General features: G+C 38.1%; 7 protein-coding genes across 16 annotated transcripts in view; 1 reads left to right on the top strand and 6 right to left on the bottom strand.

Annotated features, from left to right (window-relative positions):
- Window positions 1-1290, top strand: part of LOC110857396 (oocyte zinc finger protein XlCOF6) — a 1977-nt gene extending 687 nt beyond the window's left edge. The window contains exons 2-4 of the mRNA XM_022105994.1: window positions 1-446; window positions 540-606; window positions 716-1290. The exon at window positions 1-446 is cut by the window's left edge and continues 40 nt beyond it. Coding sequence (XP_021961686.1) covers window positions 1-446; window positions 540-606; window positions 716-1290 — 1088 coding nt within the window. The remainder of the gene's footprint in view (window positions 447-539; window positions 607-715) is intronic.
- Window positions 1291-10323: 9033 nt separating this feature from the next.
- LOC118437980 (zinc finger protein 480-like) lies at window positions 10324-12519 on the bottom strand. The gene is made up of 3 exons (XM_035857601.1): window positions 11263-12519; window positions 10780-11187; window positions 10324-10712 (listed from the first exon to the last, which is right to left on the bottom strand). Exons 1-3 carry the CDS (start codon window positions 11380-11382, stop codon window positions 10380-10382), a joined length of 861 nt encoding a protein of 286 aa, XP_035713494.1. The 5' UTR covers window positions 11383-12519; the 3' UTR covers window positions 10324-10379.
- Window positions 12520-13815: 1296 nt separating this feature from the next.
- On the bottom strand, window positions 13816-19975 carry LOC110857395 (PR domain zinc finger protein 5). Of its 5 annotated transcripts, XM_035857597.1 has the most exons (5): window positions 19489-19975; window positions 19357-19409; window positions 15107-15649; window positions 14627-15034; window positions 13816-14544 (listed from the first exon to the last, which is right to left on the bottom strand). In XM_035857597.1, exons 3-5 carry the CDS (start codon window positions 15224-15226, stop codon window positions 14167-14169), a joined length of 906 nt encoding a protein of 301 aa, XP_035713490.1. In that variant the 5' UTR covers window positions 15227-15649; window positions 19357-19409; window positions 19489-19975; the 3' UTR covers window positions 13816-14166. The 5 variants fall into 5 exon arrangements, with proteins under 5 accessions (XP_035713490.1, XP_035713491.1, XP_035713489.1 ...); XM_035857598.1 differs by lacking the exons at window positions 19357-19409; window positions 19489-19975 and having other exon boundaries at window positions 15107-15158; window positions 15494-19327; XM_035857596.1 differs by lacking the exons at window positions 19357-19409; window positions 19489-19975 and adding an exon at window positions 17751-19326 and having other exon boundaries at window positions 15107-17663.
- A 320-nt stretch (window positions 19976-20295) lies between these two features.
- LOC110857394 lies at window positions 20296-39002 on the bottom strand. Of its 5 annotated transcripts, none has more exons than XM_035857590.1 (13): window positions 38739-39000; window positions 35013-35123; window positions 34280-34747; window positions 32464-32691; window positions 32178-32385; window positions 30139-30258; window positions 29880-30063; window positions 29549-29785; window positions 29384-29473; window positions 28938-29048; window positions 28377-28592; window positions 21414-21568; window positions 20296-20700 (listed from the first exon to the last, which is right to left on the bottom strand). In XM_035857590.1, exons 2-13 carry the CDS (start codon window positions 35101-35103, stop codon window positions 20610-20612), a joined length of 2199 nt encoding a protein of 732 aa, XP_035713483.1. In that variant the 5' UTR covers window positions 35104-35123; window positions 38739-39000; the 3' UTR covers window positions 20296-20609. The 5 variants fall into 5 exon arrangements, with proteins under 5 accessions (XP_035713483.1, XP_035713484.1, XP_035713486.1 ...); XM_035857593.1 differs by lacking the exon at window positions 20296-20700 and having other exon boundaries at window positions 21496-21568; window positions 28377-28432; window positions 28515-28592; window positions 38739-39002; XM_035857591.1 differs by lacking the exon at window positions 21414-21568 and having other exon boundaries at window positions 38739-39002.
- A 943-nt stretch (window positions 39003-39945) lies between these two features.
- On the bottom strand, window positions 39946-42066 carry LOC110857241. Its single transcript, XM_022105859.2, has 4 exons — window positions 41842-42066; window positions 41429-41578; window positions 41147-41236; window positions 39946-40406 (listed from the first exon to the last, which is right to left on the bottom strand). The coding sequence occupies exons 3-4, from the start codon at window positions 41199-41201 to the stop codon at window positions 40099-40101; spliced, it is 363 nt and encodes a 120-aa protein (XP_021961551.1). The 5' UTR covers window positions 41202-41236; window positions 41429-41578; window positions 41842-42066; the 3' UTR covers window positions 39946-40098.
- Window positions 42067-65243: 23177 nt separating this feature from the next.
- Window positions 65244-66693, bottom strand: LOC110857393 (zinc finger protein 888-like). The gene is made up of 3 exons (XM_035857704.1): window positions 66503-66693; window positions 66021-66428; window positions 65244-65957 (listed from the first exon to the last, which is right to left on the bottom strand). The coding sequence occupies exons 1-3, from the start codon at window positions 66620-66622 to the stop codon at window positions 65568-65570; spliced, it is 918 nt and encodes a 305-aa protein (XP_035713597.1). The 5' UTR covers window positions 66623-66693; the 3' UTR covers window positions 65244-65567.
- Window positions 66694-69662: 2969 nt separating this feature from the next.
- Window positions 69663-70143, bottom strand: part of LOC118438007 (zinc finger protein 816-like) — a 3131-nt gene continuing 2650 nt past the window's right edge. Inside the window, exon 4 of one of the 2 annotated variants that reach the window (XM_035857666.1) lies at window positions 69663-70125. In XM_035857666.1, the coding sequence (XP_035713559.1) occupies window positions 70104-70125 (22 nt within the window). In that variant the 3' untranslated portion in view covers window positions 69663-70103. The remainder of the gene's footprint in view (window positions 70126-70143) is intronic. The other variant, XM_035857665.1, reaches the window with a different exon arrangement.

Genomic DNA, 70143 nt, shown 5'->3' with positions numbered 1-70143 from the left:
GTCACATCAGATCCCACATCTGTGACGAACCCAACTCTTCGAAATCCTACCAGTGCAACGTGACCCCTTGTACGAAGTCATTCTACACGCGCAATAATCTGCGCGAACACGTCTACCGAGTCCACGAAAGCGCAAAACGATTTAGTTGCGGATTTGAAGAATGCACGGTCACGTGCAAGACAAAAACCGCGCTAAAAGTGCATCAAGTGACGCACACAGGAGAAAAGAATTTCAAATGCGGTCATCCCAACTGCGACAAGGCGTACACGACGCAGGGTGCGTTGACCCAGCACCACGCCGCCGTCCACGTGGCGGCTCGTCTGTTCTGGGGTTACACGTGTTCGAAAGGATTTTTTAGCAAGCGCTGCTTAACCCGACATGTTAAAGGGGTCCACGAAACTATTGAGGCCAGATTCCTGTGTACTCTATGCACCGTGAAATTCAAGGTACATACGAAACTTAAGATCAGAGGTATATTACATATAAGAAATTAAAACGATACATTTTTCAAAAAATTTCAATTTAAATTTTTTTAAAAGGCAAAGGACTCGTTATACACTCACATTGCTTCTCACATTGGTGAAAAACCGTATTCTTGTGGAACATGTGCGGCCGGATTTAGGACGAGCAGTTCATTAAAATGTGAATCTTATATGGCTAATTTATTTAAGTATGTATCAAATTTAACCATACATATGCTTCAAAAATTTAACAGCCCACCAATACATGCACCGAGAAGAAAACACGTTTTCATGCCAATTTTGCACCAAAACGTACAGACGACCAAGCGATCGACGTGCTCATATCCGAATGGCTCATTCCACGACCCCCCACGCCCCCTCGGATTGTTCCACGTGCGGAAAAACCTTCCGTAACGGAACCTTCCTCCGAAAACACGTCCGCATCAACCACGGCGATCGCACCTTTTTGTGCTACTTTTGTCCCAAAGTGGTGAAAAATTATAAGGCCAACTTTGAAACGCACCTGCGTCGCCACACCCTCGAAAAACCGTTCGTTTGTAACGAGTGCAAGCATTCGACCGAGTCGCCATCAGCTCTTGTATCGCATGTGAAATGGATGCACGTCCCAGAGGTCGAGGAAGACATGCAGACTTGCTACTTTTGTGGGGAGAAGGTTCGAAAGCTGGAGTACGATTTGATGTCCCACATGCGCAAACACACGGCCGAGAGAGCTTTTTGTTGTGGGGTTTGTGGCAAAATGTTTAATTCCGTGGGAAAGGTGAAAGGTCATATTGACGAGGCGCACACGAGGGGACGGAGGGTTAAATGAAGTAATTATTATTCATGTGCTTAATTTGCTGTATTATTATTACTTCCCTTCAAAATTAAATAAATAAAAAAAAATAAATAAGAATAAATCGATAATCTTACAGGTGCATATAGGCCTTTAATTTGGTGAGAGTTTGGTTAAATTGACTTGATGGATAACACGTGTATGGATGAACGTATGTACATATGTACATGTAGTGGAAGGTTACCAGTAGCGAAGGACATATGTAATATTCACTTCATAAATTTGCAAGATGGAAATATTTATACACTCTTAAAAATAATTTTACTTTTTTCAAAACTAAGATCACTTTTGACTCCATATGAAGTAAATTATAGAGTACCCTAATTTACTTCAAATTTTTTTACGTAGAATAACATAATTCATGGTCATGTTATTTAATGTATGTATGGTTTAGCATAGTGAAATATTTGCATAAGTTTTAAAAGTCTGAACGTGGTCCCTACCTTAAAAATAATGTATAGCTTTAAAAATTTATCCATACTCCCTTACATTGGTACTTTCCAACGTCACCATTTGTCCTTCTGAATTGAAAAGATGTGATAAGTTATTTATCCATTTTCGTCATCAAGGCATCAATTGTGGTATTCATCACGGCCACATAGTACGTCGACTTTGTAGATTTTTTCAACACGAACAAACTAAATTCTCCACTCCCCACTTTAATTCCAATCGGTCTTAGCCCCTTCCCAATTTTCTCCTCGAATCTCATACTGCCCCGCTTGCTTCCTAGCGTCTTTCTCCACCCCACCAACAATTTCCTGCTCAACTCATGACATGCGATCCCGTACGGGAGCAGGATCCCGATTCCAACCATGGCAACGAGCGATCCCATGGGGAAAAAGAGATAAAAGGGCATCCGAATAACGGCAAACATTCGGACGGTGACGAAATTGCACGTGACCGTGAATCCAAACCCTAACGAGAGCAGTAAGAAGGCCAGCGTGGTGGAGATCGACTCCAGATTTTTGTTCAGTATGCAAAACCTTTGATACACCCGGATCGAATGCAGACTGGGAGCCATTCGGCCTAACTTACCGACCGAATCGATCAACATTTTCAAAACTAGGGCGCCATTTATTACCGATGCAACCAGGACGGCGGTGTCATTAAAGGCAATCAAGGCGTGCCAAATCGTCAATATTATGAAGGTGATGGCTTTACAGGCGAAATAAGTGTTTAGTGGACAGATCGAGTTCGCAAAGGTGTACTGAAGATGACCAAATTTGTCATTCACGGTCAGGTAGGCTTCAAAGATAGCGTGCACGAAGGGCAGAGTAACTGACGCGAGGACAAAGTTGGTTAAGATGATGGTGAGTTTGTCCCATTTTTTGACACGTTTTGCGAAATCTGTTAGATAATGAATTAATGAGTTACACAAAAATTGGTAACTAGTCCAATCGGTAAGTTTTGTAGAATAATTTGTGAATTTTATAAGTAAGCTAGGACTGCATGAATTTTCCCAAGGATTATAAATCATAATTTGATCGTTATCTCCAACTTACCTTTCTCCAATAGTTCAGCCTGAAGAAGTAGGTCGTTACAGAAGGCGACATATTCCCGCTTCACGATCGAAATTGCGACGACCGTGGAGATGTTGAAAGTTGACAAAATAAGGGCAAATGAATAAAGAAGGACTTGTAAAATGTGAATTTTTTCTGAACATGCAATACTCACGAGTTCAGCAATGCTTAAAAGGACGGAGGAGAAGACTAGGAATTCGGGGAGGTAGAATGTGTATAATAAATCTTTTAACTGGAGGGTTTCGAATCTTCGGGCGGATGTGTTATAAAAGTACGGATATTTGAAGTAAAATAGGAAAACTTTTTGGTAGATGTGCAAAGATGTAAGGTTTGGCATTTTTAGAAATTTTAGTTCACGGAAACATATGTAAATGTGTGAATATGCAAAGGTGTGGATGGATTTGTATAGCGTCGGTGAGGAGTTGGTGTTCCAAATTTAGCCCTGGTTACGAAGACTATGTAAATGGGTAAGTACTTATCTTAATATGATTAAGTAACGATGTCTGGGTGGTGTGTGGGTACATACTTCGAGTTTAAGGATTTGTAAATACATTTACAAATTTAATGTCTTAAAACGTACATACATACAGTGGGTTCTCAAAAGTATTGGTGGTCCATTTTGCGCTCGGTACCATGTACTATATTTTTGCCAAGGGATAGCCATAGACTAATTCTTCAAGCATTTTTTAAGGCCAAACTAATTGCCTAGAAAATACTTCAAACAGAATTTGAAAATCTGACCCCGTTCGGGGGAAATTGAGAACAGAGTGCAAAAAAATCATAAAAAAATGTTGCAAAAGTATTGGTAGTCCCATATTTTTTTTGATATGCAGGCAACGCACATCTGAATTCTTAGTCTCATCATTCGTATTAGACTTTTTTATGTCCACTGTTGAATTCAGAATTGTGAATTGAGAATTACTTTATTATGTTGCACATAACCTCTATATATACATGATGAATTCATATACTTAAACATCCTCCGGATCTTACTAATCATAACAAATACCATTCCAAATACCAGTACAACCATAATTATGATGCATAAGGCATATTTTATGCATTACTAAAAATGACCTGCTTATTTTTAACACCCTCCTTGAGGCATAAAATAACTAAATTATTATCCGCGAATGCTCTCTTCCAAAGACTCCGCGTCGTTGTTTAAATCCCGAAGTTGAATTCCCGTCCGATTTATGATCTTGTCCTCGCTAACCTTATCAGAATTCTGTCTACAACACAATGTCAGTTTTGTGTGTAAAATCAAACCCAGAATCATTGCAAATCCTCCACCGATCAAGGCGACGATGATCCAAAAGTTGGTGTCATTAAAACGGTACCAATGATTCTCATCCAAAGGTGTGAGCAGTTCCATGGTCCGATTCAACTCATCCCATTTTACCGATGGTGTAAGATGCCACGCAAGCTTTTCCATCATCAAGGGGTCCTCTTTTTCATTATATACTAAATTGATTGCTTGCCCCTTGTACGTGATATTATTCAGAGTAAAAGTTCCCGTCAAGGGCAATTTAAACACATGATTTGGACACTTCACATTCCTCTGTGAACCGTACATGAACTCTAAACCTGGACAGTATATATGAAACATATTGTTGTATGTTTTAACTTGAATGAAATCCGACTCATCTCCCTCCTTGCTCTCCATGCATTTAGTCATTTTGTAAACATCATTAAAATGACGCGACTGACTAATGCAACTGGCAGAAGGTACGAGCATGTCTTTTTGCCCCAACGCCACTGAATAAATGCAATCTTCACCCAGAGATATAATTGCATGCCTTGGCCCATGGTATGTAGCAGTGCAAGTCCTGCCTTTCTCTTTCACCATAAGGAAAAATGCGTCAGCTTGTAGCATTGTCAAGTTCGTATTTACAATTGGAACAGCAAACTCCAGCGTGAGTGCATTTCCATCTCCGTTCATGGAACAGCGCTTGAACTCTCCGTATTCCAAAGGACAGTTTGCATCACACGGCAGTGTAATATTCATAAAGTCAAAGAATGAATCATCCATCTTATGCTTCCTCCACAAAGTCCTTGTGTGTTGTACTACTCCCCTTCCTACTAATAAACGCGAAATTATGTAGGAAACAATGTACTGAACCAGAATGGATCTTTCTTTGAAGGAGTTGGTATCGTCTATTAACGAGTTCACAGTCACACTGAGTTTCTTAACTTCCCCTTTGAGAAAAATCAACTCCTCGCTTGTAATCTGTGCCTTTCGTTCCATATCATCCAATGTTCTTTCAATTTCAAGCTGACTAACTTCAAGTTGGTCAGTTTTATGAATGGCATATCCACCTATTCCTATCCCTGCACTAGCAGCTACAGAAAGGAATATCCAGCCCACCACGATAGGTACGACCCTTCTTACTCTTATTGGGCCCATAAATTTTTTCTGACACAATTTCTCGAGTTCTCCTCGAAATAAAAGTTCATAATGCTCGTCGCATTTCTGCCTTAATTTCATGACGACTTTTGCAGAAAGTCCTTCCAGCGGAAGAAGTTCGCATATGCGATACAAGGTTTATCTTGACCGTGACACTGTTGTGACCGATCACTGCTGGTTCGCAATTTCTTCTCCAAATTACTGGACTCCCCTCTTGAAGTTTATGACAACCCCCGAATCCCAAAGTCAGCATGTAAATTATTGTTGTAATAATCGACATGAGGTTCAAGTCAAACTTCTTACTTGCCTTCTGTTTTTGAGGCTCTTCTCTCTTCCTCTGCGGGTTCATTGGAGCCGATGCTGACACAGAATGCACAAACTGCTTATGAAATTGTTCTCCAATTTCACTCTTTTTCTTATCACACATGTACTCCCCTGCGAGTTGTTCTTTATGGCCTAAAAATACAGCTTTTCTTTCAACTGCATTTTTAACTGGATCAAGTCTATCGTCCGAGCTAGCTTTGTCCAGTTTCTCAACTGGCTTAAACAGCATCACTTGCATGTTGTCGTCGTTTAATTTGGCTCGTAGACTTTCTTCTCCATCTGAAGTGAAGAAAATTGTTCCTTCTCTTGTGCTGCGAGTGTAAAAACCCTTCTTCAGCACACAATTTTTTGCGAATAAATTACTACCTCCAGGTAAATAAAACACATTTTGATCTGAATTATTTCCCATTTCTTCAAAATAAGTGCTTGTAGAGTTACAACTCCTACCCCTGGACATTCAGCAAATTTATTTGTAGCAATTTGAAGTTTTCTTGGTACATCAAACTTCTCGTAAGACGTAAACCAATCGCTTCTCCCAGTGACGTGTACATTCGTACCACTATCACAAAACCAGACAAAATCATCTCGTGATGTTTGAGTTCCACTTTTTACCATGAAGGATTTCCCTGCCTGCGATTTAACGGGCTGCTTTTCTTCGCCTGATTCTTTTTCGTTTTTCTTCAAAAGGCTCCAGCAGTCAGCCTTATAGTGGCCCCTTTTACCACAAACATGGCACGTTCCTTGTTTCTTGCCACCCCCATTCACTGGGTTGACCTTTTTCTTGCCAGAGAAAGCCCTTTCACTTTGTCCTTCTTTATCCCACATCTCTTCACGAGATTCATGGATTTTTAATTTTTGAACTAGGTTTTCTACGGTTTTCTCTGCGTCAGGAACTACATCCCAGGATGCCACGAGACTATCAAATCTCGGCCCACTGAGTTCATGTAAAACTTTGCTGAGGATTGCATCTCCATCCAAGCTCTTGTAACCCATTGCATTTAGCTGCCCACTAATGGATTGCAGATTATTTATCAATTCGGTGGGTGTCTTTTCCCCCAAATTTGCTTTGTCAAACTCTTGCAGTAATTCCTGCTTTGTCCACTTATTAGACTTACCAAAAGTCTGATCCAAAGTGGTCCACATTGCTGCAGCTGTAGTAGAAGAAAAAATGTAACTTGTTAACTTCTCGTCAACAGTTTGCAGAATTATGGCCATTCCGGCCCTGTTGCTCATGTCCCAGGCTTTCTCTTTGTCTGGATCGGATGACGGTCTAGTTTCCTTCCCGAAAACTATTTCTTGTATTCCCGATGCCCAGAAAATATTTTCAAGTGTCAACTTCCATAACGAGAAGTTCCTGGCACCCTCAAGCTTTTTGACGTTGCTGTGGTCAATCTTTATCACTTTTGACATGGTGAAAACTTTTAAAGATAATTTTCAGAATTATCAGTAAAACGGTTTATTTAATTGTTCGTCTCACTTTCCTCACTGAAACTCTTTCTTGAGAGCTCCGTGCTGATAACGTGTTGAATTCAGAATTGTGAATTGAGAATTACTTTATTATGTTGCACATAACCTCTATATATACATGATGAATTCATATACTTAAACATCCTCCGGATCTTACTAATCATAACAAATACCATTCCAAATACCAGTACAACCATAATTATGATGCATAAGGCATATTTTATGCATTACTAAAAATGACCTGCTTATTTTTAACAAAAGTGCAAAAAGTGCAACAAGAGTGCAAAAAAATCATAAAAAAATGTTGCAAAAGTATTGGTGGTCCCATATTTTTTTTGATATGCAGGCAACGCACATCTGAATTCTTAGTCTCATCATTCGTATTAGACTTTTTTATGTCCACTATGGTAGAAATTTATTAAAAACGATCGAAATAGGTGGGTTGAGCATCGCTGAGAAAAATGTATCACCAGCATGCATGAAGGATGTTCTGGACCTCAAAATTATGACCTTATGACCTAACCTAACCTTCTGAAAACTCTGAATGTCTTTAGGTGGTACAAGACAACTGGTTCGGTGATTAACAAAGCAAGACAATACCGTCCAAGGGCCACCGCATCACACATTAGTAGAAAAATGACCCATAATGGTAACGACACCCGTATGGCTTGGGTCTCAGTGGTCACAAAAAAAATCCATATCATACTGGATAACAAAATTTAATAGTTGAATGAGTGAGGGAGGCTACGTGAAACAAATTTTCATTGAAGGAAGCCGATATCTCAATTTATACATAGGAAAAAGAATGTATTTAAAATATATCAATGGGCAAAAAATCATGCACCATGAGGGAATATGATTGCGACAAGATCCAGCTATCGGAAAAAGACAAAATCCATTTTTTTGGAATCAGTGGACATTGGAATCATCAGGAACAGTCAGTTAAACAACATTGAATAGACTGCTCGAAAGTAAATGGTGATATTGATAGAGATAATCCATTATGTTTTACTTCCTAGCATGTTCGGAATTTAATATCATCTATATCGGGACCAGATTCAGTGATGGGGTTGGGTGCATACCGTCAAATAAAGTGGGGAACCTTAGTTTCTTTATTACCGCATTGAATCTTTACAGTGTGTAATGCGCTACTTATTTTTGTGACCTCTAAGACCTTTGTAAGGTCCAGACGGTTGTCGTTACCGTAATAGGTCATTTTTTTCCTAGGTTTTGTGTTTTGGCCCTTGGAAAGTATTGTCTTGCTTTGCTGATCACCGTACCAGTTGTCTTGTACCTCCTAAAGACATTCTGAGTTTTCCGAAGCTTAGGTTAGGTCATAAGGTCATAATTTTGAGGTCCAGAACATCCTTCATGCATGCTGGTAATAAATTTTTCTCAGCGATGCTCAACTCACCTATTTCGATCGTTTTTAATAAATTTCTACCATAGTCGACATAAAAAAGTCTAATACGAATGATGAGACTAAGAATTCAGATGTGCGTGGCCTGCATATCAAAAAAAATATGGGACCACCAATACTTTTGCAACATTTTTTTATGATTTTTTTGCACTCTGTTCTCAATTTCCCCCGAACGGGGTCAGATTTTCAAATTCTGTTTGAAGTATTTTCTAGGCAATTAGTTTGGCCTTAAAAAATGCTTGAAGAATTAGTCTATGGCTATCCCTTGGCAAAAATATAGTACATGGTACCGAGCGCAAAATGGACCACCAATACTTTTGAGAACCCACTGTATGCACTGTCAAATGTTGGAAATGTGGTATAGTCACGCAGGTAACGTGTTTAAAGTTACTACCGGTTTGTATTAACATTATACCGATAAATACAAATTTCCCATCAATATGGCTAAATTTTAATACCGAGCTACATATTACTTACTCCACGGTATTGCTGATCAATACCATTTTGGCAGAGTCAAACATATGTATATGAATACAGCCTTGTATTATCAAGTTTAATACTGGGTTTCTAAGAGTATGTTTCCCAAGGTGACCGTATTTTACATGCAGGATCAAAGGGTTTACTTGACATATTTTTCTAACTAAAAAAAATACGAGAAAAGAAAACAACTTTAAGAAGTAAATTTAATTTGGTAATTTGATCGTATGTTTCCTATAATTTAAAAGATATACATTTGTCCTGTAGAATCGCAAAGTCTTACATTTAAATCCAACGTGTGCTCCTTATTAAAGGTCGACTCCGCCGTTTTCATGTTTTTTAAAGTTTGTCAAATTCGTGGTTGGAGTCTCAAATAATTTGCATGTATAAATACGTCTGTCACATTCATGAATAAATGATATGTTTATGTGCAAAAATGATTCAAGAAAATATTTAAGTTAACATTTATTTGTTGCTTAAATTTAAGTTGGCCATTAAAATTACGGATTGAAGAAGTCTGCAAAATTAATTCGAAGCTCATACATAGTCCAGTCTGGACTTTCAATTTTGGTCAACTTTGCTTAATTCGTGAATTTGAAAAACAACTTGGACAGCAAAATATGAATTTAATGTTTATGTACTTAATGGCAGGATGTTTGATATCACTCTTACAAAACTGGTATTAAAAGTTATTACTGACCGGAGTATAATTCTACCGACACGGTGATAATAAACGGGCATTATCGTAATGTTGCGTAATGCTATGGTAATGTTCGTTATTGTTGTGCAAAATTACAACACGGATTGCAAAATTAGTGACGTAGAGATGTATATTTTTTATAAAAAGTTCGTCAGAAAATTCCATTTTGGGTTTAGCTAAGTCGCGAAAATGCATGAATGGTCCCCCCTAATTTGTATTGTCATCACGTTGAATAACATTCTCAGAAGGTACCTAATAATCTCTGCGGAATGTTATCATTTCTGCGTATCATGTCCTCCTCAGTATCATCCTTAGTATGGTATTTTTTGATTCCATGACTTCAGAGGAGAAACAAGGGCTGATTTTCAATCAGGATCATGCTCTTAAAGCGTGGTCACTACATGAAAGTATTTATTTCTTTAGTTGCAGGTTGCTGTATATTCGGTGCAGTTGTGCCCAATTTTTTCTTATTAGTCATGCATTCTTGATGAATACGTACAATTGCAGTACCTAAGTAAATTGCATGATATATATAGCCGAAATACATGATAAAATAAAAATCTGTAAGCATAAGCTACGAGATCCCCGTCGTTAGCATGGGAGGATCTCAGATTGGAGAATGAAAATGAGGATGCGTAGAAAATGTCAAATTTCTAAAATTTACTTAAAATTTATAATTCATTAATATGCACATTAGATACATACGTTTTTCCAGTTTTCTAAGGTATGGACTCGACTATGTTGCAACAATTAGGAAAAGGTGAAGAATTTTTTCCCACAGAAGTAACATCCATACTTCGCTGCATTGTGTCGCATTCTGTGACTAGCCAAATTGGCTTTTGAATAGCTCTTGTACTCGCATTTGTCGCAGAAATGGATCTTCCCCGTGTTATGAATCTCCTCCACGTGACGTTTCAAGGTTGATGCGTGGCAGAATCTCTTGTCACAAACTGGGCACAGATAATCCCTCAAATTTTCATGCGTAAATCGAATGTGGTACTGTAATCCGCTCCAACTTATGAAGGTCTGAGGACAGATGTGACACTTTGACACGTCTCGGGCAGATTTTTCCAAATGCGTCATCTGTAAAATGAATACGCACATTGATAATTTTTCACCCAGTGTTCCCACATCAAGCCAATTTAAATACTTGGTGACGTTTCCTGGCTTCTATCTTGGCTAAACCCCTCCCACAAGTGGCACAATTGTACGGCTTCTCAGTCGTGTGGGTGCGAATGTGTTGCGCAAGTTTAGACCTCACTTTGAACTCCTTTCCGCAAAGTGTGCACCGAAATCGCACCGGATTCTCGGTGTGTTCAGCTTTCACGTGTTGCGAAACGCCACCCTTATGCAGGTAGGTTTTTCCACAGCCGGGAAACGTACATGGGAAACGAGGTCGCTCCTCTGCGTTGTGGATGGCGTCAGTATGTCGCCGTAAGGAGGCAAACGTAGGAAAAGGCCGATGACAAGTGCCACAACTTGGTCGCTTCCGGTTGCTGTGTAATCTCCACATGTGGGAAGATAAGGTGGTTCTGTTTTTCACAATTATGTCGCAAACCTGGGCAATATGTACATAAGTGGACAAATGTATGTAGATTATAACATTTCATTTTTGCAAAATTTACACACTAACCTCACATTTGACCTTGGCATCGGGGTCGTGCGTGACCATGTGTCTGGTCAGCCTGCGGTTGGTTTCAAACATTTTTGAGCAGTTTTGACATTCCCACTTATTTTCTGGGTTTAGATCCATGTGGATTCCGTATTTGTTGAGTTTGTAGGTTTGTATAAGTATATTTGCAAACAATTAGTGTGCGTAAGCAAATTTAATTTGATATGTATCTGTGGAAAGAAAATCGCCTCTTAGCTATTCACGCAATATTGCAACAATTTGTTTTTAAACTAATTGATGAAGATGACACACATTTTAAGCAATTTAAGCGGCACACAATGTAATTATTAATTTATCGCAGTTTGCTAAATTTCGTCTCTAACGTGGGATTGTTTAGTTATTACTTTTGTAAGAGTTGCTTAAGAGTAAGTGAACCCGTAACGTTGAAAGTTAATGTTTGATCGTTTAGTGTGAAAACGGTTGCATTATTAACCATGCATAGCAATGAATGAAGGCCTAGTAAAAAGTAAACGTCTGATTATAAATAACCACGCATGGCAATACGTTCAATTATCAGATTTTTCCTCGGCACAAAACTAAAGAAAAATTTCCAGGAATTTTATTTCCATCCTTTACATCACCACTAAGCCGTCAACTTTCCCATTTTTCAACCCTTCTTATCTAAATCTTATTTTTTGATTACAATGTCAGAATAGGAAATAATAAATAGGTGTTTAATGTATATAAATCGAAACTCGAGTGTTCTAAGCGTATGCCAAATTGACCTCAAATCTGACTTTCGTTTGATCAATGAAGATGTTAAGCAATAATTACATAACTCCATAAATAATTATGCCCTACTATATTCAAATTCGAAAAGGTTTTACAAGGTAGATCGGCTCATAAAAAATGTGCTACCAACTCCTTTTCTAAAAGATTGCTGCCATTCAACGAAGGTTGAAAATTTTTAACAACTGCTTGGGCCTGACAAGCTCTGGCCAGATGAGGACAAATTTTCTGAAAAAATTAGTGTGTATGTATGTACACAAAATGTGACAATAAAATCAACGGCAGTAGGTGGTCAAAAATTCTCAAATGGTATTATTGGGCTTTGTTAATTACGCATTACGCTAATTCTCCTATACAGACACCGACTGGTAATAACTTGTTACTAAATGATATAGTGTGGATACAATGCTCACGCATCTATTTATGTACATACATACGAACTATCACTATGCATATGTATGTACGACGGTGTTTTATTATTGATTTTCAAAATATATGTTCCGCACTGTTTCTGGCCAAACTTTTGATGAAATAACAAACTTCAAATACATTTAGAAGGCTGTGATTTTTTTCAGTTCTGTGGGATAACATCAATACGAGCCATAAATCAGCAAAATTTACCTCGAAAATATCTTAAAATTTACGATTCGACTGCTTTATCATCCGGAAATCGTTTCCCCCTGAAGTTTTTCTTTAAGTTTCGAAACGAATAATAATCACTAAGGGTCAAGTCTGGATTGTACAGTAGGTGGTTTATGGCGCCGAAGCAATTTTCGTCTGCAGCAGCCCTCACAAAAAGTTAGGTGTGAGGTGGCGCATTGGCGAGCAAAAAATGCACTAACTCTATTTTTTGACCTCACGTTACTTTTCAACCGCAGCACGCAGCGCCTTCGGGGTTCCTGCATACGCAGCCTCATTTATCGTAGTATTTCTAGCAATAAATTTGATAAGGTGGGGTCCTTTGGTATCCTAGAAACTGGTCATCCTCAATTTTTTGCCAGATTTTTGCCCTTTTGCTTTCACCAGGGGTGGAGACCCCCCGTGCATCCATTGCATGGATTATTGTTTGGTCTGTGTATCATAATAGTAGACCCAAGTATCATATGCACCTAGTAAAATATCAAGCAGGTTCCAGTTTTCATTTAAAACTTCAAAATTTGCCTCAGGAAAGCCGACTCGATCCGGTTTTTGAGATGAGAAAGCAATTTTGGTACCCAACGGGCGGAAACAATTTTCATACCAAGGTCTTCAGTTAACATAGAAAAAGTTGTTGGTTTTGGAACACCCATCTCATTTGCCAAATTGGACAGTTTCAGTCGTGGATCTCTCATTATTGGTTTTTCTTGGTTATGGAGGTTTTCTGCGGTAGAAACCGATTTTGGGCGCCCTAGCGAATTTTTTTCCGGTACCTCTATTCACCATCATTTGAAGTTATTAACCAAATTTATATTGTGCATTGTGTTGGACAGTCTTCATCGTAAATTTTAAGGATACGATCATAAATCTGCGATACGGATTGCCCCTACAGCATTAAAAATCACATCACACTACGATATTTAATTTGCAAATCTGACATTTTTTCCGTCGAGGTAAAGTTTGCTGATTTATTGCTCGTGTTAATGTTAACTTACAGAACTGAAAAAAAATGACGGCTTCCTAAATGTATCTGAGGTTTGTTATTTCATCAAATGTTTGGTCAGAAACAGTGCGGAGATAGCTTTTGAAAATCAATAATAAAACACCCTCGTATGTATGCTGACTACAAAAAGGCAAAATCCTGCATTATTATTTGTCAAGAAACTTTTATTAATTATCTAGAATCATCAGTCCATTCTCGTTCAATTCGATAGTTTAAAGTTCTAATGCGTATCCCTAGCATTTCTACCCAGTATTAGTAACTGGATATGTATGTACATACAATTCTACACATTTAACTAAGATAACCTACATATTTACTTATTTCACATTCAAATAAACTTTGAATTTTTTTTTAATAAATAAGGACATATCCAGTTATCAGATAAATTTGCAATTTAAGTTATATAGCTTTCTAAATAAATAAAAATTTTCATATATCCCAAATTTAATAAAAAATCGCAAATCATTTACACACTCACAATATGTGCATACGTATTTTTACTTTTCTAGCGTATGCACTCGACAATGTCGGACCAATTGGCAAAAAGTTAAGAATTTCTTCGGACAGAAGTAACATCTATGTCTCTCTGCATTGTGACGTAATTTGTGATAGGCCAAATTGGCTTTCGAGTGGCTCTTGTGCTCGCATTTGTCGCAGGAATGGATCTTATCTTCATTCGTGGCGTGTACCGCCTCCACGTGACGATTCAAATGGTACGAACTGGTAAATCTCTTGGCACAAACTGCGCACGGATAATTCTTCTGATTTTCATGCACACGTCGGATGTGGCGTTGAAGCGTTATCTTATAAAGGAACGTTTGCGGACACCCGTGACACTGCAACCTCTCTCGAGTGGATTTTTCTACGTGCGTCATCTGCAAAATGATTATCTAATGATTATCCATTATCTAATTTTTAATTTATCTACTTAACTTTTTACACAAAATGCTTATTTACCTCGTGACTTTTCATGGTCCATTTTTGGGCAAAACTTCTCCCACAAATGGCACAATTGTACGGCTTCTCAGTCGTATGGGTGGGAATGTGTGCCTCAAGGTGATGCCTCGTTTTGAAATCTTTTTCGCAAAGTGTGCACGGAAATCGAACCGGATTCTCGGCATGATCAGTTTCCCTGTGTTTCAAAATGTCCTTTTTGTACATGAATTTTCTCTCACAGCCTGGAACGCTGCATCCGAAACGAGATCGATACATCGCGTTGTGGATGAAGGCAATATGTCGCCGCAAAGAATCCAGGGAAGAAAACACCCGGTGACAAGTGTCACAACTTGGTCTCTTCCGGTTGCCGTGAATTCTCGATATGTGGCCAGATAAGGTGTCTCTATTTTCGAAAATTTTGCAGCAGACCTATGCAAGACAGAAATGGAAACATGTGAACAAATGTGTTATCATTTCACTTTTTTAAATTTACATCCTCACCTCACATTTGACCTTGGCATCGGGATCGTGCGTGACCATGTGTCTGGTTAGCCTGCGGTTGGTTTCAAACATTTTTGAGCACTTTGAACATTCCCATTCCTTTCCTGGCTTCAAATCCATGTGGATTATGTACTTCTGGGTTTGTAGACTTGGACTCGGAACAAATTTAATTTGGTATCCGTAAGAAAAAAATCGTTTGTATTTACACAATATGTCAAAAATTATTGCCAACAATTCACAAACTTTAATGGATTGACAAACATGAAACACATTTACAGCAAGCTTTAGCTAGCTATCGTTTTATATAAATGTTTTTTTTACTATTTAGCTATCCAATTACCCAACGGTTGTATACATAGCTGTAATTTTTTAAACTTAATTTCTTACCGTGTCTTGTATAGGATTTAGGACTGCTTAATAATTGGTGACTTATGTTGGTGTTGCTTAAGAGTAAGTGAACACGTAAAGTCAATTTTGGGTTCGTGGCGTGTGAAAAGGGTTGCGTTTTGTAACCATAGAGATGAATGAACCCTTGGCACATTCCTGGATAAAAATAATAACCATGCATATGTAACAATACAATCACCCGATTTTTCCTTTTCACAAAAACTAGAAGGGATTTTCCTAAGAGCCTTATTTTCATCCTTTCCATCACCACGGGACCTTCAACCCTTTCCAATTTTTCAACCCTTCTTAATTCGTATTATTTTTCATTGCAGTGCCGCATTATGTAAGAAGTGCATACATATATAAATAAGTATGTACATACGTATATGTACAGTAAAAATTTAATCAAATCTCACTTTAATTTGACCATTTAGGATTTAAAGCAATCAGTCTGTCCACAGACGATAATGTAATATTACATTTTTGGTGTTACGATACAACACAATTTTTAGCAAAAGTCATAATCAGCTCATGCCCACGCTTCCATAAAAATGTGCGACAAGAACCCCTTTATAACAAATTTCTTCCACTCCTTGAACGTTGAATATTTTAAACAATGGCTTTGACGATTTTTAAACCTAATAAACTCTAGCTTATGACCTGATGAACACAAATTGTCTGAAACAAATTGCAGGTTCAAGAAAGTAAGGTTCACAAAATCTAACCAAAAAATCGAATCATCGAAAATTCGCAACTAGTCTCAAGGCTTTGTAAATTAAGCAGTACATGTACTAATTTCGGTATGAAGATTCATACATATAGACATCGACTTCAATAATTTCTCACCAGATTATTTAGAGTGGATACAATGCTTACGCAACGATTTATATAATGCAGACATACAGATTATCACAATAAATATACATGTATGTACATATGCTGGCTAAAGAAGAGAAGAGCCAAAATTACTATTTGCTAAAAAATCCCTATTTATTCATTTAAATAATCAGTCTCGTTCAATTAAATAGCTTAAAATTATACGCTGAAGAGGATGTATGTAAGTAATCACGACAGCGTACTTACATAAGTACTCAACATGGGAATCCAGTTTGCGAAATATTTTTGGTTAAATAAGACCATGTCTAGTTACTAAATAGACCAATTTGTAATTAAAATCATATGGTTCTCGAAATACAAAATTGGTTGCAGGCAACTTTTTTCAACTTTACGTAATTAATTTATTATTATCCTATACTAATCTTCAAAAGTACAAAATAAAAACCCGTGGCCCCACAGACCCCAAAATTATGCGTTGTACTTCTCAAATGTCCCAAATTTAATAACATTTCTTAAATTATTAGAACACCGTTTACATATATAAATACATACATATATTTACTTTTCTAGTGCACTCGACAATGCTTGGCCAATTGGTAAAAAGTGAGGCATTTCCAATTTTGCGTATAATAATGCGTTTAAGTGGACTCGCAGCAGGGTAGGTACTTCTTTCTCATAGCAAAAATAGTTTGCGAAATATTCTAGGGATTCTACGTCTACTATTCTACGTAATAATATTACGTTATAAAAAACGCCGATTTTTATACCAACCACCTACCCCTTCCCTATTATATGTATTACTCTCTTAGGTTGAATACGACGAAGATAACTACCCACCCAACATTTTGATGACGATGTACATCAACAATATAGGTAAATTAGTAGCTATAATCCCATTGCTTTCTACAGGAAAAGATTTGTGTCGTAAATTTAATGAAAACTTCCAAATTGTTGATATGCACTGTAAGAATAAATAACCCCACACGGAGTAAAATTCTATCCATGCCAGAGTTAATAGTGTATGCACTCTCTATGGTGTACGTGGGAGCTTAAAAGCAAAAGAGTTACGCATTTTACTCCGGTTGAATACAGCGTTACTCCCAGCGGAGTAACGCTTCCAGCCAGGGCACTGCGCATTGGTAACCCTCATAGGGGTACTGCTTACTCGGTACCGGGTTCTTTCTGTGAGAGCGGTATATGCAAATAATTTGAAATCTACTTAATTGTCCTTACATAATTTCAATACAAGATTTTATTAATTAATTATCAATTTTAAAATTTCATCCCCCCCCTTTCGATGGCTCTAGTAATTCGTCATCTGCAATATGGTGATCTGAAAATAAGACGGAAAATTCGAATCAAATTTATGAGAATACAATTTATTGTATGATTTGAAAGAATTTCTTAATTATTTATTTACCCTCAATTTTTTACGTATTCCTGTAATCCAAATTGCTGTAGAAGTCCTTGCACTACTTGTGTTGCAATTTTCAAGTGGGGGTGGTTAGAATTAAACGGGGGTCAGAAAATAAATAAAATTCCACTGCCAAAATTACACTCGCAGCGTATGCGGAAGGCGGTTGAGTGGGAACTGAGCTACTTTGTGGCTTCAGCCGGGGAGATTTCCCCGGGTTGGGCGGGGAGATTTCCCCGCCCAACTCGATAACTCTGCCACGGGTAAGATATGCATTGCCAACTCTTTCTGGGGTAAACGCAAGTAAAGTGGCCTAAACAGAGTAAAGTTTGGGCAAACTCGGTGAAGGGTTGGTCACTTTACCCTGTGTAGATTTATCAATACCCCGTACAGTGTATGCAGGCAAGTAACTCAGCGCTAAGTTAGACACATTTCTAAGAGTGTGTAAATTACATACGTAAGTATTTAAACGTTTCTAAAGTATGAACTCGACAATGTCTAACCAATTCGTTACAAGTGATGAATTTCTTCTTACAGAAGTAACATTCGCGATCCGGAGCCTTGTGCCGTCTTGCATGCATCACCAAATAGTGTTTCAAGTGACTCTTCCCGATGCACAATCAGATTCGGCCCGAATGCGTCCCGCATACGATGTTTTCGGTTTAGAGGCGGCCGAAATTATCGCCTCAATTACGACTACGGATAGATTTCTAATTTCAGATTCTATGTAGTAACTCACAGTAGCGGGTGGGCCACCTTCGGTTTCAAAGCTAAAAAAAGATTTCGTTTAACCGACAAATTTATGCTATCGAGCAGAATTCGAGTCCTCGATTTAAATTCCTTCCCACAAAGGTTGCACGGATATCTAACCAGGTTCTCGGCATGTGCATTTTTCACGTGCCGCGAAGCATCGCTTTTGCTTCGGTACGTTTTTTCACAGCCAGGGTACGTACAAGGGAAACGGTGTCGTTCCTTCGCGCTATGGACGGTGTCAATATGTCGCTGTAAGTTAGTCGAGTTGAAAAACACGCGGTGACAAGTGTCACAATTTGGTCGTTTCCGACGATTGATGTGAAGTTTCCACGTGTGGGAACATAAGGCACGTCTGTTTTTGGAAATTAAGGCGCAAACCTATTTAAGACGGAAATGGGCAAATGTGGTTGCAAAATTATGTAGCTCCACTTTTTCCTATTTACATACTCACCTCGCATTTGACCTTAGCATCTGGATCGTGTGTGACCATGTGTCGAGCCAACTCGTTATCGGTTTTAAAAGTTTTTGTACACTTTAAACATTCCATTTTCTTCTATACCTTCAGATCCGGATTGGGTATTTGAAGAGTTGTAAATATTCGTTAGAAATTTGCGTGCCAAAAAATGTAAATTTGTATCTCTAAAAACAATTCGCACACAATGTGTACAGAATTTTCGTCAAAAATTGACGTTTAAAAGAATTGGCGAGCACAAAACAAATTTCTACCAATTTCTACCATCAACTTCGACAATATTTAATATTGTGGGTTTTCGTTATTTTTTCGTATTCGTAAAACAAGTTATGAGAAGGTTATGAAGGTTATGAGATTTTGTTATAAAAATTAAATTAATAAGCTTACGATTTTGGCGAAGCTAGGCTCCTTGTTTTTTCTTCATAAACTACTTTACGATACTAAGGATAAGAAGTAATAATAAATACAATCACTGATTATATTAAAAAATAAATGCTTTATTATTTCGTTATTTATTACCTCGTGTTGTGTAGGATTGGTTAGTTATTTCTTGCTTCTCTACGTGCTGCTTGAGCTTAATAGTACACAAACACGTAAAGTTAATGTTGGTTCGTGTTATGTGAAAAAGGTTGCGTTCTTAAACGAATGAAAAGTTGACAAGCAGTTACAGTTAACAGTTACTGGACAGATGTAACAACCCTTCACCGAAAGGGACCATGCATGCATAGATCATTATGCGATTAGTTTTGGATTTCTGAGCTTCGCCCACAGGAAGGATTTTCATTGATTGACTTTAAGTATTTAACAAATTACATACACATACATTTTTCGGAACATTGCGGTTAATAATATCCGCTATGGTCAAACTTTGACTCCTTTGCATGTGCATTAGCGAAGAAGATTGATAAAAAAAGTCTATTCAATACCGAAGTATGTAAAAAAACCTACTCCAAGCAACTTTGCGGGGCCTTTTCAGATGGCATTAATGCCATCTTGGTAGTTAATGACAACACATTTGGGTGGAAAAGACCCCCACCGGCCAACCACTTGACCGATCATGCCCCTCCGAACTCATCCTTACTTTTGACCCGAAGAACAAGTGTACAAAATTTCAAGTCGATAGAATGTATTTAAAGAGAGTTATCGTGCGTACAGACAGACGGACGGACAGACAGACATCCTGACAAATCTATAAGGCCATCTTAAAAGGCCTAAAAACTGCCCAAAAATGATGTCCAGATGAACTTTTGTTTTCGTAAATTTTCATCTCTAAACTTCTCGTAATGAGGATTTTTATTTCAGTGAAAGTTTTCAATTTATTTGTAGTGTTTTTCGAAACTTTACTAGTCATCATATTTATTTACGGTGAATAAACTCGGCAATGCGTCAACATATGCAAATGAAGTGACATACAGGAAAATTTCTTGAGTATATATGCCCTGAGTATTTCTGAGTTAAAATTAAACTCATAATATAATTATCATTGGGAAACAATTAATTTTAAACTGAGCCCTCCTCGCTAGACGAACTTGCGCCGTACTCCTTCGCCAAAAGATATTCATTCGTCTCCGCCAAAGCATGCATTTTCTGATAGTCTTCCTTCGAGGGTTGGTCCAAATCGGGAAAATTTCTCCACAAGTTTACAAATTTTTCCGCAGTGTGTTCCCATTCACGGCATTGTTCTGCTCAACTGTGACAAGCTGGGAGAACTTACAAGTGCCTAATTCCCACCTAGAAAAATTGTTAATTTTTCAACTGAGCTTTACGAATTGGGCTACTGTTCGTGCAGTATTATTAGTCGCAAAACATTCTGAAAGGTTACCTAGCAGATTATTGATTTCTCAATTAGTAACCAAATAACCTCTCAGAAAATTTTCCAAGAAATTGCGACTATTAATATTGGATGAACAGTAGTGCTCCTCATGAATTCAAGTCGGATTCGACTCCGGGATTCGCATCCCTAGTCCGAGTTGGACTTCCTGTTTCTTAGGATTCACCAATTTCGACTCAGAGTCAGAATGGGGGATTAATTTGGGATTCGCTCCGTCCGAATCGGGATTCATGCGGAGCACTAACAATGCGATGACGCCAGCGGTCCGTCTCCGATTCTGATGAAGCAACGATAATTATGAAGCCTTACTATTAGATGAATAATTAAACACATGTTTCAGGATTTTCATAATGGTCAGTTTAAACAAAATTATTATGGAATCCGTGACCCAGAGTTTGCATTTTCCTCCTCCAATTTTTCTCGTTAAGGAGAAAATTTCGCGGTTACAGATTGCATCATATTTAATTTCGTTTAAACTGACTATTATGAAAAATCCAGAAACATGTATTCTATATAAAGCTTCATAATGATCGTGTTTTCATCAAACTCGGAGCCGCACCGCTGGCGTCATCGCATAGTAAGTTGGACAATAAATTGTTTTATTTATTTAGACCTGATTGCAACATTTAACTGTTGAAATTCGAATAATTTTTTGTCATGTATATAGCAAGGCAAAAAGTGGGCGAAATGTGTAATAAGAGTCTCCACCAAGTAAAGGTATTCGATTTTCGAGGCAACCCTGTAAACATCGGCGCGCTCGTGCAACTCCTGCAAAATAAAGAACTTGTTTGTGTATGAAGATGTGTTTGTGTGGGTCTGATTTCGTTGTGGCTTGGTGATGAGATGGAATGATTGGTGAATTTGAGGATTGCAGAATTGGTTGGCGTGCGAATTGCAGAGATGCACTTGAGGACACTGGTGTCCAGAAAGAAGGGGTGGTCCACGAGATCGGTACTATGTGCCCTTAGTTTGTATTTATTTAGTCATAAAATTGATTTCTTTACAGTAGTTAAAATTGGGGCAATATTGAGACTCAAAGAATAGAGTGACCGTAACTGTGTAGCAGTACATGAAAAGTGGACGGTGAGCAAAAAGATAATTGGGGTTTTATAGGTAGACAGTCAAGGTAAGGTCAAGGTGGTTCAAACTTTGAGTCATGTACATAGATTTCGTAAGATTTAAGAACTTATTGGAACAAGTACAAAATTGAGCAAATTGGATAATTGCATTAGTCTAGTGATAAGATTAAGTTAGTCTAGAAATTAAAATATGAGATAAAACATGAGACATTTGAGTTCATGCGTCAAGGACATACAAAAAGTGCATGAGAAATAATGCTGATGTCAAACATTCCGCCGACCTTGAAATACTACTTCAAAGAATTATAGTATATTACAATGAGAAAATATTGATGCTTATGTGGTATTGTCAATTGGGAGCAAACTTAGTATTACAACCGGTCGTTTAAAGTTTCCAGTTGCAGTCTTGAGAGTGACGACACGTACAATGGAATCGGCACCAGGATGAAGATGAAGAACACGTGCTAATTTCCATTGGAGTGGGGGCAAGTTGTCCTCTTTTATAATGACCATGTCACCTTCCCTTATCTTTCGGTCACCGGACATCCACTTTGGTCGTTGCTGGAGACGAGTAAGGTATTCAGAAGTCCACCTTTTCCAGAAGTGTTGGGTCAATTTCTGAATATGCTGCCAGAGAGATAATCGATTGATGTTGATCTCAGAGAAATTTGGTTCTGGAATGGATGTGCGCGGTGCGCCGATTAGGAAGTGACCAGGGGTGAGAGCGTCCAAATCTTCTGGAGATGAGGACACAGGTGTCAATGGACGCGAGTTGAGAATCGCCTCGATTTGGGCCAATGCTGTTGATAGCATCTCGAAGGTCCATCGTTGCGATCCCATGATTCGTCGTAAATGGTACTTTATGGATTTCACGCCAGCTTCCCAGAGTCCTCCAAAATGTGGGGAGGAAGCAGGGTTGAAGTGCCATTGAACGCCTTCGGATGATAGTTGGTTCGAAATTTGCACGTTGTGATTATTTGATTGGATAAGCTGTAGCATCTCCTTCATTTCACGGTTAGCACCAACGAAGTTGGTACCGTTGTCAGAGTAGATGTCCGTGGGTTTTCCTCGTCTGGAAATGAAGCGACGGAGTGCTGCCATGAAGACCTCGGTGGATAAGCTGCTGACCAGTTCGAAATGGATGGCTCTTGTGGTGCAGCAAACAAAGACAGCTAGCCAGGCCTTGAGAGTCACCTTGCTTCTGGGTTGGAGAGGTCGGATCTGGAACGGCCCTGCATAGTCAACTCCGCGTTTTAGAAATGCACGGGCAGGAGTAACTCGGAAGGAAGGCAAATCTGCCATGATTTGTTGTTGAGTTTCCGCTTTGTGTCGAATGCACACGACGCACCTTCGAATTTGTTGTCGAACTGCATCTCGGGCTCGTATAATCCAAAATCGTCTTTGGAGTGTGGCAAGAAGAAGCTGTTGTCCGGCATGGAGGTTGGTGATGTGATGACTTTGAATAATAAGTTGCGTCAGTTGACCATGGCGTGGGAGTAAAATTGGGTTTCTTTGATCTGGAGAAACCTGTGAATTCTTCAGTCGTCCGCCGACCCTGAGGACACCAGATTCATCAAGGTATGGATTTAATGAGAGTAGGGACGATTTGGAATGTAATGGCAGACTCTTTCGTAACTGAAGTACTTCTCGGGTAAATTGTTGTAGTTGTGATCACTTTGATCCAATGAGTCAGGGATTGGTTAAGTTCCGAATGAGTGAGGGGCGATGAGAAGTTTGGGTTAACTTTCTTTGGCTGAATTCCTTTCACTCTGCATCTCTGGGTGAATCGGAATAGATAGGCAGTGACCCAAATCAACTTCGTGAGGGATGAGAATTTTTCTAATAATTCTGTAGCAGGTTTGGTAAAAGTTGAGTGACAGTGCACTGTTCTTCTTTCTTCCTCGCATACTTGGTTTGGATCAATTAGTACTGGATTGATTACAGGAATGCCACTAGTTAGCCAGTGAGGTCCATGCCACCACAAGGGATGGTTGATGAGGGAAGTGGCTGTCGTTCCACGAGATGCACAATCTGCTGGGTTGTTTTCACCTCGAACGTGACTCCACGACTCTGGGGGAATTTGGGCTTGGATCTTTGTGATTCTGTTCGCCACAAATGTTTGCCATCGTGAGGGATGAGAGCGGATCCAGGCCAGGACCACTGTGGAATCGGTCCAAGCACTGGTTGAATGTATTTGAATGGGAAGGGCTTTTTTGACTGATGTCATGAGGTCAGCTAGGAGAAGAGCACCACAAAGTTCCAGGCGAGGGAGAGACTTGTTTTGCAGGTGCGACTCGAGTCTTAGATGTGACTAATGAGAGAGATGATTGTCCTGTCGTTGAGTAGGCGCAGAGGTACACCACCGCTGCATAAGCCTTTTCCGAGGCATCGCAAAATCCAACAAGGGAGAAATGGTGAGGCGTCTTCTCAGAGCGGTTGAGACTGGGACATACGATCTGGGAACCCGTGAAGAAATGACGAGGGATGTGAAGGGATTCAAGGTCCTTAAGGTCTGTTTGGAAGTGGTTCCATTGTTGTTGGAATGAGTCTGGTAAGGGTTCGTCCCACTGAAGGTCTTCTTTCCACAATGACTGCATGAGTATTTTGGCTGTGATGATGACCGGTGCCAACCATCCTATGGGATCGAATAGTTTGGCAATGTCAGAAAGAACTTTTCTTTTTGATGCAGGATTGGAATTGGGCGATGAATTGATGTGGAATCGGAAGTGATCAGTTTGGGGGCTCCAGCAAATTCCAAGCGTTTTTATGGCTGCGTCTGGGTCAAGGGAGAGAAGGGATTGTGTCTCGCGTGACTCTGGAGGCAATGCATCCAAAACTTCTTGACTGTTAGATGACCATTTGCGGAGATCAAATCCAGCCTGTGTCATTAGTTGGAGGAGTTGGGACTGCGATTCGAGTGCGAGGGATACGGATGGCTCTCCAGACATGAGATCATCCATATACATGTCACGTCTGGCGATTGCAGAAGCAAGTGGAAGGGATTCCTTGTGAATGTCAGCAAGTTCTTGTACGGCACTTACTGCAAGATGAGGGGCTGGTGCGGTCCCATAAGTCACCGTGTTTAATTTGAAATGCTTTATAGGTTGAGATGGATCTTCACGCCAGAGAATGCGTTGAACTTCAGTGTCTGCTTCGGACACCTTGATTTGACGATACATGTTTGCTATATCCGCCGTGAAGGCAATCTTGTGTAGTCGAAACCGGATGAGAATGTCTACGAGGCTGTCCTGAACCGTGGGTCCAACCATGAGAGTGTCATTAAGTGATACTCCATTCGCCGTCTTCGCCGATGCGTCGAATACTACACGAAATTTTGTTGTAGTACTGGAGTCCTTGGTTACGCAGTGATGTGGTATGTAACACACCTTATTTGAGTCGACTTCCAAAGGGGGAACTTCGACCATGTGGCCAAGGGACTCGTATTCTTTCATGAAGTGGTTGTACTCTTGTCGATACGTAGGCTGGTTTTGAAGACGACGCTCTAGGTAGTGAAGTCGTTTGGTAGCAATTTTCATGGATGGGCCACGAGTAGGACACGGAGACTTGAATGGAAGATGTACGATGAAGCGACCATTCTCATCACGACTGTGGGTGGAGGAGAAATGCTTTTGGCAATCTTCTTCCTTGGTGAGGAGTCGAACTGATGGGACTTCTTCGATTTCCCAGAATTTTCGAAGTGTTTGGTTTGTCAGTTCTTGAATTGATGCAGATTGATCACGGGGACAAATGTTGATTGCTTGGGTAGAGTATGGCTGGTGACGTGGACCACTGCTGCTGCTGAGGTGGGATCCACCGCCGATTATCCAACCGAAATCTGTGTTGATGGCGATAGGTGAACCGCTTGGGCCAGTTTTCTTCCCGTCTTTGAGAATGGCGAAGAATAGCTCTGCGCCCAAAAGCATGTCTATCTTTTGAGGTTTGTACCAGGATGGATCAGCAAGCTCTAATCCTTGTAGATGGGACCAGCGAGATGGGTCGTAGCTGATTAGAGGAAGGAATGATGAAATCTTTTTGACAATTAGAGCCTTGATTTCAAATGAAATGGATGGGTCGAATCGAGAGCATACGGTAACCTTGATGTAACCAGATGAGGAACTGACTGGTTCATCCCCGAGACCAGTCGATTCAGCAAAATACTCAATTCGTGGTGCCCTCAGAGTCCTGACGAAGGATTCAGTGACGTAGTGTGTGTTGGATCCTTGGTCGATGAAGATTCTGCAGGGTTGGTTTTGATGCTTGTGGTCTGGAACCATGACTATGGATGTGGCCAACACCGAGTCAAACGCTGGGGGTTCTTCGGTTGTTGGAGGTGAGTGAATGGTGTGGAAAGTCTGCGCCCTGGGTTCCTTCTCTTCGACGGAAGGGTTGGTTGAGGATGATGATGAAGTCGAGTCGGATTTTGTGAAATGGATGAGAGTGTGGTGCTTGCGACCACAAGTCTTGCATACCTTGGTACAGGTACATTGGGCTGCAGAGTGCTCTCCGAGGCAATTGTTGCAGAGATTGTTCTTGCGGACGGCTTCCACGCGTTGTTGGACGGTCCATCCCATGAAGGTTTGGCATTTGAAAATTGAATGGTGCTGGTCCTGACAAAATAGACATTTGCGGCCAGGCTTGGCGTTTTGATGATAAGACTGATGCTTGTTTGAAGGTTTCGCAGATCCACTCGTTTGTGATCTGGTTTGAGGTCGCGATGATGCACCGCTGGCTGAGAGAGCTCGGGCCCTTTGTTCAATGAATTCGAACAAAGACTTGAGGGTGGGGATTGAGGTATTGTTGAGTGATTGTTCCCAAAGCTCCTTGGAATAACTGTCCAACTTCTTAATTACGTAGAATAGTAATATGGCATCCCATTGGTCAGTTGGTAAGCTTAGGACGGTTAAATAACGGATGGATTCTCTGGATATGTCGGCTAGTTGACGAAGGCTTGATGCGGATTGGGCTGTGACCACTGGTTGGTTGTCAAATCTGCGCATCACGGCGAACAGGAGTTCACGGTCGTTTTGGTACCTGTCTTGGAGTTGTTGCCACGCCATGTCGTAGTTGGCGTCGGAAATGATGATTGATGAGACTGATCTGTTAGCTTCTCCTCTCAACAATGATTTGAGATACGTTAACTTTTGAGATTTTGACAGGTTGGTGTTACCGTGTACTGCTGTGATGAACATGTCGCGAAATGGCACCCAGTCTTGAAGGGTTCCGTCGAAGGAGGGCAGCTCAAGACGAGGGAGACGAATGTCGGTAGAGTGGGCGCTGCTTGATGATGAAGTCGAACCTGAAGTGGTTGTGGACGAAGTAGGGAAGGACATCTTGAGACCCGTAAATGACCCCAGGAGCTTGTTTGTCCGTCTGAATAATTCTTGGCACGCTATTTCATGTGGTGCAATGTCGGCAGGGGCAGTATGGATGATGCGTTTGTGGATCTCAATCAGTTCAACTTGAAGGGTTTTCGTCATGGCTAGATTGTGCGTCACTTCGTGTTCGGTTAATGGATTGATGTCGTTTTCCTTTAATTCATCCTGCAGCATCGCTATTTGGGACTTAGTGCTGTCACGGTCGTGTACGGCTTTGTCTAAGTTCGTCGGTGCCATGGTGGCTGAGACGACCTGGGTTGCACAACTGGATCAAGTTATCACACTTTAAGGAACAGGAAAATTGGAGATCCGGTTCGTACGAGACCAAAAATGTTTGTGTATGAAGATGTGTTTGTGTGGGTCTGATTTCGTTGTGGCTTGGTGATGAGATGGAATGATTGGTGAATTTGAGGATTGCAGAATTGGTTGGCGTGCGAATTGGTTGGCGTGCGAATTGCAGAGATGCACTTGAGGACACTGGTGTCCAGAAAGAAGGGGTGGTCCACGAGATCGGTACTATGTGCCCTTAGTTTGTATTTATTTAGTCATAAAATTGATTTCTTTACAGTAGTTAAAATTGGGGCAATATTGAGACTCAAAGAATAGAGTGACCGTAACTGTGTAGCAGTACATGAAAAGTGGACGGTGAGCAAAAAGATAATTGGGGTTTTATAGGTAGACAGTCAAGGTAAGGTCAAGGTGGTTCAAACTTTGAGTCATGTACATAGATTTCGTAAGATTTAAGAACCTATTGGAACAAGTACAAAATTGAGCAAATTGGATAATTGCATTAGTCTAGTGATAAGATTAAGTTAGTCTAGAAATTGAAATATGAGATAAAACATGAGACATTTGAGTTCATGCGTCAAGGACATACAAAAAGTGCATGAGAAATAATGCTGATGTCAAACAGAACTTGATAACGTCAAGTACATTTTCAGTGTAAATTTCCCCGAATATAGAACGTTTCATAAAAGTTGCTAGATTTCTGTTCGTAAATAGGTAATAGACAAGGTTTTGAAAACTGGGTGGGATATTTTTTTGAAATTGTGAAAAAGATGCCGAAGGAAATTGAGTAATTCCACACTTTTGCAAAAAAAACATGCGTCGCGAAAATTTTACCTGCACTTTGTCCAGTGCCACTCCGGTCAATTGATTGTAAAAAGCAATCACAATTCCTACAAGGAACATTGTGAGGACAATTAGGCGGGAAGCCCAGCTACCCAATGGTTCCGATCCAAATTCCAGACTTTTACCGACCTCGTCAAACCCAATTTCGCCTGTCATCATGACCAAGAGAGTCATAAATGGGAGGGGAAGAGAGGAGTTCATTAGTGCCTGGAAAAACCAGGTACAAATTAACCTACATTTAAATACACTATGACCCCTTTTTTAAGCTACGCCTGGATTGTCTAACGAGTTTCATAAAAAAATTAAGCCAAAAATTTGGATTCATGTGGCATTCGTTGAATTGCCCCCTCAAAATTCATATGTCAGTCTTGGTTTTTACCACGTGGAGGGAAAAGTGAGAAAACACTTGGACTTTGCCCTCAATATTTTTCTTCAAAGGGGTCATTCAATGGAAAGACAGTAAATTTTTGTGTAACGGTAGAAATCCAAGCATATCTAGCTTGAAGAAGGGTTCCATTTTCATTCTTAGTTTCTTAACTAGTGTTAATTTACAATGTTGCCTTTCATGGTCCCATCAAATTCGAATATCAGGATTATCGCGGCCATGAATCCCGCCAGAATTACGACGCAACTAAATAACACGTGAATTACTTGTTCAACCACCTGCAATTTTTAAATACAAAATAAATTTTAAAATCATGTGCTTAATTTCTTTGTTCAACAAATGTGCGTGCGATTTATGTATTCACGTTCCAATCAGATTTTTCTTGACAAATGCAATTTAAAAATTTAATTTCAAGCGAAAGGCTTAAGGTTTTTATGAGTGTTCTCGTTTTGGATAATTTTCGACTAATCTAAAAAAGTGTAATAATCCTAATCCAGGATTAGGATCATAACGGGGATTAGTAATAGTTCTATTGTTCTATGTATTTAGAAGTCACAAAAAAAATCTCGGTCCAACATGGTTTGCACTCTCAATGCGAGCTTTCTGTTCCAACCTGTCTCAAAATGTCGATAGATTGTCCAATAATTCGGTGAAAATTTCTAAGATGTCGCATCGTCAAGATTAAAGATAGCAGAATGCCGACCTGTTTATGTAATTAATTGAAAACTTTAATCCAACGTTATTCAGTAACAATGAAACATTGGAAAATATTCTTTACCGCTGCTAACGATTTGTCCACCAAGACGACAGAGAGAATCAAAGAAAAATTGCGTAATAGTTGTACCACGTTTGTAAAGTTTTGTACATAACGTTCAATTCCTTTTCCAAAACATTCGTAAACCTCGTACACGGTGGAGTAGAATGTGTAGATTAAGATTGATGTGAAACAAAGCCAGTGTCGGTGGTTATTTATGAGCAGCCAGAAATACCAGAAAATCATTGTTATCCAGATGAACTATTTACGAAAAGAAAAAAGGGCATCTTAATAACTTTGCACCGCGTTATTCGAATGAATTTATACACATGCACAATTATGAGAAATTTTTAACCTGTATTAATAACAACGTCCTCATTATCGCTTGCAACTTCCGGCTTTTTTCGTGCACAAAGAAAAGCATGGCAGGATGCAGCAGAAGTGCCTTTTGCTGCTCTTTGCTCCAAGACGGAACAGATTTGCGAACATTTTCAGTTTCCGGTGTTTTGGAACCGTTTTCATAAATTCCTGTAATATAACTGCTGGTTTCTGGTGAGATTAGTAGTAAAGTTGCAGTGAAATAAGGTGCGAAATTATGAAATTAGTCACCTCACCTAACCGTACACTCCAGCTTCCCCCTGTCTTTCTTATTGTAGGAAAAGGAGTTATCCATCTGATAATGTAGCACGGCCGGGTAAGCCGCAAACCAAGCGTGATGCGATGGCTTATTCAGTCTTAACGTTGCATCAAAATTAAATATGAAAATCGTTGACATACTACATATACATCCACGCAAGATTGAGCTTTTACAGAAATTGAGAATTTCGAGAAACTATGCTACGGTTAGTCTCAAACTTCCTCAACTCATGTTGATAGGGAAGTCAGTGGCGAAGGTTCTCAGAATTCTCAATTTCTGTAAAAGTTCAATCCTGCGTGGATTTAGAGCGTTTTTTTTAGTAAGTAAATATCAATGTTATTAAATAGTGTCAGCTACTTTATGTTATCGTTTTGTCTGTCCGTCCGTGGGCAGAATATCGCAAGATATTCTCCAGAACATAATCAAACACACTATGCGCTATTACGCTTCTAATTTTTAGTTCACGGTCAAGTTCGAAAACGCGGTTAAGGTCAGGTCACCTTGAGGTCAGACGCCAAAACAGAACGTGGATTTCACACCCGGTGTCGTTTTAAACAAAATTTCACAATGAAATCAACGACGTCAAAAATACTCATCGTGACTATAATACCGATTGGTAAATATTTAATTACCACGGTTATCATACCTAGTGGTGCCATATGTTATGTACAATGCATTCCGCTCGAAGATAAAATTAGTTGGAGCTACTTTAGGGAGTTGTACTATTTTTTATTGAAATCCCCATGCAATTGTCAATCAGAAACCATCTTCCTAATTTTTTTGTGACCCAAGGTGCCAAAGTGACAGATCGGCCAAACCGACGTATTGCAATTTTTGAGCAACATTTTAGTAAACAAAAAAATCCGGCGTTTTTCAATTGCTCGATAAAAATCGGAACTGAACGCATGATGGTCGACCGTACCACAAAATGATCAACTGGCTGTGATGACTACTGAAAAACAAGTGGAAACAGACTGTCAAAAAGGTCACCAAAATTCACGAAGGGCCGAAAAAATGGATTCGCCCAAATCCATGCCGAGCTCTAAGAAAATTTCCCTCACAAATGAACGGATGAAGTAAAAGTAAGTCCAAAGCCCTTAAACTAAACCTTGGACTTGTGTCTTCACGACTTAAGGAGAAAAGCTTCCTAGCTACACGCCAAGTAAAACCAGACCCATTAGAACCCATGCGCCGATCATGCGGTACGCGCTTGAAACATGGAATTGCTCGACTTTGATCGGCCAAGCCCACTTTTGTGATTGAGGTCAAATAAAATAGAAAAAGGACCGTTTTCATACCCACCCGGTCCAGACTATTCACAAAAATTTCAAAAACGTTGATTGGATCCACCATCGTGCTTCTGTGATTTTCTTAGTGTGCATAAGTTGGATTTGATCGAAAAATGATTTATCTTCTTCTGGGGGTGAACTGGAGTGTCAAAAAATATTTGTTGAAGTTATCGAGCGAAATGTGGAACCCCTGAACCACTCTCAATTCAATAACACCCACTAGACGTTCAAGGAGGGTTCAGGTGCTGCGCATGAGGCCAAAATTGAAAAATGGTGGTTGAAATCCAAAATTCTTGACTCCATTTAGGATTAAGAATAAAATTCACTGTAGCCGAAAATCAGCCTTCTGGAATATGACATGTGGTTCAAACTGAAGCTAGATACATGTGCTAAACCACATACAAGTTTGGAATCCAAGAAAAAATCTATCGCTTAGAAATGAGATTAATAATCCTTGGAACGAGTGCGAACCGCGAATGACATGAGAATTCCTAAACTTTGGGCCAGTGTCGCTTCGGAAAGAGGAAATTTTGAAAACTAGTTTGTCTATTTTGAAGAGAATTTAGTGGGCTTTCTCGTGATATCGTTATTTTTTCAAAATTCAATAAACCTAGCCGGGTATATTCATTTATGTAGTCTACAAAACATATGACACTACTGGGTATATTTGTAATTATTCCGATTTACTGTACCAAAGTAATATATCAGGCAATGTTGAACCACTTACGCATCGTATTTGAAAATGGCGCTGGATCTAAGTACCGTGTCCATTAGGGTCTTCATCGCCCAATCGGAACAGTTCGTTTGAGCATAGTCGAACACAGTTTTTAAATCGGTATCACAATCCTCGAGTACATCTTTTGGATCGTACCCCTTAAACTTTCTTGACCGTGGGAAAAGTGCGAACACACATTGGTTTCCTTTGTCACTTAGACCTGGTTAAAAAACCTGTTTCAATTTCTTCTAAAAATTTTAATGAACGTCCCGTTTCAAATATTATAATTAGACAGTACCATTAATAACGGCATAAAATAGTGCTGTCCGACCGAAGCCGTCTTTCCATTTTAAATCAAGATCCCCGACCTTGACAAGTTCTTTGACGGCTTTAGGTTGGCGGTTCTGCACGGCGATTTTCAGCGCGGTTATCTTCTCACCGTTTGGCTGCACCTTGATTTGGTTGATGCGATGGGCTTCATGTTTTAAAATTCGCCTCAAAATTTTTATTCTCGTTTTGCTTTCACCTGTAGCCAAAAATATATAGCTAAATTGTTATGTTAATTAATACAGAATGGCGTTGAAATTATTCTATATCTGGGACGCAACATTTTGAGTTTAACGGCAACTAAATCACACTAACTTAGGGCGTCCTTAGTTGCCGTTACAATTAAATGTATTTACTTTACAAATTTTACTTTTTCTATATTTAAATTTAGTAAGGAAAATATATTGTATGTAGGTATCTAAAAACAAGTTTACTACACAAGTCGTCTAAACGGGTTTGGGATGAGTCTAGGGCTATGAAATCCAGCGCCAAGCTCAAACGATAGCCCACACACGACGGCTTACGGATGATGGCCTCCCCCCAATAGCCTCCCAGTAATGACCTCCGACCAATAGCCTCCTGAGGAAATTGGCCTCCCTTACCAATGGCCTCCCAACCAATCTCCTTCCTGGCCAATCGCCTCCCACCCAAAATCCTCCCATGATAAATACACGTATTGTTTTCAATACTTAACTTATCCAAATCTTAATTGTGTCATCATCGCTATTTAGTCATCAGTGAGAAAGCGTTACTCATCAATATGTAAAAGCACATATTTGTTCGTCAATCATTTCGTCTGAGAATTCTTGTTTAAATTACATATTTGCGGTTACCATCATCCAATATTCATCATTTTACCTTACGCATGCAAACGAGTTTTAAAATCTCCAGTTGCTTTGTTCTCATCACTAATATGTAAAAAGTATATATTTCTAGTCACCATCATCCAGCATTCATTACTTTTACTTGTACGCATGCTAACAAGTAAAAGTACAAAAGTAACGAGTAAAAGTACAGTGTCGTTTGCATGCGTGCAGGTGAAAATGATGAATGTTGGATGATGGTAAATATGTACAAATACGTGTGCTTTTACATATTAGTGATCAGAATAAAGAAACTGGAGATTTTTACTCTCGTTTGCATGCTTACAAGTAAAAGTGATGAATGCTGGATGATGGTGACCATAAATAGGTACTTTACATATTAGTGATGAGAACAAAGAAACTGGAGATTTTTACACTGGTTTGTATGCGTACATTGTTTTCATCACTAACATGTAAAAGTGCATATTTCTAGTTACCATCATTCAGCATTCACCGTTTTTACTTACGCATGCAAATTGCAGTTTAAATGTCAATTTGCTCACATCAAAGAAATGAAATGGACAAGTCGTGAGGGTATATATTAAGCCAGGTTTTAGGCAATTGTGTACACATGGATTAAGCTATAGTCGAAACCCTGGGTCTTTGTACTAATATTATATAATGACAACTTTTCAAAAATTGGTGATGACACAATTAAGGTTTGAATAAGGTAAATATTAAAAACAATGCGTGTATTTATCATGGGAGGATATTGGGTGGGAGGCGATTGGCCTGGGAGGCCATTGGTAAGGGAGGCCAATTTCCTCAGGAGGCTATTGGTCGGAGGTCATTACTGGGAGGCCATTGGGGGGAGGCTATTGAGGGGAGGGGGTTTTCCGCAATTCACACACGACACTACCCTCTTCCTGTTTAGAAGATGCTCAAAATGCAAGGTGTACCGTCCGTAAAAATTAGAAATCTTACAATTCAATCCACAAATAAAGTGGAGGATAGGCAACTCCTCGTTCACCGCCATCGGAGCAACAGCATAATATTGCAGCAATTTTTTGACGGTGGACAAATTATTAGATTTCACCCCATAGTGCAATGCTGTCCAGCCCATACGGTTTTTCATATCGATGAGAAGCCCAGGCTCGCCGGAGGCTTGGAGAAGAATTCCGATACAATCTAGCGCTGCTTTCCGCTCCCTGATTTTAGACTCCCATATGCAAGCGAGGTGGAGGGCAGTGTTACCATTTTCGTCCACCGTGAAACAAAATTCGCTTGGATTGCCGCATTCGTTCAAAAGAGCGGCAAGAATTTTAGGTTTGAAATGCATCGCCGCCAAGTGAAGGGCAGTGTAGGAAGTGTTCATGGTGGAAAAGAGGAGGTCAATTCCGTAGTGACAAATGAGGGTGGAGATTTGAACCCTGGCATCGTCGGAATCAAGAGCTGTGGTAGTAACTCGAATTTACTATATGTATTTAAAGTGTAAATTTAAACGTGATAACAAAATTGTCACCGGTTGGTAATACGTATTCAACTTGACATATGTATAAAGGTATTAATAATTGTGCTTGGTGTTAAGATCAATTTGGCACGTCGTTATGATAAATTTCAAAATTTGTGAGAAATTATTATGTTTGTAGTACCATTCGGTGACAATTTAGTCACAATGGCAATAATTAAAGGTTTTGTAGAGAAATATGCAATTTACCATTTTCGACGAACAAATGGAGAACATTTCTCCCTTCAGCGTCCGGAATGTTGGGGGGAAGAGGATCATGAGGCATATTTTCGTAAGCCATTAGTATGAATATCTATGTAGCTATATAAATAAATACATAAATTGATAGTTAAAGGAATATTAATGCTTTGAGTTTAAATAATATGCATATTTAAAAAATATTGTATTTGCATACATAGGCGTGCGAATTCTTTGTATCAGAAATTGTATATTTATGTATGTACACATTTATTTGCAAAATTCAAAGGCATCGAAAAATCAGAAAAATTATATATGTACATAAATATTTACATAAGTCGAATATATAAAATCCCATCTTAAAATAAAATGTATGTAGCGTCAGGTATCGCAAAATTGTGCGCACTTTTGGGTGTATTTTTTACAATTTCTTTTCAACCCTTTTTGTCAGAATTTATCACAAAATTTTCATTGCACAAATTATTTTACAAATCAGTATGTAGCCAAAATTCAAATTAAAAAACACAAAAGATATACATTACATAAAATATGTAAATGCAAATACATATTAATGTACATAAGTAAATATAAAATACGTTAAGCGTTTATTTGTGACTTACAATGGAACCTTTTTTCAAGCTACGCTGGGATCGATTAGCGAGTTATGTCAAAAAATCAAGCAAAAAATTAGGAGTCACGTGGCACTTATCTTTCTGTTGAATGGCCTCTTTGAAGAATAACATTGGCGGTTAAGTTCAATTTTTGAGCAAATTTCCTCTTGCTTTTTCTTCCGCGGGGCGAAAACCAGGGAGGAATGCGAACTTTGACCCCCAATATTTTTCTTTAAAGAGGCCATTCAACGGAAAGATAGGTGTCATTTGAGTCCTAATTTTTGGTTTGATTTTTTAACATAACTCGCTAGTCGATCCCGGTGTAGCTTGAAAAAAGGTTCCATTGTTAGAAATTGACTAGAGAATTGAAGAGTCAGGTTCAAAATATGTACATATTTCCTGATTGATAATTATCAATAAAACTCCTTCAAGAATTTCTTTTCGGGGCTTTGAGCAGGGGCACATTCCATTTTTCCCAATAGTCTTTCTTCAATATTTCTGCAACCATAGAAAATTTTATCCAGTGTGAAACACACAAAAAGGAATCTAAGCTTGCCCCAAGGATTATGAAATCAACCTGCAATCATGCAGAAGCCGCTTTTCTTCAGAATTTCATACAATTTCGCCAGCGTGGCGGTTCCCTCTTCCGCACAAAGGACCCAAGCAGTCAGAATTTTTTGAATAAAGCCGCAATATGAGAGCGTCTCAGTTTGGACTTGTCTCTCCCAGCGGTCCGCCTCACTCCTATTGATTCCCAAGAAGGGGCATAAGCTCTTCCAATTTTCGACAAGGAGTGAATCCTATACTAATAATTTAGATATGTTGCGCAGTATGCCTTCCTCGTATAAGTCAGGATTTTTCCCGTCCCTGGGGTAATTTAATACAAAGTTAGGATTATGTGTGACGAGCCAAATTTAAACAATGCGATTCAGTCCACTATAGATTTTGTAACGCAGTAAAGATTTGTAAAGTAATTTATGTTGCTCATTCTCACAATGTTTAAATGAATGATTTGATCCGGGTAATGTGTATTTATTTAGTCATGCATTGTTTTCTACAAAATGGAATATTTGCAGTGTTTTGAAGAACATTTTTGTAATCTTATGAACAACGAATGCATAACTAATGGTCCTACACACAGGAAACGTCATTAAGAAAGTAATGTAATTACTACAACAGTACGCATTTTTTGTAGAAATTTTATAAATTTCAGATTCATAAATTGTATAAACTTTCAATTTGTAACGTTTTCCCTAACTTTTATGCACCAAAGCGACGCTTTCTATTTTTGCATTGTACATCGCAACTCACTTAGAAAATACTTAAATCGCGAAATATTCTTGGTAAATCCCACGGGAATACATTTGCAAAACTTCGCATTTGGGTAAATATACATTTGTTTTTGCTTGAATTTCCTTCGAAATTTTTTTATGAAGCCTCGTAACTCTACAATTTTTTACTGCGGCACAAATATCCAAGTGAATTGATGCGGCATGAGTATAAATTTGTATTGACATGCTAACCGGACAATTGGGCGAGCATCTTTACCCTTGCCGACCCAATAAAGCCGATCAGTGGCTTTAGCGGCTAAAGCAGTCGCACCCAAAGGAAGTAATAAGGGCCCCAATGTTATTGCACTGACACCCACTCCGACACCTTTAAGCCCCGGGGTGATTCCCGCCGTGAAGGCTTCCCATGTGGAAGGTTTTTCTACAGTTGGTCGCTTATTTCCTTTTTTGGAAGCCATGCCTACCAAGAAAAAATATAGTAAGGAATCATAACTACTTGGCAGATATAAAATTAAGGAAAATTTTAAATATTCAAGTAATAAATAACGATAGAAATCTAAAATTGTAAAATTACGAAATTATTCAAGAAATATTAATGGTTAAAATAATAAAATCGAAATTGCGAAATTTTAAAACCACAAACTGAGCTTGTAAAATTATGAAATTTCAAATATAACATTTTAAATTATGAAATTATTAAAAATGAAAATTGAATATTTTACTATTTCTTTGTCATGTTTTATATTTTCTTTGGAGACAAAAAGGAACTCGATTGCAGATTTCATGATTCTATTGAAATCGTTCCATATTTTTGGGAAAAGTTGCTTTTATAAAAACCATATTATTACCAAACATTCCTAGCTTCTGACATAATTAATCCTTGGAAACTCTAGCCTCCTCATCCTACACACTAACCGGGACAGATTTATGTACTTTGTACGAAAACAGGTTGCCACGACATTAACCAGAAAGTGAGCTGGGTGGCCTCATGTAAACAGAGCAATTAATTTAATCTGAAGCCCGTCTTCGGATTGTTTATCGCACCGAGAGAGTGAAAAAGTAAGCCACCTTTCCCATGAATCTGAGTAAATGGAATGAGCTCAGTAAACCTTGGAGAAAAAAAACTCGATATAAATAGAATCTTTGGGTACGTTTTGAACGTAGGAGACCGTGCATAAGGGATGCCGCATATGGATATAAGTCGGGTTTGGGTCAAACTATCAGATATTTTTCAAAGGCAAGTTACATATGAACTACAATATCTTTTTGTTGATGGTGAGATTAAAATTGCCGCAGAATCAATTACATGCTTAGTGCACGGCCCGTAAGGAGTCCCTCATTTACTTCGGTATTTGCTCTTCATTTGCGAACTAATGTGTAAGAATAAGAATATGTAGCTGATGTGGTTCGAGACATAAAATAACTTTTCAATTTCCACGAATTAAAAATTGTGATTACATAAATAAAGCGTTACATGGATACTTTTTTGTCCTAATATTTGCAGTGGCCGCGGAAGCCGTGGGAACATTAACGTTAGAGGGAGTGGCCTATAATTCTAAATAACATAGACAAATGATGAAGACATTGAACAACCGAGGGGACATTATCCTATGTCGCCACGCTTCCGCGACCACTGGATGAATACTTAACTGGGAATAGTGCGTATTTATGTGGATAAATATTCTTGCTTTCTAAATTTCAAGCATATGCAAATTTCCGAAATGGAATATTTCTAACAAAATTCAAACTAAACTTTACTTGCAGTCGTTAAAAAATTGAGACCGATAAGGACTTAAATATACATACTTATTTAATGAACAAATATACAGATAGCGTACCTTACAAGACACGGATTTGGTTTGAATATCGTCACACCACGATTGTTGAAATTTATTTTTTCCACAATTGCAAAATAAATTTATTAATAAGCCATATAAAAAATTTCCAATTTGTAATACTTATTTATTTACAATAAAACTTTTCACTGTGTATTTAGCAGAAACTTATCAATATATTTAAATTTGCAATAAAATTTTGCACTTTGTTCCGCATTACTACACTTTTGAGTCGCACTTGATGGCAACTGAACCATGTTATAAAATCGAACCGTAATTTAATTTATATAATTCTGCTTGGGAAAATGCCAGACTGATTCCGAGCACTTTATACATAAACACATGGAGTGAGTAAGAACATATTCGCATGTTTCTCGAACATGTCAAACAGTCGATAATTTATTGTTTCATCCTTCGCTGAAAAATGTATGACTACATATTTATTAACCAGGGTACGTAAGAAATAGTAGTTTTCAGATAAATTTTTGTGGTAATAATCATTCATTCGTACATACATACATACTTATTTACCATATTTTACTAATATTCCCCATTGAAATTAAGAATTATTTTGGGATCCAAACTGCTCGAAAAATTGTGGTCAAATGTAAGAAACATTTTGCTGTTTTTCATCCCTAAATATACATATTCAGGTTGCGAACACTGTTTATCATCCTACCTACTTACTTGAAAGTGTAACGAAGAGTTTGCTTGTTTTATCTCAATTCGGAACAACAGATATTTATGTTTCTAAACGAAGCAGACTTTTAGCTCAAGCTACACGTAGGCATGTAATATGTATGTGTGCGCCATGCGTGCATAGGTACTTTGGTACTTATGATGGAATTATTTATGTACATATGTATGCATACCTATTTATGTAGGTACCAGGAATGCAAATTTAAGTATTTGTTCTTTTTAAAGTGGTCCATTGAAATTCGAGTATGTACATATTTATGTACTCGCAAAAATATGCGCATAAAAAATTATGTTCATGAGTCTTGACTTTGACGATGTATCGTACAAATACACGGTTAGAAATCTGATACAATCAGGCAGGTCTTGAATTCTCGGTACCGCTTGGTATGAAAATTACACCAGTTCGTAAAAATTTGCTTATGCTGAAACAACCTCGCCCGTCGGAATACCTTTTCATTCCCTTACTTGAAATACGAAATAAATAATAAAAAAACAGGTACAACTTTATGAACAATTGAACAAATTTATTTAAGCAATACAAGCTTGTTTTTTTATTCCAAAGAAGTATGATTATACTGAAAAAGGCGTTATCAAAAATTCAATTTTAACAGCTTTGTGTTATTTTAGCTTATCTTATATCTAATATTTAACCAATGATAACATCTTATTCCAATGAAGTGTTAGCAGACCCTTTTTCGCGGGCCTCTTTGTCGCGAGCCTGCATATATTGAATATTCCTCTCAAGACTTCGGGATAATGAAGACGACGCCATTTCAACATGGGCCTCGTAGCGCTTGAGATCTCGAACGTCGTGTTTTAACGATTCCAACGCCGCTTGTAATCGTGTCAATTGAATTTCTTGGTCCTTCTGCTCCAACCGTATGGTCCTTAGCGCCTTTTTGCTTGTTTCTTCTACTAAGTGATTTTCGACTAGGGTTCCAAGTATAAAGAGACCACCGCCCAAAATAAGGCCTGCAAAGTATACATAGATAAAGATATATTTAGGGTAATAATAATTTCAAAACTTAATCTTTGCATATACAGATTTTGGATCACTTTTTGGCACTTTTTGGTATTTTTAACTCTGAGAATTAAGGATGGAGCTTGTTCGTGTCAAGCTGATATATGTCATATTTGTCACAACTCCAATCTTACAAATTAAAATTTATGAAAATTTGAACCCGTTTGATTTGTCGCAAATTTTAAATGACTAGCAAATTATGCATTCCTGACATGTCCATGTGTAAATTTCTCAATGACATATCACCACCGCACATCCCTAGTGAGAATGCGTAAGGATAAGAAGCTTAGTCAAATTCAGAACTATCTTTTTGTGATACTTGAAAACATAAAATTTCACATTTTTTTAAAAATATTTTTGAAAACATCGTTATCTAATTTCGCATTTGAAAAGGTTGGGGGCCGTTCATAAATTGTGTAACGCGAGAGGGGGAGGGGGCTCTAAGGCTCCAAGGGTACCTGTGTGACACATGTTAAAAGAGAGGGTTAAAAAATCGCGATTTTTGAGTTTGATAATTTATGAACGGTCCCTTTAATGCTGCGCAAGGATTTTCAAAATATGACCAGCATTCTAATTTTGGCAATGAATAGATACAGGGTTTCTGTTTATTTTCTAACTGATGTTGCACGTCTGACGAACGTCAATGGGGTAAACTGCTATACCATTTTACATATCATAACGTAATACTGACCTTTTTTAGCTGCTTCGGCCAGTTCGGGAAACTTTGTGAAAAAATTTGCAAACATTTTCAGGGTAATCGAGCCGCAACGATTATATTTTGCTGAAAAAATAGAATTTTGCTGTAAAATTTACATGAACAAGCTCATATATGTAAACACAAACTGAAATTTACTAGTAATTAAATGATGAAATTCTTTTACGAGTTGGAATTCAGACAGTTGCTTTTACCGTGATTTGTAATCTCTAATATTTATGGTGCTCGAGAATGACGTACATACATATTTGCACTTACTTGAACTGAAATGCAGCCTGGGTTGATTTTATTTGTCGCAGATGTTGTATCCAATGTGGCAGAGCACGCTTTTTACCAGTAATATTTCACCGTGCTAATTATCTTGTTAAAACCAGTTGATGGAATGGAATCGGGGGATGAATTTCAACGCTAAAAATAAATAATGAAAGACACTCAATAATTTAATTATACTTACATATTTACTTGTTAAATCGTGAAAAATTATTTTCTTTATACATACTTGCAATGCAAATAGTGAATAAAACTGACTGACGAAATACAAAAAATCTCATTAAAAACAAAAATTGCACTGTAGATATATATATAAATAAATTTGTCCAATTTTATTAAAGTTACTGAAAATCTTTTTCATAATATAGAAATAGAAAGCGTGAAATTATAAATATACTTACCTAATAAGTAGAACCAGAAATGTGATAATCACGGGAGAATATGTGCAAGAGTGCAAGATTTATTACATATACTGACAGGAAACAAAAATATGTGCACATGTGATGATGAAAATAATGACGCAACTGGCGTCCGTTATTTCGTCAGATTTTTAATTTCTTAAGCAAGGAGGTTTTCGTGTATGAAAACTTTGTATGATTTTATTCTGAAATACATATGTACATATGCAATTTGCATAATGCAAGGTAAAGTTGAAAAAGGTTACTCCCGACAAGCCCAAAATCAAAGTATGACCCATTTTTTTGTCTTTGAATTAAGAGTCCGTCAAAACTGAACCGTAATACGATCCGTTTGTACATACATATATATAAATCGTATAAAGAGACGAAAATAAGCTAAGCAAGGTATTTAATTACCAAATTTTAACATTTAAACTATAAATCCTAAATTTATCTAATATTTAAATAACTAGTATAAACTATGTAACATTAATACGAATTTATTAGCCTTCAAAATATAATGTCTTTAATAGATTTTGCTTATTTAAACAAGTAAAGGTCCCTAAAAAGGGAAATCTTAGCGAGGCTTCGGTGCAACTATAACTATTAAAAATATATCTACCAATTGTTAATTTTTAAGTTTTAAGCATGGATGGTTGTCAACGACAGTTAATTTTTTACCACTGCATAATTTCTATCCATTTTGTAGATTTCAAACTTAATTAACTACGTCATTTTCTAACAAATTTTGGTTATATTTATATCAAAATTTGCGTAATAACTAGATCTAAAATGATTGCAATTGATATTGGACATATTATGCTTCGGTAATTAACTAAAAATCAAAAGGTGTTTCCAAGAGCACATTTTTGCTCATAAGTCGAGTAAAAATCACAAATTCACCAAACCGGTTCGCATATCGTTTGTAAATTCCGTAACAATGATTTGTGTTAAATTTCATCAAAATCGGTTGAGAAATGACTGAGAGATCGCAAGTGGTCACTTTTTTGGGGTGGGGTAAATGCATACTTACAATGGAGGCGCAAACCATGTTCAACCCAGATAATTTTTGACCTTATTAGTTTGAAAGAGCAAGTCTTTACAAACAACATTTGGTTCACCACTTGCGCAGATACGCAAAATTCAGCAAGTTATGGGCGCCACAAGTTCGCAAAAACGCATGATTTTTGATGCAAGGTCCAGCGCCCACTCTCGACCACTTTTTGCGAACTTGTGGCGCCCATAACTTGCTGAATTTTGCGCATCTGCGCAAGTGGTGAACCAAATGTTGTTTCTAGAGACTTGCTCTTCCAAACTAACATGGTCAAAAAATAATCTGGGCTGAACATGGTTTGCGCCTCCATTGTTAGTAATTTTTTCCCGTTGTTAGGTATTTGCCTCACTAAGAAAAATTACTGAATGAAATATTGATTACAATATGATCAACATGTACATATGATTGTGAAAACTTTTAGCATGATCGACGCGTATACTGATGACATATTTCCATATAATTTCGTTCCTGTACAATTATATCAATAAACTTATTCCGCACGCATGTTGATATATTTACATAAACATTCCAAAACTAGAAAAGTCGCTGCCACAACTAATAATGACGCACATAAGGCAAACGCATACTTCATCGCATTAAACGACACAGAACTCGCCTCCATAAAATTTATCTCTTTTTCTGACTCGGACATCTTTTTAGCAGAAAACATCTTAAACTCCTTTATTGTCAAAATATTTTTCGCATAGTTTCGTTGGATGTCCGCATTTTTATATTTTTGCCACTGGTAGTAAATTCCAGATTGAAGTAGGTGCCCCAATTCTTCGGAGAACATCGGGTATAGAAAGTTCCTTTTCCCATGCCACGGAACTAAACTCACGAATGGCGTGATAGCATGATTTCTTAGGACGATCGGGTTAGAAAACATGGTTAAGGATTCAATCAGTGTGTTCAATTCGTATATTCGATCCAGAATAACGAAGGGAAGTTGGATGGAAACTGATGTTGCATTTTCTGAGGTGATCCCATAATTGCGACTGATATTGAAGCCAATTTCAAATATATTTCCGGTTAAGAATTGCGTACGTTGATTCAACGTTTGGAGAAACTTTGTCGAACTTGGAGAGTTTGAAGCTCGCAATAAATCAGGGATCATGGCTGCACTCAAGGTTGATTTGATGGCCTTAAGTCCGTTGAAATCCGTGGTCACTTGGGACATTGTAACAATGTCAAAATCCGTGTGTACCAATAGATCCGCTAGTTCTTGAGGGACGTTGGGAATTCCGATGGATGTCATGCATGAGCAGAGAGCTCCCTGGTAAAAGTTCCCTAGAACAAAGACTGTCGCGTACCAAACACCTGTGAAAATCAGGACCCGACCTCTTCGAGAAATTCTTCCTATCCGCATATCAGGTTGCCCAAATATTGTGGAAATTATCCGATACAGCTGATTCCAAACTGTACTAAGAATTTTCAGAAAGCTATCTCCTCTCCCTAAATTAAATCCTGTCGACGCTACCACCACCCCGATCAGCGTCGCGATACTCAGTGTCCATGTCCACTTATCAAACGGCATCATCAAGGTTCCAAAGGACATCTCCCTTTGGACAACCACCACGAAGGTGAATGGTATGTAATTTATGGCGTAATTGTACCACACTGTCTTGGTCAGAGACCTCTGCATTATGTTGAGTTCGTTAAACCTTTTGTCCGCCAAGGTATTGTAGATGGGCCTACTTGCGATGATCACATTTCTGGAGAAACTCCCATCGGGGGCTACATCAGCGCGGTAAACTTCATATGAAAAGTTATGCTTCTCCAAGATAACGGCCTCCGCACATATTTCCTCATCCAATTTGACCCTGCCGAAATTAGCGATACAATTTTCCCTCGCCAGAAATGGGACGTTCATACCAATTATGTTGCTCGTCCCGGAAACTATTGCGTTACGGAAATTTTGCGTGTTCCGCTGTTTCCACAAGTTAGAGATATCGCTCAGTTTCGAGATATCATGCATCAGAGCAACCTTTGATTTGCACGGGTGACACATTATATGTGCAGGATACCCGGATCCAAAAATGACGATGTGTGACGTTACCGTAGTATCTGGGGGGAAATGTGAAATGATTCTTGAAATCTTGAAGTCTAAGTGGATGAAGGCATAGGTCGGATTTTCGTTGGCGAAAATGATAGCGTTAAATATATTGGCGAGGATGGCAGTTCTACCGTGTACTTCGTGTTTCTGTAATGGCCCGTCATACCGAATAGTGGGAGTGAGTAGGAAGGTGATAAAATCTGTGTGACCTAGTCGGGAACAATATTTGAAAATTTTCACGTTAACAGATGAGTTAAGGATACGATAGAGATTGTAGCGGGAAGTGGTGGTATCCCAGTTTTCGACGTTATCGAGAAACAGAGGTGTGTATGAATTAGTGGAAATTATTATGAAGAAGATTGCAGTCTGGGTTTGATCTAAATCTTGAAAATCTGAGATAAACTGAAGGGTTCGTAATTCGATTGGTTCATGAAGGAAACGATTTTATTCTATGGTTGTAATAAGGGTAGCAAAATTGCGATGAGATTGCTTAAATTGGCCATATTTGTATGCAAATTGCAGAGTTTACGAAAACATCGAACGCAGAAAGGTAACTAAGTGAATACTGAGTAGAAAGATTTATCATGCTTAAAGTTTAAAATGTAAATGAGTACACACGTGGGTGATATGAAAAGCAGTTTAGTTTACTACAGTAAACTGTAAACGCATGTAAATAGGTGGAGAATTATCCAAAGTTTATGGCACTATTGAATTTGAAATTATAGGGTTTACTAAAAAGTATGAACTAGACAAGAAGACAAATATTATTCGTCCCTTTGTTACAATAGGTGTGTTAAAGTTTACCTTCGTGTAATAGCTAAATAAATAATTTGTATCGTTTACACACTCAAACTTTGAACTGATAAATGGATTTATGTTCGTAAAGTAAAAATTTTGTAAACATAAAATACCACATCCATGAACTACTGATGTATACACCTGTTAAATCAAACCCGGTGTATTGTTAAATTTTGCAGAAAAGTAATCCGCTAATCTATGTATGGGCCACAAGCCTTGTAAGAATTATTCATTGAATAGAAATTATTATAGTTAAAGATCGATGCCTGAAAAAATCGTAATTTATTTAAAAAATCGGTCCACAAGAAGATCGTGTAGCACATCTTTCAAGGTGCTTAATGACTTTATTCGCTTTGTCGAAATTGCACCAAAGCCACTAAAAATCCAGCCATCCCGCTCAGCACCTTGAAAAATTGAACTATTAGAAATAGTACTAACAAGGGACACTCACGACCTGTCGTTTGAGTCCAGGGTACCCACTATGTTTTTTAGAATCTACTAGGACCCCAGATGAAGGATTCATATTTCCGTGTAAAACTCATATTTGGCGCCATGGCGTGGCGCCAAATTCGCCAAATTTGATGGTTTTTCATTTTAAAACCGCCATAACTTTTGAAATCCTGGACGGATTTCCAAAATTTTTGGCAAAAATCATGACAAGGAGTTCAACTTTCGTATTCTATGAAATTTTTTCCAAAATTATCGCTTTTAACTTTTCGCAAAATTTCGAAATTTCGGGTTCGTCGAAAAAATGCTAAAAATATCTCAAGAATTAAAATTTTTTTATTTTTTTTTCTCTAAAATTTCGACTTTTCTGATCATTTTAAGCATAAAATTTTAAAAATCCGACATAAACTGCAAAAGTTATGGGGGTTTGAAATTGGTCGAAAATGCAAATTTTTAAGTTTGGCGCCACGCCATTGGGCCAAATATGAGTTTTACACGGAAATATGAAAGAATCCTTCATCAGGGGTCCTAGTAGATTCTAAAAAACATAGTGGGTACCCTGGACTCAAACGACAGGTCGTGAGTGTCCCTTGTAAGACTAAATATGGTTGCTATGGTTTGCACTCATCACAGGTATTTAATCACGTGGCCTGGGCATTGCACAACTCCACATATTCGTCACTCACCGTGGTCACGGAGCCACGACTAATTGTAAAGAACTGCTTGGCGGAAACGGTGGGAGGACTCGACTGGATCTGAATTTGTATTAGGCGAATCTGTACAAAAATGTTACACAGATCAAAAGGGATTAAAACTTTCTTGAGTTTTAAATCGTACACTGTTAGAAATCTGGTATAGTGAGCCAGATATTGATTTTTCGGTATTAAAGTTCCTACCGCTTGGTATTAAAATTGTACCGGTGCGTACAAATTTTCTGCAGATATGTATGGTAAAACTTCAATATCGAGCTATTACTACAGGGTATTACTTATCAATACCACCTTCGCCGAGTCATATTTGAATACTCCTAGGTATTATTTTAATACTGGATTTCTAAGAGTGTATAAAAATATGTGTGTGGTTATGCCCAATATTTATTACCTTGCGACACATTTTCAAACTCAGCTTATCCAATGGAACGTTGCGGATCAACGTTTTCATCGCAACTTGCGCCTCATTCGAAATATTTCCACAAGAATACCCCAACTCGATAAGCTTCTTCCCGTTGACATAAAGTGGCGTGACGACCTCCCCAATAATCCTAAAATCCCCCCGATTTAGCCAAAAACAACCGAAAAATGCGTACAAAACGATAAACGTGATACACGTTATCATTTCCAGCACAAGACGCTCTCCAAAAACGTGATTAAATTTATCAATAATTTTCCCCAGATTTAGTATAAGTTCCAAATAACCTCCGACCTTTGCCTCCAGGTCGGCGTCGTAGGCGTCATTTTTAGTGTAAATATTTTTAAGGTGATCATCATTTTTTTGTTGAGATTTCCTCCAAATTTCGGACAAATAGTGGTTCGATTTTATCCCTTGATTCTGAAATTTCGCCCCGATATCTTTCGAAATTTCTTTGTAACACGCACAATAAAGTCGAGGGAACAGAATAATCCACAAATTTGAGATTAAAAGATAACTCCAAAGCACCCAAAAACCCGATCCGATCGTGTAAACGATATCGGGCAGCCATTTTCCATACTGATAATACGCCATCACGGGTCTTACGCAGTGGACCAGGATGCAATGGATGACTAACGGGACGATATACGCGGAAAAGGAGATGTTGATGTATCTCGGGATTTTTGAAATTTCCCGCAATTCGGAAACTTTTAGGCCGAAATCTTCCAAATGCTGGAGAAGGGAGCAATTATCTTGAAAAAAAGAGATCTCGTCTTTAACACGAAATCCTCTAAATCTAAGAATAACACCTGCCGTGGTGCCCATAATGACGATCATTGTGTAAGCGAAGGACTCCGTGGGGCCGAAAATTTTGACGAAGCGAATCTTTGGTTTGAACACGGAATAGTAAAGGACAGTCCAACCGATGATGACGAGTAGGCCGAGAAATGAGGACATTGAGGGGATGCTTATGAAAGAGTGTTTTAGCAAATTATTTTTACGTGGAGAAATTTTTGTAGGGGAATTATTTTGAAATTGACGATGATGAACTGAGAATGGGAGGTAGCCTGCAAGCTGGGAACTGAGCATGGCGATCTTACTGATTTTTAACAGAGTTTCAGGAACGGATAAGTTTCTGAGGTGTTGTACCATATTGATAGGGTGACGTTTGTGAGGAACAAGTGGGAAGAAAGTGAACTCGGGTGAACTCAATTTGCCAGAAATGAGGTGCAATTTGACAAGGTGGTCAATTTTATATAATATTTATTAGTCTAATGGGAAAGTAATGACCCAATAATACAGAAATTTTGGGATGACGGCAATTCTAAATAGAATAGCTCACATATTTCTGTGTACTTGGCGAAGGCAAGTTTTGGCAATTTTAAAATCAATATCTTCCATATCAATCATATTTATTTTCGTGAAATAAATTGAAGCAACAGATATAATAATGAAGCAGAGGAAGGGAATGATGATGTTAATTCTGAATGCAATACAGAGAGTTATAATTTTGTATAGGCACAGTTGATAAAATTAATTTTGTGTCCGAAATACTTATCGGTGAATTTCTTTGATGTTTTCCACGTGTTCCTCATCCTTTTTTGATAAGGAACAAAGTCGTCGCTTCCAAAAATTAAACATTTTAAGGCACATTTCATAGGTCAGTTTCCTACACTCGCCATCCAAAAGATTGCAAAATCCATAAAAAAAATTACAAACACTTTTCTTAAAAGTGTCGTCCTGAAGTTCCCATTTCGAAAAAACACAAAAGGTGCATAAGTTGACGTAACCAATGTATCTTTGTGCAAAATAATTATAATTCCGAGTACTTCAACCACATTGATGAATAGTGAGTGGTGATTCTGAAGATGCAGAAGTTGAAAAAGTTTGTGGTTTCACATTATTTTCAATGTCATATCCTCAAATTTTGTCGAAATACCACACAATTAAGTTTTTTATAAACCAGGGATCGTGTTCTTTCCGTCCCAACTCATTTTGTGCTAAAAAAATTATTTTTGTGAGAGCACGATCTATTTATGTCAGGCACGTCTGGTTTCGCAATTGTTGAAGGTGGTGCGTTTGGACACTCTGGAAAGCTGAGATTTATGTTTATGGTTGATTTTTGGATATAATTGTTTGCATTGGGCCCAATTCTATCAGAAACCATATTAATTGCATTGATAAATTATATATGTACTTTTTTAGGGGTCATTTTAGGTGTGCAAAGTCATTTAACGGTATGTTACACTTGAGGCTCAATTTTCGGGCCCAGATTTCGAAATTTTAAAATGGAGTAAATTGAAACTTTGTTCAACTTGAATTATAGTTCTAAAATCGTTCACAACATTTTTAATTTTCACCGCAGATTTTTTATATATGAGCAATTAGCTACTGTGCCTATACAAAATTATAACCCTCTGTATATTAACAACAACATTATCCACCTCTATTAAGTACAGATGTACATATTCGGTTCTGCGGCACTGAAGCAATATGCATAATAGTACATGTGCAATAAAAAACAATTCAATTATTCTAGGTCATACGTATATACATTGTTACCAAAACTGATGGAGTCAAATATCTGTATTTACCGAGTGGTAATAATTTTCTACAAATTATTTTGTGTGCAGTATGTACTCTTTCACGATTTGTATTGATATTTATATATATTTATCTACTTTCTCTTTTTTAACGACGACAAAAGAAAAAAAAATAATAATTTATTATTTGCAAGTAAATTTGTTCTTATGAATCAGAATAATCTGCCTGTTCAATTGGGTCGCTTTCAATTTTATATAAACTTTAGGGTTTTGATGGACGTACTCTTGCTCACAGCGAAATAGTTTACAGAGAGTTATAATTTTGTATAGGCACAGTAGCAAATTTGCCCATATAAATAAAACTGCTGCGCGAATTAAAAATGTTGTAAACGATTTTAAAACTATAATTCAAGTCGAACAAAGTTGTATTCTTTATTCCTCGCATAGCCTCTTCTTATCCCTCAATGGTGTGAAGAATAAACTCTTTCGCTGTGAGCAAGTGTACGAAAACATTTTACCAAAGTCACAAATTAAGTAAAAATTCGGACATAATTGGCAAATACCAATTACATTCGTTAATATTTTTACATTTCTAGAGCATGAACTCGACAATGCCTGGCCAATTCGTAAGAATTGAGGAATTTCTTCCCACAAAAGTAACATTGGTGCCTCGCTGCATTGTGACGTATTCGATGATTGGCCAAATTGTGTTTCGAGTGGCTCTTGTACTCACATTTGTCGCAGGAATGGATCTTCTCTTTATTCATGCCGTGTCGCGCCTCCACGTGATGCTTAAAGGTTGACGCGCTGGAGAATGTCTTGTCACAAAATGCGCACGGATAATTCCTCCGATTTTCATGCACAACTCGGATGTGGCGTTGCAGGTTAAATCTACCAGAAAAAGCCTGCATACATACGCGACAGTTGGACATGGCTCGGGTAGATTTTTCCAAATGCGTCATCTGCAAAATGAATATGCACATTGGTAATAATTTTTCACCTAGTTTCTCCCACACCGTTGTTCTGTACCTCATGCCGTTTCATGCCCCCCCTTTGGGCAAAACACCTCCCACAAGTGGCGCAATTGTACGGCTTCTCCGTCGTGTGGGTGGGAATATGTTTCTCAAGGTCAGCCCTCGTTCTAAATTCCTTTCCGCAAAGTGTGCACGGAAATCGGACCGGATGCTCGGCGTGATCAGTTCTGACGTGCGTCTAAAGCCCAGACTTGTTTTGGTAGGTTTTCTCACAGCCAGAAACTGTGTATGGGAAACGGGTTCGATCCCTCGTGCTGTGCGCGGCTGCAATGTGCTGTCGCAAACTGGTAGCGTCACGTAACACTCGGTGACACGTGTCACATTTCGGTCGCTCCCGGTTACTGTGAATTTTCCTCATGTGAGAAATTAAGGCGATTCGGTTTTTCGAAACTTTCCTGCAAATCTAACAGAGTACAGAGTTAAATTGGCAAGAAGATGATCGAGTAGTAAAATTGATCTTAATTTTGAAATGCAGATCTCACCTCACATTTCACCTTCGCATCGGGATCGTGCGTGATGCTGTGATTCTTGAGGTTCTGCTTGTATGTGAACGTTTTATAGCATTTGGAGCATTCGAATTTCTTGAGTGGCTGGAGATCCATCAGGATTCCGAGTTTGGGAACGGGTTAAGCTTTTCGAACTATTTAAAATTGGCCAGTATTTCTCGGCATGCATTTAATGCCTCTCCAAAAAAATGGGAAGTACCCTCCCAATATTTCAGAAATACCCTCCATTGAACCCTACCTCCTAATGTCATTTTTGAATTAGGATTTTGGTGGCAAACTACCTCTTAAAATAATAGACGTATCTGCAACATATAATTTTGGAATTTTATGTAAAAATCGTATCATTTATTTACAATTAGAGTTAACGCTTCCATAAAAACATACATTTTTAAAAATTACATGGCAATCAAGGCTTTTGTGGACTTAAAAGGTCCTCCACCCACGCTTCGTCTCGATACAAAGTGGAACGGTTTTGGCTTCAGGACAACATAAAAAATTGTTTTTAATTTTCCGAAGTACATCTTTACAAATATACAGTACCAGTTCTTAAAAAAACTGGCACGTTCATGTCGACCATTCCAATCAGTGCAGTAAAATCGAACTAAAGAGTTACGATTTTCAGAAATAGTCTTAAAAACGCGAAATTCGGTACGTGATAAATTATCACTGATAATGCCGAATTTTTAATCTTAAATTCTTTATCGCTTCTCAGAAATGATTATGAAGTGAAAAGTAAGCAAAGTGCAACCATACTCTTAGAAATCCAGTATTAAAATAATACCAAGCATTATTCATATAAGACTCTACCAACGTGGTATTGATAAATAATACCGTGTAGTAATAACCCGCTATTAAAGTTTTACAATATCGGTATCAAATTTTTACGGACCGGTATAATTTTAATACCAAGCGGTAGCAACTTTAATACCGCAACTGCATGACTATACCGGATTTCTAACAGTGCAGTGACCCTAGTGGGTGACCTATAACCTTTCTAAAAGTTGCTAAACGCAAGAATTACGATATGCAAAATGAGAGGCTCTTTCCATTTAACCGGAGGGAAAATTTTGAGCATTAAGAGGTTGCTTTCCACTTAGGTAACTTCTTAAATATTTGGAGGGTGATTCCCATTGTTTTGGAGAGACATTAAATTACTTCCGTATTTCTCTAACAAATCAAAGTTGGTGCGAAAAATTAATTTATATTGGGGGAATTTTCGGTAGCGGAAATTAAAGCAAACTATTCAAAAATCCCCTGCGTAAATACTTACGATGTATAATTAAAAAAACTGATTTTAAATCTGACCTATAATAATTACTTTTTCAGTGTGCCAAACTTTCCGTCGGACTACGTATGACGTATGCATGTGAATGTTCTGATGGATGAATAATGGTGGCTGGGAAAGGATGACATTTTTCAAGTTGAAAATTGCAACCCCAACCACGAGGCATGCATGCGAGGAAGAAGAGGCTAACCAAGTCCGTTGGGTTTGTCTAAAAATAACGATCCAAACTTAGAGTTCGTAAATTGCCTTACCGAGAAATCTTGACCCAATACGTTCCGTGGTCCATACCTCCCATGCTAAAATTTACATGGCATTAATAAGATTTTCCTTTTCACTGAAAAATACTATAATGGGAGTTGAAATTCAAATAAGAGTTTGTACATACATACATTTATGTGCTGAGTCAAAATGTCTCAAATTATCTATGTCCAACTTCCATTCGTTCTAAAATAGTGGTGATTTTGTACCTAGACAGTAACATGGTTATATAATGTAACTTACATCGTGGCGAGATAAGGTACATACGAGCAAGTACTTCACGTGTCCCTTCCACTTTCCTTTCCGAATTGCGATAAAATTAATTAAATAGGGATTTATGTATCAAAAACTAATTTTTTATTCGAAGTACATATTTATGTAGGTATGTATTCTTGTACAACAGAGCACTCCAATTATAAAATTACTTATGTATGTAAATGCGTATCTGAATTTAATTAGTGTAGACAAAATTCTTCTATGATCGACCGCATGTTATATGAGAGGACAATCACCGTCTAACAAATCAACGCGAGCGCTACCGAAGGACATTAATTATTTGTCCAAGTTTCAGAACCTGGCGCGCATACTTTACACCCATTTCTTACGTTAATTTAAATATCTACTTGTTTGCAAAGTTTTTAATTTTGAAATTACAAGATGTCCCGAATAATTGACCCCAAAATAAAACAACTTTTCTAGACACGTTTGACCTCGAGGTCAATCGAGAGCTCATCAAATTTGAAGGGAACGGTATCAGCCGAGCCAATGTTTCACACATTATGAAGGAAGGTCTAAAGAAACTTTCTTAAAAACTTGACATTTTGGGATGTTGATCACGCTGGAAGAAAAGTATCCAAAACTCAAGGGGTTTCCGAAAAAAATGATCTCTCCGTGACCACCAAAAAATGCTACATATTTACATATGTCAAGAGAAGAAGAATTAAAATAAACCGTAGTAACGTTAGAAGTAGCTCACCCTATAATAATGATTTGGTTATAACTTGCCCCAAAGGTGCAGAAAAATGCAACAAAATAGATACATAATTTTTTGCAATTATGCACCAATGGTGCAGAAAAATCCAACAAAGTGGATCAATAATTTGTATGCAATGTTGCACCAATGGTGCAGAAAAATTAAACAACATAGATCAATAATTATTAGGCATCGAGGAAAGTCCAAAAATTGTGCATCACTGGTGCAGAATTACCTACCAACGATCAACGATAATTTTGAAAAATTTATGTCAAAATTGTATGATCATTTCTCCCGGATATTCTGCATTATTGGTGCGTTTTGCGTCCAAGCCTCCAATTATTTCGCATCATTTTGTGTTCCCGATTGTTAGATATCAATGGTCCTATTAACTTGTTAAAAAATTTGATTCGGTTTGTTTAATACCAATGGTGCGCCTAACGTATCCAATAATGGTCAAGGGGCTGTTTAATTAGCATCAATTGATGCAAAAAGGTCGTTAACAGACAGACGGACAGACGGACAAGAGGAATTCAATAGCTCTCATGCTACGCAGGGTGAGCTAATAAACCGTAGTAACGTTAGAAGTAGCTCACCCTGGAATAATGATTAGGATATAGTTTTGCACCAAAGGTGCAAAATAAGCGGACAAAATGGATACATAATTTTCATATAATTTTGCACCAATGGTACAGAATAAACGGGGGATAACAGAAATTTGATATAATGTTGCACCAATGGTGCAGCCGAAATGGTTAAAATTGGGACTAAATTTTGACACGATTTCAAGGTTCAGTTATGTCAGCCAAGGCTAACTAAAACTTTCAGTTAATCCTAACCATTGGTGCGGAATACATCGATTCCTCCAATTATTTCGCACCATTTTGCGTTAACAATTGTTTGATACCAATTGTGCTACAAATTAGGGTTAAAACGGCCGTGGGACTTATTAATTAGCATCAATTGATGCAAAAAACTCGTGAACAGACAGACAGACAGACAGACAGACGGACAAGAGGAATTCAATAGCTCTCATGCTACGCAGGGTGAGCTAATAATCAGTCCTGTTCAATTCGATATCTTTCAATTGACGCGCGTGAGCTTAACGATTTTAAGTGGACGTACTCCCAATCGTAACAACATATTTATATACTTCAAATTTCTCTTGTGGAAATATTTTAGGATAACAAACCATGTCCAATCACTATCTAGATAAATTAATAACTAGAATCCCATGGCTTAACGAAAATTTGTTGTCAAATGTCGAAAACTTCGTAACAATTATAAAATTATTGATATTGTTATTGCATTAATTGCATACATACATACATTAATATCTTAAATTTTCTAGAGTATGAACTCGACAGTGACTGCGCAATTCGTAAAAAGTGATGAATTTTTTCCCACAGAAGTAACATCCATGACTCGCTACATTGTGACGTACTCTGTGAGCGACCAAATTGTGCTTCGAGTGGCTCTTGTACTCGCATTTGTCGCAGAAATGGACCAGATCTTTATTTGTGGCATGTACCGCCACCACGTGACGCTTCAAATGTGATGAGATGGAGAATCTCTGGTCATAAAATGTACATGGATAATTCCTCTGAATCTCATGCACGACTCGAATGTAAAGTTGTAGCCCAAGTCTACTTAAGAAGGTCTGCGGACAGATGGGACACTTTGACATGTCTCGTGTGGATTTTTCCAAGTGCGTCGTCTGTGTAAAATAATACGCACAGTTGTTAATTTTCACCTAGTCTTTCCACCACACGCTTTTTAGATACCTCGTGACGTTTCATGCTTGCCCTGTGGGCGAAACTTTTCCCACAAGGGGCACAATTGTACGTCTTCTCCGTCGTGTGGGTGGGAATGTGACCTGCAAGGTGACCCCTCGTCTTGAATTCTTTCGCGCAAAGTGTGCATGGATGTCGGACCGGATTTTGGGCGTGTTCATTATTCACGTGTTGCCAAAGACCACTCTTGCTTAGGTAGGTTTTCTCACAGGCAGGAAACGTGCATGGGAAACAACGTCGTTCCCCCGTGCTGTGATGATGGTCAATATGTTGCCGTAAATTGGCAAGAAAGGAAAACACCCGGTGACAAGTACAACTTTGTTGCTTCCGTTTGGTGTGAACTTTCGACATGTGGGAAGATAAAGTGCGCTTGTGTTTTGAAATTTTACCGCAAATCTGAGCAAGAAAGAAGTGCAAAAATTTGAATTGTAAGACTACTTACAATGCGATGACGCCATCGGTCTCGCTCCGATTTTGAGGAAACCACGATAATTATGTAGCCTTAGATAAATAATGTAACACGCGTTTCAGGATTTTTCATAATGCTAATTTTCAACGAAATTATGACAGAATCCGTGAGCGAGAATTTACAATTTTACAAATTTTTCTCGCGACGGAGAAAAGTAAACATCCTTGCTTACGGATTCCATCCTAATTTCTTTAAAAATTAGCAATATGAAAAATCCTGAAACACGTGTTTAATTATTTATCTAAGGCTACATAATTATCGTGCTTACGTCAAAATGGGAGTGAGACCGCTGGCGTCATCGCATTGTTGGTTTCAATTTTAAAATGCAAATCTCACCACACATTTCACCTTTGCATCGGGATCGTGCGTGACGACGTGTTTCTTGAGGATGCCCTTGGTTTTAAACATTTTAAGACATTTGAGACATTCCCATTGGTTTGCTGGCTGGGGATCAATCTGGGTTCGGTCAATCTGGGTCGGAATTTATCTAGCCAAAGTTATATAGAGGGAAAAATTAATTTACGGTGGGAGAGTTTTCGGCAGTGGAAATTAAAGAAAATTATGCTACAATCCACGACATATGTATTTCCAATTTAAAACAGAAAACAACGAGTTTTAGTAATTTATTTATTTCTTACGGTGTGTGAAAGTTCAACTTTAACATTGCTTCATGTTGCTTTGGACTGGCAATGTTATGAAGGATGGATAATGGTGAATGGAGGTTTACGTATGTTGTTGGGAAAGTGCTGCACGCAGTATCAATCCCAGCCACGAGGCATGCGGGCTAGGAAGAAAGCCATTGCACTGAGTAAACGCAAAAATATATGACATATTTTTGCGTTTCCTTGAATGCGATTGTAAGAGAATAGTAATATCTAATAGGTAATAATAAGAGAAATTAGCAATAATAATAGAACAGTTCTCTTATTTCTGAGCGTGAGCAATTTAAAATCGGCCCGGGCATAATCGGAGATAACCACCTCACACTTCTGTATTTTAACTTACAATGTATCGTGGACACTTAAAATTTGCAAGAATCCACAACAAATAGAAAAATCTGCAAACCTGTTTTTATCTAGTGTACAGGGGCGCCTGCCGGCGCCCCTCAAATTCTAGCGCCCTAGGCGGTTGCCTAGCTCGCCTATACCTAAAACGGGGCCTGGAGGTTTGACATACATATGCTGAACCAAACCGGAAGAACCGGTAATAATTTCTTAAACTGTTTAGTGTGCACAATGCTCACCCAACGACTTATAAGCATGCACACATTTATCCCCAGTATACGAATGATAACTACAATGGGGAAAGGTCAAAAATTAGTATTTGTTAAACAAGCTTTATTGATTTAATAAATTAATCAGTCCTGTCAAATTAAGTATTTATGTAAGCTCAAAGAGTTTAAGTGGATGTATTTACATACGTATTGGTTTTGCAAAGAAATAGAGTTTGCGAAATAAGTATTCTAGCGAAATACATTAATTACTAGGTAAATTTATGACTAAAATCCCATGGTTTAACGAAAATTTGTTGTGAAAATCTAATACATGCATATTCGGTAAATTAATAGTTTAAATTTTCTAGAGTATGAACTCGACAGTGACAACGCAATTCGTAGAATTTCTTCCCACAGAAGTAACACCCATGCCTCGCTGCATTGTGTCGCGTTTTGTGAAACGTCAAATTGGCTTTTGAGTGGCTCTTGTACTCGCATTTGTCGCAGGAATGGATGGGCTCTTTACTCGTGGGATGTCTCGACTCCACGTGAACCTTCAAGTTTGATGAGTCAGAGCATCTCTTGTCACAAAATGGGCACGGATAATTCCTCTGATTTTCATGCACGACTTGGATGTGCCCTTGTAAACCACGTCTACGTAAGAAGGTCTGAGGACACATGGGACACTGCAACTTGACTCGTATAGATTTTTCCAAATGCGTCACCTGGAAAAGTAATATGCACATTAGCCATTTTTCACCTATTGCAGAGAAATTATTTCTCTGGGACGGAAAATCTCCCTCGTAATGAAGATGAAGCTAAACTACGTCTTTTTCCGTCCCACTGAGATATTTGCTCCGCAAAAAGTATTCCCACAGATATGTACTTATTTACCTCGTGACGTTTCATGCTCCTCCTTTGGGAAAAACTCCTCGGACAGGTGGCACAATTGTACGGCTTCTCCGTCGTGTGGGTGAAAGTGTGACCCTCAAGCTTAGCCCTGATTTTGAATTCTTTTCCGCAAAGTGTGCACGGATATCTGGCCAGATGCTCGGCGTGATCAGTTCTGACGTGCGTCTGAAGACCAGACTTGTTTTGGTAGGTTTTCTCACAGCCAGAAACTGTGCATGGGAAATGGTTTCGATCCATCGTGCTGTGCGCGGCTGCAATGTGCTGTCGCAAACTGGCAGCGTCACATAACACTCGGTGACAAGTGTCACATTTCGGTCGCTCCCGGTTACTGTGAATTTTTAACATATGGCCAGTTAAGGCGACTGGATTTTTCGAAACTTTCCCGCAAATCTAACGGAGTACAGGGTTAAATTGTAAAGTGAATGAGTTGGTAAAATTGGTTTTAATGAAGGAATGCAAATCTTACCTCACATTTCACCTTCGCCTCGGGGTCGTGCGTTGTAGCTGGACACTCAGTAGAGTGGACTGAGCATGCTGCCTTTCCGTGGCAGTATTCGCGTCCAAAGGGGCATACATTAAGATTGAATAGGCAGTGGTGGGTAGAGGATAGGCGGAGTGGGACTGGCCCCGTGAGTGCAGGGGTGAGTGGTGGTGCTTACGGCAAGCCGGCGTCTCTTCCTGTCTTACTATCCTTAAATGGTTTCTCGATCCCCATATCTCATCAATAGATATGGGGATTATACCTGAGCAACTAGATAGCCACTGTCATACGGTGTAAGTAAGAGGATATGCAATAGATCTGATGGATGATCTGAGCATTGGGCTCCTCCAACAAGAGGAGCCCTCCTCCCAAAATACATACATACGGGGTCGTGCGTGATTCCGTGATTTTGGAGGTTGTGCTTATTTTTGAAGGTTTTCAAGCATTTGGGACATTCCCATTTCTTCACTGGCTGGAGACCCATCTGGATTCCGCCTTTCATAATGGGTTAAGCTTTTCAAACTGTGTAAAATTGGCCAGTATTTCTCTAACTAATCAAAGCTGGTGTGAAAAATTAATTTATATTGGGGGAATTTTCGGTAGCGGAAATTAAAGCAAATTATGCAACAATCCCCTGCGTAAATTCTTACGATTTAAAACAAAAAACTGATGTTAAATGTAACTTACTTGTGAATGCAATACGTAATTTTACTTATTGCATTATGCTAAACTTTCCGTCGGACTACGTATGACGTGCATATGCGTGTGAATGTTCTGATGGATGATGGTGGCTGGGAAAAGATGACATTTTTCAAGTTGAAAATTTCAACCCGAGCCCCGAGGCATACATGCGAGGAAGAAAAGGCTGGCCAAGTCCGTTAGTTTTGTCTAAAAATGGCGATCTAAATTTAGAGTTATCGACGCACCTTTGAAATTATTTTAAAATGGTCGGAATTTATCGAACCAAACTTATACAGAGGGAAAAATTAATTTACATTGGGAGAGTTTTCAGCAGTGGAAATTAAAGAAAATTATGTTACAACCCGCTACATAAGTATGTATTTCCAATTTAAAACCGAAAGCAACTGGTTTTAGTTTATTAATTTATTTATTACGGTGTGTGAAAGTTCAATTTTAACATTGCTTCGTGTTGCTTTGGACTGCAAATGTTATGATGGATGGGTAATGGTGAATGGAAGTTTATGTTGTTTGGAAAGTGCTGCATGCATTTATTTATCAATCCCAGCCACGAGGCATGCAGGCGAGGAAGAAATTCCTGAAAAATTCCGTTAATTTTGGCTAAAAATAACGAACCAAGCTTGGGGTTCGTTCGTAAATTACGTTACCAAAAAATCTTGACAGAATATTTCCTAAAATATTTATCTTCCCTTCTAAGATTAACATGGCATTGATTCCATATAATTTCCATGATATTCCCTTGAGAATTACTACAGTACATAGGACTTAAAACTCCAATGAGGTTTGACATATGTACATGTACCGAACCAAACCGGAAGAGCCGGTAATAATTTCTTACATTGTTTAATGAGCACAATGTTCACCCAACCACTTGCACATATTTATTATCAGTATATGAATAACAACGAAAAGAGATGGGAAAAGGCCAAAAATTATTATTAGTTAAACAACCTCGATTGACTAAATAAAATAATCAGTCCCGTCAAATTAAGTATCTAAGCTCAACGAGTCTAAGTGGATGTACATACATATTGGTTTTGCATAGAAATAGAGTTTGCCAAGTAAGTATTCCAGCGAAATACATTAATTACTTGGAAAATTTATAACTAAAATCCCTTGGTTTAACGAAAAGTTGTTTTCAAATGTAGAAAACTTTGTAACGATGCGAAAATAATTGATATTGGTATTGCATACATACATTAATATTTTAAATTTTCTAGAGTATGAACGCTACAGTGACTGCCCAACTTGAAAAAATTCACGAATTTCTTCCCGCAGAAGTAACACCCATGCCTCGGTGCATTGTGACGTCTTTTGTGAGCGGTTAAATTGGCTTTTGAGTGGCTCCTGTACTCGCAATTGTCGCAGGAATGGATCTTCTCTTTATTCGTGGGATGTCTCGCCTCCACGTGATCCTTTAAGCTTGATGAGTCAGAGAATCTCTTATCACAAAATGAGCAAGGATAATTCCTCTGATTTTCATGCACAACTAGGATGTGGCGTTGCAGATTACCTCTATCTAAGAAAGCCCGTGGACAGAGGTGACAGTTTGTCATGTTTCGGGTAGACTTTTCCAAATGGGTCACCTGTAAAAGTAATATGCACATTAGCCATTTTCACCTAGTATTTCCCACTACGCCTGCTTATTTAAATACCTCGTGACGTTTCATGCTCCCCATATGGGCAAAACTCCTCCCACAAGTGGCACAATTGTACGGCTTCTCCGTTGTGTGGGTCGGAATGTGACCCTCAAGTTCACGCCTCGTTTTGAAGTCCTTTCCGCAAAGCGTGCACGGACCGGGTTCTCGGCATGTTCAGTTTTTACGTGTTGCCGAAGACTGTCCTTGCTTAGGTAGGTTATCTCACAGCCAGGAAATGTGCATGGGAAACGAGGTCGATCTGTCGTGCTGTGGGCGGCTGAAATGTGCTTTCTCAAACTGGCAGCGTCGTAAAACTCTCGGTGACAAGTGTCACATTTTGGTCGCTCCCGGTTAATGTGAATATTCCGCATGTGAGCATTTAAGGAGATTCGGTTTTTCGAGACTTTCCCGCAAATCTGTGGGAGTGTTGAGTTAAAATGGCGAGTGGATGATCGAGTTGTAAAAATAATTACAATTTTTAAATGAAAACCTCACCTCACATTTCACCTCCGCATCGGGATCATGCGTGATGCCGTGATTCTTAAGCTTGTATTTGTCTTTGAACGTTTTAAAGCATTTGGAACATTCAAATTTCTTAACTTGTTGGAGATCCATCTGGATTCGGTTTGTGTGAATCGATGCACTTTATGGGCTTTCTAAAAATGGGTTGGATTAATTTAACATATAAAAAGTGGGGATAACTATGTATGTTAAATTGGGGCAATTTTTGTTAGTGAAAATTAAATCAAACTTTGTAACAATCTACTAAATATTACCAATTTAGAACTAACAATGCGACGGTGTGAGGTGGTTATCGCCGATATCCACCGGACTAATTTTAAATTGTTCACATTCAAAAATAAGTGGACCCGTATTTTTTCGTTTTCCTGAATGGGCATGTTTACGCCCTTGGCGGAATTTTCAAAAAAAATTTCAGCCAAAATTCGGATTTTTAAAAACGCTGTAACTTTTCGAATTTTAACCCAATTTCAAAAAATAAACCCAATTTGTGTTCAGAATTACATCCCTGAAAATATAAAAATTCATTTTTTAAAAACTTTTAATTTTCAAAAAATTAAAAGTTAAAAGATTAAAAGTCATTTTTAAAAATTTTAAAAATTTGATATTTTCATGCTATTTCTGAATTTTTTTAAACCCAAAAAACGATAATTTTTTGAAAATTAAAAGTTTTTAAAAAATGAATTTTTATATTTTCAGGGATGTAATTCTGAACAAAAAATGGGTTTATTTTTTGAAATCGGGTTAAAATTCGAAAAGTTACAGCGTTTTTAAAAATCCGAATTTTGGTTGAAATTTTTTTTGAAAATTCCGCCAAGGGCGTAAACATGCCCATTCAGGAAAACGAAAAAATACGGGTCCAATTATTTTTGAACGTAAACAATTTAAAATTAATCCGGTGGATATCGGTGATAACCACCTCACACCTCCTCATTGTAAGTTTTAGTAGAAATCGGTGTGTAAAATTTCAACAGTAACCTTGCGTCGTGTTTTGGACGGCTTATGTATGATGGATGGGCAATGGTGAATGGTGATTTGGGAGGTTGGAAAACTTTTGCTTTTTTCAACCACAGCCACGAGGCATACAAGAGAGAGGAAAGGTTGAGAAAGTCCTATAGTTTTGGATAAACATGAAACAACGACCCAAGTTTTGGGATACCACATAAACTACATTACGGAAAATTCTGGACTCAATAATTGCTGTGATCGATGCATATGTATTTTTCTTCAATAGTTAATATTAGCATGGTATTATTGGTATTTATATAAATTCCCTGGCGTCATGATATTCCCTCAAAAATTACTAAAGGGTGGCCCAAATGTATCTCCCGAATATTTCATTCAAAAGAATAAGATCCTATTTTTGAAAACCATGTGACGCAACGAATCAAAGTTTCCTCTCGCACATACCTTAGTACTTGGTCTTTCAACAATTCACCTTAACAATGTCCTCAACGCTTATCTTGGAATTCTGTGATACTTTTTCAAATTGATTTTCGGTATTGAATTGCATTTTTCTGTTACTTTCACCATTAACTCCATTGATTTGAGCGGTTTTAGATCTTTGTTTCATATCCTCCTCAACTATGGACCCTTGGTTCTCCAAAACACTCATATCCAGAATTTTACCGGACCACACTCCCTTAATCTACACAATTGAATCTTGCCATTCAAAAATACTAATTTTTGTATTTAATGTGTGAGCTGGAGGACAGTCCTGCATGAAAACTAATTTTGTTGCATTTTGGAATAATTCACTACTACTAATGTTACCAAAGTGCATAGTTTACCAACGCGGTAGTTTTCTAGTCCATGCGATTAACTACCCAAATCCGAAAACCGGAAGTCGATATCTCGACTAGTTCAAAAATGAGAACAAAAGATCGAGAACAAGTCGCAAAAAAAATTTGCCACTACTACGACAAAGTGTGCGAGCGCGTCCGGATGATGGTTTATAGCCACTTCGAAAGAGAAAAAATTCATAATGGTGCAATTTTCAGAGTTTTAGATATGTATGAGGAGAGCAGGAATGCTGAATTCAAAAAATTAAAAAATCGTCCTGCTCGTGTAGCGACCCCCAAAGTGATACGTAGAGTTCAGAAAGAAGACAAAAATAACCTTGGGATATCAGATGGTAATTTGGGCTACAAATTGAAAATAGCAAAATTAATTTTACATGTTATTAAACCTACGAAGTTGGGGGTCAAATCCTATAAGGCGACCCCTGCACCAAAGTACAACCAAGGTCAGCAAAAAAGAGCAAAGCCCAACTCTCGGCAGATTGCTGAAAAACGAGTCAAGCAAAACATGCCCGTGATTTTGGTAATGGATGATCAGCCAAGAGCTCGATTGATCCAGATGAAGTCCCCGCGAGGAAGTACTACTTATGTACAAATAAAAAAACGTTTAAAGATTTTTTCAAATACACGCCGAAGTCAAAATTCCCCACAAAGCACATAATTGGGCAAGTACTGGACTCATTGGGGGACGTCTCAAAGCCGTTCGTGACCACAGCCACCATGACCTCGGAGAGATATCTGAACGACTGTGTAAAGAAGATCTTGATCCCCTGTATCAATAATCGTAGTGTACTTTTGTGACCGGACACAGCAACATGTAATTCTTCAAAAGTTGTTCAGGATTACCTGCGGTCGAAAAAAATCGATTTTGTTGCAAAAAAGGAATATGCTCCCTACGTCCCTCAGGCATGACCAATTGAACGATTTTGGGCATTATGCAAGAGAGAATATAGTCGTCGAACAAAACCACCCAAAAACTTGGTAAGATTCCGTCACATTTGGACACACACCTCAAAAGTGGTAGCGAGAAAGAGTGGCAAAGCACTTCTTGGGACCGCGAGGCAAATAATTCGCCAGATAGGAAGGATGGGGGTCTATCGACCATATGAAGCAAAAAATTGAATAGTAGAGACCTTGTTTATAACCCCTGAAAATTTCTTTGGAATTAATTAAGTTTTTAGGATTTTACAGGCATTTTCAAAGGTTTCTTTCCTAACCGACCATACTATATTTCGCTCATTACCCAAATTTCTGCGATGAGCAGCAACCAATTTTCATGTTATTTTCTTTGAGGTAGTTTAAGTAATTTTGCTCTTTTGTACAATTAAGTAGCAAACTTTCAGGTTTTGATGAATCTTGGGCTTAATCATTCTTTTCGTAGTAGGCGACATCTTCCTGCGTCGCCCTGACCATTTTTTGGATGTACACAAATTTTTGTTACTCCGTGGCCTTACTGTTTCCTTATCACATCCAAAATTATCTGAATTTTCTTGTGCTTTTAATTGGCGCCCAAGTAAGGTTTGTATCTGAACTTTATCATTTTCATAATTAACTCTTAGTATTGGACCTCTAATGGTAAAATTTTCAAATTAAAATATTCACTGGTTCAGATATGAGAGCCGATTTCTGTCTTGAACTCGTGCAAAAAAATGATCGGGAGATACATTTGGGCCACCCTTTACTTGCTTATAAATATTCACGTGGTCACCTCGTGGCATAAAATATTGAACCTATTTCCTTTCAGGATTGTATAGAAGTAATTAAATATGAATCTTCTTTTAAAAATACTTTAGCAGCTTTATTTTGTTCGAAATATGTATACATGTTTTAGACAAAAAACATGAATACAGGTATACCTGTATTCTTGTACAATATTTTGTTCACTGAAAAATATATAAGAGATGCGTTGGGGGACCTCCATTAGTACCCTAGAATTATTACAACGTGCTCTTTGCATATTTTGACGCATTAATGTGAGGCGTATTGGGTTAGTATTTACTTAACATTTATCGCCGAAAATGAGCATGCAGAGAGACTTTGGCAGCCCGTAACAATAATTTTAGACTATTTCGCATAGCAAAACAATCATGAACTTGAATAATCAAACTTGATACGCCAATTACGTTCATACGTATTTTAACTTTTCTAATGTATGAACTCGACAATGTTGTACCAATTCAGGAAAAGTGCGGAATTTCTTCCCACGGAAGTAACATTTGTGACTGGCTGCTAGGTGTCGTTTTGCGTGGAAGCTCAAATTGGCTTTCGAGTGGCTCTTGTACTCACATTTTTCACAGGAATGGATCAGCTCCTTATTCGTGGGATGCACACCCTCCACGTGACGCTTCAAATTTGACGCGCTATCGAATCTCTTGTCACAAAATGTGCACGGATAATTCCTCGGATTTTCATGCACAACTCGGATGTGGCGTCGCAGGTTATCTTTATCTGAGAAAGCCTGCATACAGAGGCGACACTTTGACATGACCCGTCTAGATGCTTCCAAATGCGTCATCTGTAAAATGAATATGCACCTTGGCAATTTTCACACTGTTTTTGCCACATAATGTTTACTTACCTCGTGATGTTTCATGACTCCCACGTGGGTAAAACTCCTCCCACACGTGGCACAATTGTATGGCTTCTCCCTCGTGTGTCTGGAAGTGTGACTCTCAAGCTCAGTTCGGATTTTAAAGTCCTTTCCGCAAAGTGTGCACGGAAATCTGACCTGATTTTCGACGTGATCAGCTACCACGTGTGTTCGTAGACCACCCCTGGTTTGGTAGATTTTCTCACATCCAAGAAATTGACACGGGAAACGAGGTCGGTCCATCGTACTATGACGAGCTGCAATGTGTCGTCGCAAACTGGCAGCGTTGTAAAATAATCGCTGACAGGTGGCACATTTCGGTCGCTCCCGGTTACTGTGAATTTTCCTCATGTGAGAAATTAAGGTGACTGGATTTTTCAAAACTTTCCCACAAATCTAACGGAGTACAGGGTTAAATTGGCAAGTATTGAGTTGTAAAATTGGTTTTAATTAAGAAATTCAGATCTCACCTCACATTTCACCTTTGCATCAGGATCATGCGTGATTTCGTGATCCTTCAGATGGTACTTGTCTTTGAACGTTTTGGAGCATTCGGGGCATTGAAATTTCTTCACTGGATGGGGACCCATTTGGATGGTTTCGGTCTGTGAGAATCGATGGACTTTACGAACTATCAAAAAGTGGTCAGAATTCAGAAAATTAATCTAACAATGGAGGTCTCCCAACGTATGCTCACAGATTTGGATCAAACTGGTGTCAATCGATCACAAATATAATTAGTATGAAATTTGTAAATGGAACTATCTGCTAATGCGCAGGTTTGGCGGAGATATTTGCATAAAACGTGGGAAAAATGCGCAGCAAAATTGGAAAACGAAAAATTCGCCAGCCTTGAGGGTGCGTTTTCTTCTCCTTTTATGCAAATATCGCCGCCAAACCTTATTAGCAGATAGTTCCATTTGCAAATTTCATACCACTGATAATTATATTTGTGATCGATTGACACCAGTTTGCTCCAAATCTGTGAGCATACGTTAAGAGACCTCCATTGTAAGTCGTTAGAAAAAATTAATTAATTTTGAGATAATTTTCAGTAGTTGAAGCAAATGTTGCAAAAATTAACTACACAAATATTGAATATTATGTCCGATTAAAAAAAAACAATGTTAAATATTTATGAATTTTGGCAATTTGCTTATTTATTTCTTAAACTTCAACATTCCGTCGTGTTGTTTAGGACTGTTGATATAAATATGTAAGTGTTGTGACGGAAAGATGGAAAATGGTGAGTGATTATTTGTGTGGTTGGATCATGAATCTATATAAGCATTGATAGGAAACTTTTAATCTTGCCTCGTTGGTTTTTGTGAAACACGCTGTGAATGTGCTTCCACCTATTTAATGAAGTTCCCCTTAACTAAAAAAACATTTGTTAGGGTGGCTTTCATGAAATTCGTCACTTTCGTGAAAATTTTGACAAATATTTTTTCTGGGTTTAGTATGCACTTATATTCCATAAATTGATCTCAATTGCCTTGACGTGTTTGTAAACTAGTTAATTTTAGTACAAATTGTAAATGGATGGCACCATCCAACACCAAGGCAAGCTTGTTTTTCATTGGTTACAGAGGTAGGTCTTTGTATTGCAGGACTTGGTGCCTTCGCCTAAATTTTTGAGCTCAGTTTGAAATATATTATGCATATTCACCCCCACCCCCCCAAACAGGCTCAGGGTGATTTTACAGAATGAGCTTAACATAATAAATACTGTTTTTATGTAAATGATTTTCTTGAATATTTGGACACAGGCACGAAATCGTGGCAAGAGTCGCGTAGCATAAGCTCATGTTGTCTCACTCTGCAAACTATAAGTTACCTATCCATGCATATACAGATTCATGGGTTGGAAAAGTTCAACCCCGGCATGCAACTTGCACGATGCAAGAGAGGAAGCAATGGCTGAAAAATTCCGTTAGTCTAGGTAAAAATAAAAATAACGACCCAAGGTTAGGGTTCGTACGAAAATTACGTTACGGAAAATTAGTGCCGGAATATTTGCTGCGATCCATATGTCCATAATATGTAGTCATCTGCCTAGCTAAAATTAATATGACATTAATTCATCATTGCCCTTCATATGGCGGAGAATCCGGGTCACGAGATTGATAAGGCCTCTTTCACGTAAGTTGAAAGAGAAACCCGATATTTTCATCGAAAAATTAAGAAGCTTTGTACATCAAGAAATCCATCCATTCAATGAACACCAACAATGGAATGAAAATTAATTCCATATGGACACCAACAATTTTACCATTTATAAAAAATCCGTAAATTTCCAAGAGGATTAATGTAATTTATCAAGTTATAGAAATTGTGAGAGCGATTAATTGTAAAATATTTATATTATCTACGTTGACACTGAAGAAGGCAATATTTATTTGTCGAAAGCTTGGCGAAGCAAAATAAAACTGTAATGTTTACAAAATATGACATTTATAAAATTTCCCTGCGATATTCCCTGAAAATTATAATAGTATCTGAATATAGGGCCAATGCAGGCTACTACTGTCAAACTCTAGTGTACAAGAACTTTTCTATGTAGGGAGCTAAAACTTCTTAAATTGTTCGTATACGACCCCCATCCAATCTTGAAGAGTGAAAATTTTCCACGAATTAACATAGTTACGAGATAACCTCGTAGCGAGATAAAATATAAAACCTTTTCACAGTTCCACTTACGTATGTTTCTTTTCCAGTTTCGCTTCTGGACAATATGGAATTAATGAAGTATGGATTTTTGTTTTAAATACTTACATTAGCAGTTATTTTTATTTGAAATATGTATTCTTGGACAATAGATAATTTCAATTATAAAATTCCTTAAAGTGTAAGCAATTTTAGACTTCAATGCATCCGTAAAATTTATATGTACATATGCATAGACATAATTGTTCAGTACTGGCATATGTAATTTGTCTCATTTTTAATCTTTGTGATCATTATGTAAATGCGTTATGAAACTCCTCTCTTTTGCCCAATTTGCCCAGCAAGTTCAACTTGTTCCGCACTCTCAGGCCAGCCGTCAGCCAGCACGGAAGCCAAATTAGTCACTCTTCAATCAATTAATTTCTACATTTATGAGAGTCAATTCGGTCTTAATTTGTAAACCATTAGTTTTTCTTGACCATTAAATTTGTAACTTAACATCAAAATTAAAACGCCCCCATTTTGTGCTTTACACATTATTAAACATCAAAGTTTTCCACTATTCACAATTACATACATAACATCCTCATCCAAAGTCACACAATTACCATTCACAGACCACACCCTTCTTCATAATTCTTCTAAAATCGACCGTAATCTAAATTCCGTTAGTCTCAGATAAAAATAAAGAACCAAGGTTGGAGTTCGTACATACATTACGTTACCGAAATATCGTACGTTTGCTGTGATTCAGACGTATATATTTATTTATCGTCCTTTCCAAAATTAATATGGCATTGACAGGATATCCCTGCGTCACGATATTCATGAAAAATTTATTATCAAATAGTGGTTATTTTCCGCCTACATGGTCACCTCGTGACGAGATAAAATATGCGACACCCCGTGTTCTTTCTCTGAATTGCTAGAAATTAATCAAGTATGGATTTCTGTATCAAAAACGTACTTATTATTTATTCGAAATATGTATACTTGTGCAATAGATCACTCCAATTATAAAATTATCCACATACTGCTGTAAATACATATCTCAAATTCATGCATGTGGACAAAATTCTTTTAACAGGATCCACATCTTTATGAGAAGACCTTACCCCATTATTTGGGGGTCACAGTCTGACAAATCAACGTGACTGCACCCATTTCTTGAATAAAATTAAATATATGCATTTGTCTTCTTGTTTGCAAATTTTTAAATTCAGAATGTGCAATTTTACACAAGCTTAACGCGGTTAAATGGAAATACTCACAAAAGCGGATTTACATATTTCGCGCACGAATAAAGTTTGCAAAATATTCTAACAAAAATATGCCCAATTATTATGTACATAAATTTGTTATTAAATAAAATAAAATGGTTTCCCACCAAAAGACTTTGCCAAATTACGCAAACTTAGGAAAAATTCTAAAATCATTGTAGGTA

The sequence above is a fragment of the Folsomia candida genome, unplaced genomic scaffold, assembly GCF_002217175.1.
Source record: "Folsomia candida strain VU population unplaced genomic scaffold, ASM221717v1 Fcan01_Sc018, whole genome shotgun sequence".
NCBI classification, from domain to species: domain Eukaryota; kingdom Metazoa; phylum Arthropoda; class Collembola; order Entomobryomorpha; family Isotomidae; genus Folsomia; species Folsomia candida.
Note: the sequence above shows the minus strand (reverse complement) of the source record. Positions and strands in the feature narration are given on the sequence as shown.

What these genes read in the sequence shown, in the direction of transcription:
- LOC118437980 (XM_035857601.1), bottom strand. Translation starts at nt 11,382, where the DNA reads ATGGATCTAAACCCAGAAAATAAGTGGGAATGTCAAAACTGCTCAAAA. An exon ending in ATGCCAAGGTCAAATGTGAG is followed by an intron (nt 11,188 to 11,262) that starts GTTAGTGTGTAA and finishes CATATTGCCCAG; the next exon opens with GTTTGCGACATAATTGTGAA. An exon ending in AAGCCAGGAAACGTCACCAA is followed by an intron (nt 10,713 to 10,779) that starts GTATTTAAATTG and finishes TTCATTTTACAG; the next exon opens with ATGACGCATTTGGAAAAATC.
- LOC110857395 (XM_035857597.1), bottom strand. Translation starts at nt 15,226, where the DNA reads ATGGATTTGAAGCCAGGAAAGGAATGGGAATGTTCAAAGTGCTCAAAA. An exon ending in ATGCCAAGGTCAAATGTGAG is followed by an intron (nt 15,035 to 15,106) that starts GTGAGGATGTAA and finishes TGTCTTGCATAG; the next exon opens with GTCTGCTGCAAAATTTTCGA. An exon ending in GGACCATGAAAAGTCACGAG is followed by an intron (nt 14,545 to 14,626) that starts GTAAATAAGCAT and finishes ATCATTTTGCAG; the next exon opens with ATGACGCACGTAGAAAAATC.
- LOC110857394 (XM_035857590.1), bottom strand. Translation starts at nt 35,103, where the DNA reads ATGGCTTACGAAAATATGCCTCATGATCCTCTTCCCCCCAACATTCCG. An exon ending in AAGCTGGAGTGTACGGTTAG is followed by an intron (nt 30,064 to 30,138) that starts GTGAGGTGACTA and finishes AGAAACCAGCAG; the next exon opens with TTATATTACAGGAATTTATG. An exon ending in CAGTTAAATGTTGCAATCAG is followed by an intron (nt 20,701 to 21,413) that starts GTCTAAATAAAT and finishes CAATTTTTCTAG; the next exon opens with GTGGGAATTAGGCACTTGTA.
- LOC110857241 (XM_022105859.2), bottom strand. Translation starts at nt 41,201, where the DNA reads ATGTTTGCAAATTTTTTCACAAAGTTTCCCGAACTGGCCGAAGCAGCT. An exon ending in GGCCGAAGCAGCTAAAAAAG is followed by an intron (nt 40,407 to 41,146) that starts GTCAGTATTACG and finishes TATACTTTGCAG; the next exon opens with GCCTTATTTTGGGCGGTGGT.
- LOC110857393 (XM_035857704.1), bottom strand. Translation starts at nt 66,622, where the DNA reads ATGGGTCCCCATCCAGTGAAGAAATTTCAATGCCCCGAATGCTCCAAA. An exon ending in ATGCAAAGGTGAAATGTGAG is followed by an intron (nt 66,429 to 66,502) that starts GTGAGATCTGAA and finishes GTACTCCGTTAG; the next exon opens with ATTTGTGGGAAAGTTTTGAA. An exon ending in GAGTCATGAAACATCACGAG is followed by an intron (nt 65,958 to 66,020) that starts GTAAGTAAACAT and finishes TTCATTTTACAG; the next exon opens with ATGACGCATTTGGAAGCATC.